Source organism: Struthio camelus, chromosome 1, assembly GCF_040807025.1.
Source record: "Struthio camelus isolate bStrCam1 chromosome 1, bStrCam1.hap1, whole genome shotgun sequence".
Classification (NCBI taxonomy): Eukaryota; Metazoa; Chordata; class Aves; order Struthioniformes; family Struthionidae; genus Struthio; species Struthio camelus.
Window position 1 is genome coordinate 66,600,119 of NC_090942.1, and position 72,089 is coordinate 66,672,207.

General features: G+C 38.1%; 1 protein-coding gene across 1 annotated transcript; it reads left to right on the forward strand.

Moving 5' to 3' along the window:
• Nucleotides 1-3,207: 3,207 nt before the first annotated feature.
• Nucleotides 3,208-48,598, forward strand: MTPN (myotrophin). Its single transcript, XM_068945890.1, has 4 exons — nt 3,208-3,679; nt 29,304-29,417; nt 30,553-30,636; nt 45,299-48,598. The coding sequence occupies exons 1-4, from the start codon at nt 3,608-3,610 to the stop codon at nt 45,383-45,385; spliced, it is 357 nt and encodes a 118-aa protein (XP_068801991.1). The 5' UTR covers nt 3,208-3,607; the 3' UTR covers nt 45,386-48,598.
• Nucleotides 48,599-72,089: the final 23,491 nt, after the last annotated feature.

A 72,089-nucleotide genomic window follows, 5' to 3' on the forward strand; every position in this document is an offset into this window, starting at 1 on the left:
AAACAAAACCTGGCCCTATATACTTATATTTCAAATATTTACACAGATTTTGTAAAGGTTAGGAACAAGTTTATTTGCAACAGTGTCAACAAATATCGTATTATCTCACCAAAGATTCATGCAGCTGAAGAAAGAACTCAGGGAGACAGGAGATACTTGTCTTTTTTATGCTGATAATAAGGTTTCAGATTTATAGTACAGACCCTCAAACTTTTTCCGACTAAAATAAGATAAACTATTACTAGATCCCCAAAGCATGGGGAACATATTAGTGTTTCTTTTCTGATAATCTCCACGGCAGATAAACTGAATCAAATAGTATAAATACAGCAAAATGATAAATAAAAAAATAATCAGTTGTCTGATTTTTACCTGTCATTCCCAGAACTCTTGTGTTAGTTGCATAATTTTATCCAGTGCGTTATTTTCTGGTAGCTTGATTTTTTTTTATTCTCAGTAAAATGATTTATATAGGACAAAATTTTATTTTTCTGCTTGCCTATTGTTGCTGAAATAAGTTGTCTTGTGACAACTAATGTGACAACTAATGAATTGCTTGGCATTAATAAAAGAGAATATAGTAAATATGTGCTAAAACATGAGTTTTTAAGTAAAGCCTGCAGGAGGACCAATATGTATTCAAGTCTCTTGCTTGGGTTTTTATTTTGGTTTGTTCTGTTTTTTATTTGGATAGCTAAATCCACTGGACTGTCTTTCATTCTAGACTATTTTTGTATTGAATTTATGATTTATGCAAGCATAAGCATTATATAATTGTACCATTGTCTAACTGTATACAATTTATAGCAATTTATGCAACAAGTTTTTGTAGGATGTGGACTAGAAATTACCAGTTTTTAACCTGCTGAAACACACATTCATAGGGAAAATATAATAATAGGCTGACAGGGATAATGTTCCTTCTTGCTGGTAATGCATTTGGCATATATCTTTATCAAATTGTCAATGACTTTTTTTTAGGGGTCTTCCCTATATCATAACTCTTTTGGAGCATCACTTGCATGTTGTACGGAAATCTCTGCTGAGGAGACTACAATACTATTTTGCAGTGGGAATGTCACCAGGTGAAGGTTTACATCTAGGCTTAAAGCTAAAATAAGTAAAGATAGTTTAAAGCGGAAACCCTTTGCACAAGTGGAGAGGTTATTCCACTACTGCTTACCAGAAATGCAAGGTAAAAAGAGAAAAGCATAGAACTGGTTCCTCTTTTAAACCTAAGTTTCATAGACTTTGTATGTTTAGCACTGTGTTTCTTCCCAATAAGAGATCTGTAACTGTACAGTGCTTTCAAGAGTAAAATTTTTGTGTTTAAGAAATTCCTTTGCTAAACATGTGTTCACTATGCTGCTTATATGTTTTTTCTGATTAACATGCCTAGGAAACAAAGCTGTTATAAGCACGCAGGCTTTCAGGAGCTGGAACTAGGCTGGGGGAAAAAAAAAGGAAATGAAAAGGACTAAGGCACTGCATGCAGGTGTTAAGGCTGTCATATAGCAGCATCCGACAGCTAGAAAATGGTATCAGGCATGGGTTTTATTTCTGGATGCATACCTGAGAGATCTAGTGTTACTTATTAAACAGATAAAAGCCATTTAGAATTTGGGTCTGATGCTAATTAACTCGCATACCTCTAGAAGAGGCATGTATCAGGTAGAATGGGAAAAACGACTGACTCAGCCACATGCTTTAGGTAGCAGGATTTGTAGAAAGAGCTAAGTGTGAAAGTGTTCCTGCTTCAGTGATCAGATAGAAGTAAGGCAACTTGTTGCAGAACTGAATGATGAGATTCATGGGTTAATTAGTACAAATACGGCAGCAGAAGTGTCCATCAACATTTTAAAAAATATGGCTAGAATTTGGCCCCTTCATATATATTTAAATAGCTAAACAAGTATCCAGAATTCGAAGAATGTTTTCATCAGACTTGATTAACTCAAGATTATTTAATCTTCCTAAGTAACAATGAGAGAAATTGGATTTAGCTTCTTATTTTAAAAAATCCAAACCTGCTTACCATTTCTGTAGATTTAAAAATTAAGCACTGAAAAATTTCACATTTGTGAACATACTGAGAGTATTTACAAAACAGTGCAAGGGCACTAGACAGTTTGTCTTTCAGTTTTTTTGTTTTCTTTTTCTTTAATGACATTGGAAGCAGGAATAAGGACAAAGTTATATTTTTTGTTCCAGAACTCCCTAGTTTATAAGTGAAATCAGTAATTAGTCTGTCCTGAAAGGGTTTTGATCTTTGTTTCCTTGCAAGTAACATTCTAGCTATTTCTATTAAATACCATTTAATCCCCTTCAAAAATCTGCATAGTTCACATTTCTTTGGTTCAGAAGTACAAAGAGAGTTATACAGAAAGAATCACGAGCAGTATGGCGCCGCTCTCCTTCTCACCCCAAAACTACAATTCTTTTTTTTTTGGTTGTATGGTGGAGTGCCCCCTTTTTCCCACTAGTAATAGTATTACTACCTTTATAAAGTAACCGTATTTTTTTCATACTAGGTTACGCCTGTAACCTAGGGGTTACAGTCAAAGCGGTCCTAGCTCCACGAGTGTTCAGGATGATGCCTGCCATGCGGGGCTAGAGAGAGAGGCTGCCTATCAGAAATCACACCTGAGGCACCTAACAGGCTACATATTCCACACGCAAAACATGTGGTTTCAAAAAAACCGAATACAAGCACAAGGTGCCATCACTTAATTATCACGTCCTTCCTTCTGGGTCTCGCTGCTCCTGCTTCAGGAGCACTATGGTCATCATTCGCAGCACGTTTCAGTGCCCCGAGTTAAGCCGAAGAGACCCTTGAGCGCTTCGTTCCTCCGCTGCGAGTTTGAACCACCCTCCAGGGCTCAGCGCGCCCTGCTGCGCTCCCCACGCCACCCCCCGCACACGCGCATCTTCCACGCAGCCACCCCAGGCATCGCGTGCGGCAAACAGGCGGGTTTCTAGGCCTGAAATTCAAACGGCTCCCTTCTCACCTCGCGCCAAGTTTAACGGCCCGCTGGGCGGGGCAGCGGGGCGGTTGGCAAAGCACAGCGCAGGCCCCGGTGCCATGGCAACCGCCGGGCAGCCGGGGGCGGGGCAGCCGGTGGGGCGAGACCGAGGGAGCGAGACGCGCATGCGCCAGACCCCCCCTCCACCTCACCCCCCGCATTTCCTTCCTCGCCACCCCCCACCCCTGTATCTCCGGGAACAGAGGGACGCTGAGGTGGGCGCAGGCGCAACAGCGCTCCGGCGGCCGCCTGCGGGTGGCGCATGCGCACGGCGGCCCGCTCCCCCCGCGTGGATGTCCCGCTAGGCTGGGCAAGGGACCGCGGGGGGGGAAACGCTGAATGAAAACCGGAAGCGGAAACGCCGCGCGCAAGTAAACCGCTTTTCGTTCAGTTAGGCGGATTCCGCTGCGCTCGGCTGCGTTCCCGCGGCGCTGAGCCCTAACTGCCGCCGGCCTGCCCTGCCCTGCCCGGCCGCCGCCGCACGGGGGAGGGGTTGCTGCCCTCGGCGCCGCCGTCTTCGCGCCGCGGAGCTCTTCCCGGGCCCTCGCCGTCTCGCCCGCCCGCCTCTCTGCCCGGCGGCCGCGATGTCTGACAAGGAATTCATGTGGGCCCTCAAAAACGGGGACTTGGATGAGGTGAAGGACTACGTGGCCAAGGTAGGCGGCGGGCGCGGCGAGGGCCTTGGCCGGGCGGCGGCGGCGGGGGAGGGCGAGGCGGCGCTGTGGGCTGTGACGAGGGAGGGATGTTGCTCGAAGGCTTCAAGGGCCTCTTTGCGGGGAAGGGGGGGGGGTGCTCGCGGAGGCAAGTCGCTCTCAGGATCTGCGACGTGCTTGGGGAGAGCTTCTTTGTCGCAACTGTGAACTTTTCGCGGTGGTGAGGGTCTGGGAAGGAGGGCGTAATTCACTTCCCCCTGCGAGGGCCCTCTCAGTTCCTGCGTGCTTCCTCCTTTTCTCCCCCGCCGCCCTGCCCCTCCCCCTGCCTCCCGTCGACCCGCATACATAATACTGCAGTTATTATTATAAGTCCACTGCACGGAGCTCTGTGGCACGAGTAGTCAGTGTCCTAGTCCTGCCTTGCTAATCTTATGTGCATATGCACGTGTGGTCTTGGTTTCGTTATTCTCCCCCTCTGTACCTTAGGGCTTATCCTTAATAGGGTGAGGCTAAGCTACCAGGTGTGTTTAGGCTTAATTCATTAACGTTCTGTGAAGTGTTTTGAGATCCAGTTAGGGCAAATGTTAAAGGAACAGTAGACACCTGTGTAATGACTGAAAATTATGCAGATACTTTGTAGTACTTGCAGGCTGAATTCTGTCCTTGTTTGCCTTCATTTGTCAATAAATGTCTGTAGGGAAAGTACCTGTACACGACAGCCGGGTTCGGCTTCAGCAAATCCTTGCTGTTCAGGAATACTGTCTAGAAACTATTATGTCAGAGTAGAGGCTCTGAAGTTTTTTGGTGTATGTGTAGTTTAGCTATACTTATTTAGACCTCTGAACAAGTTAATGATTGTCTTTGGGAGCTTAAGGTATTGACAAGTGCTGACATATCTTGCTGTGATGATTTAAATTTTTCCTGCTTCATTTGTCAGCTTTGGTTGAAAGTAACCCAAACTTGCAGCACTCTTGGCAGAAAGAAATGTGTGTGAGTACTTCCAGCTGCTTTAGTACAAAGTTCAACAGTTTAGCTTGACTATTCTCTGACAGTTTCAGCTAAGCCACTGGACTTTGCATCAAGTGCTCTGCTCTGTTCATGAAATACTTGAAGTAATAACTGTGAATAATAGTGTTATCCCACTTCAGCCATTTTTCAATGATTGTTTAACTATGTCTTATTTTTTTCCTATGTAAGGAAGTTGGATGCTGCACTTGGTTTGTTTGTTTGGCCTCCAGAAACTTTCAGCAGATGATCTGAATTGTTACTACAGCTTTTGTAGGAATTCCGTATATCTGGAGAGCTCCGCACACGCTAGCAATTAACAGATTCTTGGTATTTCTGTTCCTGAGACAAAAATTCTAACAGTAACTACCTGGAATCACTTTATATCCAAAAAATCATCAGAGAACTGTTTACAAAAGTTTTTCATATTTTCAGCCTTCCTGACTGGCTCTGCAACGCATAGAGCAGATGGGTTTTTGTGAGCACTCTTCAGTGCAAAGTTAAATACTTAGTACAGTTTGCTGTTGGAAGTGGCCTTAGTCAGCCTGCCTGATGCTGTAGTAAAGAGGGTGAAGGCATCTGCTAACTGCAATAATGAGGTAGAAACCTTTAGAGGAGAGATTGGCCATGGTTAGATGACAATAAAATAAGCCTACAGTCCTTGAACAGTCTTAACATTTCAAGACTGCCACTAATGTAGAAAGTGGGAATAAAAAAAACCTATGAAAATCTTCTGCATATATGTGACCTAATCTTGTTCATTTTTTTTCCCCTTCTTTCAAACATACTTTTTCTCTCAGCTGTTAAGTGTCCTTCTAGCTAGATAAGCAAAAAAACTCTAATGTTTTATTTTCAGCCTATTAACACATTGTGGACTAGTAAACTTTTAGCCTGGTGTCCTGCAGAAACAAAGCTTATATGACTACATTTGGCTGACCGTCTCTCTTCTCATTGTTGCTTATTGATCTTTTTTGGCTACTTTTTGATAATCTTTATAGAGTAGAGGGTTTCAAAGACATTGGTGGGTTTTCTGAAACTAAATGTAGAGGAGGGAGATCTTGCAGGGAGGGAAAGATTGCAAGACTGAGCTTTTGCTTTACTAGACAACAGGAAATGTGCATTGAGTAAGGGAAAGAGAACTAACTCTTCAGATCCACTGACTGTAGGAAAAACCTCAGCTGGAACCTGTACCTTTTTGATTCCTAAATTAATCAAATATGTGAGGGCAAATCAAGGCTTTGATCGTTCCAGTTCTCAGTTTTCTTCTCCATTCTGGGTGTTCACTTTTGACAGTCTTGCTTGTCAGGTATATAGCTTCTGCTCCCTGCTTTTTTCCTGTTCCAATCATGATCTAGCATTCAGGGATTTTACCAGAATTATATAAACTTTGCACTAGCAGAAATTTCCCCTTACATAACGTGGTAGGCAGTCTTACATATCTTACAGGCTGCATCTTCATAAAATTCTAGTTTTCTTCTCTGTTTTTTGAAACTTCTGATTTCAGATTCTCATTTATTTCGGTTCCTGTTCTATTTTTAAATCCCCATTCATTCATTGAATGCAATATGGCTTATAATCTTGCAGGTGTGATGCTAATTAGATTATAAAGGGCTTGGCCTCTGATTCTGTTCAATATCTAAATGGCAGGGCTTGAAATACTAACCACGTGACCATGGGTGCATTAAAAATAATCACATAAATGGACCTCATCAATGGGGTTCTAAGAGTTAAACTGTGATAGTCAGTCGTGGCTTCTCCTTGCTTGTGCTGTCATAAATTACAAAAGTTCTGTAACAAAAGTTCTGGAATCATTAGTATCTATTTTGTCACCTCAGGTTTGGTTAGTAGGTATCAAGAAATCTAGCTTAATGGATCAGTTCAAAAACTGATTCAAACATTAGGTGAAACCCACAGTACAGTGTGGAAACATTTCTTTTCAATGGTTGATCTGTTCTCTTTAAGCAGAGGAAGTTTCTGCTACTTCAGTAGTTTTTGAACAAGGGAAGGGTAGAGAGGCAGAAGGAAGAGTCTTGATTTGTTTTACATACTCTTATGTAAAGAGATTTTTGCCTTACTTGAAAGATACTTTCTTCAGGGAAAAAAAAAATCTCTTGTAGAAACATAGTTCTGTATGTTGGCAATGAAACAGACAAATATCAAATGTTATTACTCTGTTGCTTCCCAACAGAGATCTTAGTGCTGCCAGTGTGTGGGTTTGGAAGACGTGGCTGGCTTCTACTTGATTAAAAATGTGAAAGGATATTTGTACAGTTTGAATAGTCTCATAAGGCTACTTTCTTTTCAATAAAAGCATCTTATTGTCTCTACGTTTCTCCACTTGTAATAGTGTCAGCTTTACGGTAAGTGTTAATTTCTTCTGATGTACTGCAGTTGTAGTCTGTGAAGACTAGCTGTTAAATGCGGTGTCGTCTTTTTTCTAATGACTAGATAAAAAGTAGTTTTCACTGTTTACTTTCTTTGATATCTTCCTTTTGAATATAGCCAGCATATGTTGTCATCAGAGGTGTCTTTGCAGAACTGAGCTTGGAGGAATTCTTCACTCTTCCCACATACATCCACTCAAATTCTTAAAATTCTGCAAGAAAACAGAAGCTTTCATAGCAACAGATAATCAACTGTGCAGTCAAATGAGTTAGGAGGACCAATTCAGAAATGAGAAATTTGCTTCCCTCAGGGAGGGAACAGAGGGTTTAAAAACCTACTGATTGAAAGAAGAGCAGAGTATATTAAGCCTGCAGAACCTTATTTTTATTAATATGAATATTTACTCTTTTTTCCTTTTCTTTCTTCTCCTTCCCCAATGGAATGAAATAAGCTGTATAATTGCTTATAAAGGCTTTTCTATCAACAGAAGTACACAAAATGTTTCTAGCTAGCCATAGATTTCTTGGGCTAAGTGTAATTCCTTCCGTCACTAGGCACAAAGATTTTGGCAAGATAAACTTGGATTTGTAAGAAGGAGGTAGCAATTAAATTATTGTCCTAGAGTAATTGCATGTCCCATAGCTCAACTGGGAATACTTCATTTCATGAGCTGTTATAATCCTTGACGTTATTGCCTCCTAAACATGCCACTGGTTACAGCTGTATTTGGCAAATCAGCTGGACCATTAGTACCTGTAGATAGAACACTCGAGCAAATTGGAAGTGCCAGATTTTCCGTGCGGTGAGGACGGGAAGTTTGAGTGATGATGGGCTGTGAGATGAGTGTGATTAGAAAATATGTCCTATGTTATGCTTACTTAGTGGGCATTTCTGGTGATGATTATTGTTTGTGTTTTTAAAGAAAAGCTAGAGGAGCTTCAGTGACTTGGAGGACTGGAAAACAGAGCAACTGCTTAGCGTTCTTCACAAAATTATGATAACTGCAAAAAGGCTTGAAGTTCTTTGGGGTATATTATTATTTGTATGGATGTCTGGAGAAGTGACAAAGACTAGCTGGAGAGACTGAAGCAAAAAACATTTTGAAATACTTCCCCCCCCCCCCCCAAAAAAAAAAAAAAAAGGGATAGCAATCAGATATGGTAGAAATCTTTGGATGTTGTGAAAGAGAAGACAAATATGTCTGGGGCAAAAATGATAAACAAGAAGAAATAAATGGCTCTAACTTCTTGAGGTGACCTCCATTCTTTTGTATCTGTAGAAATGTTTTCTGCTTCTTCAAGAACAAAGTAAATGAAAACAAACACTTAAATGAGCATTATATATGGATGAATCACTTGAGTTACAGATTAACCATACCATGGATACATTGAAATCCTGGTTAGTTCAGTATGTAATCTGCTGAAGTGCAGTTTGTGATTATGGCCTATACTGGTATCTGGATTGCCTCAGACATGGAAACAGTTTTCTTGCTCTAACGTGAGCCTGAAAGCCTTGCTACGTAAATACACCTCAGTGACTGTGCAGGAGCATATCAGGACTAGCACTGACCTGGAGCTACTGGACTGAGTTTATTCTATGTGAGACCCTTCAAGTATCTCATTATTTAGCTCCCAGGTGTTCTGATGATACTTATACTGTTTGAGGTTTTTTCTTTACCTAGAGTATTCCAAGCCTTGCATTATTATTTAGATTTGATTACTATTGAGTGTGATCTCTTGAGATGCAGTTTTATTTTACTACGTAGCTCTACTTAAACTTGGTCTTAAATTTACATTTTGTTAATTTGAACACGTGGTAAGATTTTATCTTATGAACTGATACAGTTGCTTACTACTGAATGGCTATGAAGGGGTGGGGAAGAAGAAGCTTTTAGTCTATTAAATATGGTAGAGGTGTGTGGGGGGGGTGTCCCCCAAGTGCCTTAAATGTACTAGAATGGTATGGCAGTTGCTCTTTAGTAGTGGGTACAGTAAGATGTATGAGATAGATGAAAAACACCTTTTCAGGATGGCTCATAAACTCCCCCAATCAGATTCAAGAGTTTGAGGGCGTGTGGCCAAGAAAAGCTCACAGATGTTGTTAGTTCATGCAGCACTTCCTTGAATAGTTACACAGGGGAAGCATGGGATTGTAAACTCAGTTGCTACCAGGAGCAGCAGCCTGGGCATGTGTGCAGAGGTCTTTGTGCTTTGCTGGAAATTGACTAATGAAAACTGGTGAATTCTATAATATCTAATTCTTAATTCTATAAGACTGTGTCAGCTATTACTGTTTATGTGTAGGAAACATAGAGAGTTCTGGAGAACTTGCAATGAGATACTCAAAACTTGCCTAAAGGCTAAACAGTGATGTCAGTGTTCTCATTTTTTTTAAGGTTGCATATGCTGTTCCCACTGAATTTTAATTGATAAGACAACACTAGCAGGAAAAATAGGACAAACATCAGGAGAGTCTTCCTGACTTGGCATAGAATGCATCAGCCAAGCAAAGTTATGGATTTTAAAAGGTGTTTTCCAAAGAGGAATATGGTCTATTAAGTTGTAAACCTGGCATAGTGCTGGAATGTATAAATCACTGACTGAATGAACACTCCAGAGTTCTCAGGTCTGTCTATTCCAGGAAGATACAGATATAACTGATTCTTTGAAGTATATATAAAGCTGTTTCCATCCTAAATGTAATTGCAATTCATGATAGGACTGATTGTCAATCTGTGACTTCTAAATGCAGTAGTATTTCCTGAGATGTTGATGTTTGACCTAATATCATTTTGTTGTTCAGCTGGCCTCTGCGCTCTGAATCTTTGTGGATTTAAGAGACTGTCTATGCATGTGACTCATGTTTGATATCTTTGAGGGTTGTTTTTTTTTTCTGCCTGAATAAAAAAATTAGATGCTTCTTCATATTTGTTTTTCTGTGGGCTGTGCTAATAGTACTGACTGACTTGTCCTGTGTCCAGGTATTTTTTTGGAAAAAACGAAGAGGATGATCAAAATTAGACTTTATTAAAATGCTAAACTTAATTTCTGTTGTTGAAATTCTAACATATTCCGTTACCCAAATAAAAAGAGAATTTTGTCTCTGCAGTGGTGATATCCTGTTTCATTTGAGTTAATCTTTAGCATATACATCACTAAGTGCTACAGTACAAGCAAGGTTGGGAGTATGTGTTATAAATAACCAGCAGAGAACTCAATGCAATGAGAGAGTGCTTGCTTCTAATACTGTTCCTTTTATCACCTTCCTTCCTTTAATTGCCTCATTCTTCTCTCCTGCATCAATTTCATCTTTACTCCATCTATGTGTTCCAAGCCCAACTCTTGTCTTCAGGTTCAATTAAAGTTACTCTTGACTCCAGTAAGAGGGCATAAGGAAGATGAGTTAAGCCTGCAGAACTGTTCTTTTGGATCTGTACTGTCTCCGCTTGGAAAAATATGTGGAGAACTGTATTTGTGAAGGTTGCGCACTTGAGCGTTGACTCGTATACTGTGAAATTAGTGAGTCATGCAGGCCACAAGTGTAAATACTGAATGAATAGATCTTGTAGTGTCAGAGTACGTAAGTAAGGAAACACCTGGACAGGTCACAATAGTCTGAACAATTTATATATACTAATTTTAAAGGAGCATATTCTTAGCTGTTAAGGAATCAAAACATGGCGGTCAAACGTTCTACCTAAATTGAAGTAGAACATCTCAAGTCCAAAAACTTTATAAGATTAAAAAGTGCTATGAAGATGTAGAAAGGTCAGAAGAGGAAACTGGGGAAAGTATTGAAAGCCAGGGGATGCATCGCTTAAATCACCATATGCATCCCTATGTGATTGTTCTTTTTTTAACTGCTAGTAAAATTGCTTATGCTAGTTTGAGCCTCTGGGTAAGTGTCCAGACAAAGGTGAGAAAAGTTACTTTTTTGTGTGTGTACCTAATTTGCACAACTTCAAAGTTTAAGGTTTGCAATAAGATGTTCTTGGTCGTTTTTTTCTGCTAGCAAGAGCTCCTTCTTGGATGTTGCGTCTGCCTGCCAGTAAAGTTCTGTGAAAGGATAAGTTGTCATTTGGGTGGATAGATCTCATATTGCTGGGACAAAAGCAATAACTGGAGTTAAGTGCCAAGAAGTGACCAGTCTGTTATATAATGATTATTTTTCATACAAGTTACAGTATTGTTTTTTTTTTTACAATTGATTGTTTTAAACAATTGGTTGTTTTTCTGCCTTAACTTTTCTGAGGTTGGCTAGGTGCAGGTTAAAATAGTATGGTTCATATCAAAAGGTTTGAGCTTCTAGTGGGATGCTGGAGGTTGTATTGGCTGTTTCTGTTTTCTTTTTCCTGGAAATTGATGCCAAAGCATATGTTACTTTCAATTATCAGTGATAAAGTCCCTCAATCAAATGCCAGAGAGAGGAGGGAAGCAATAGCTTTGTTTAAAGGACTAGAAGCTGTGTTCCTGTCTCAGAGTGAAGGCTCTTCTTGGAAAGAAGTCAGTATCGGTGTCCTACTGTTTAAACCACAGTTCTTGTCTTGATTTTCAGTTTGACTGGGATGTACTTGTGTGGCAAAGGGGTGGGGGGAAGACGGTAAGTAATTTGATGTTGTTCTGAAAGCCATTGAAATCCTAACAAGATAGAGTAGGGAGGGAAAGAGGAGCATGATCCTGTAAATTCACTATCATAATATGTGTACACATGTTCATGACTTTAAAGCAGCTTGGGGAACTTAGTGTTTGGTGCTTGTTAGTGCTTTGACTGTTTTTGCAGTCTTAGTGTTTTTTATCAGTTTTTTTTTTTAAAGCTGTGTAATTCTGTAGCTTGGTGCAGATAGGTAATACACTAAGGGCTATTGCATTTATCTGGAGGGAGAAGTGTGGGGGGGAACCCCTTTGCAACTTTCTTACTGTATCAAGAATTATACTATAGTCTAGATTTTCATCTTTGTTTATATAAATTGCTGCCTGCTTCACTGGTTACAAGGCAAAAGGGAAATGGTGGAATCACTTTACTTAGTCTTCAGCTACGCTTTGAAAATCAAGTAGGGTAATTGCACACAGTGGCTAATAAGCTGAACGGACCACAACATCACTAAAAAGTGATTATTCTGGAGATTTGCCTGTCATGTTTCCATACAAAATTTAAAGCATATTCTAATATGTATCTAATTATGGAGTCAGCTTATAAAACAGAATTGTATGCTCAAAGATTCTTATGAGCTAAGATAAAGTCTTGATAGTTCTTATTGGAAGACTCAGTATTTTCTTTCCCCAAACGCCAGTATTTTATTTGTTAACAGAGTCGTCATTCATAAATTAGTGATTGGGTTCAAGAGGGAGGAGATGAGCTGTAAGACCATTTGAGACAAAAGCTGGAGAACTGTTCACAGAACAGTAACAAATTATTTTAACGGCAATCTTCAGGTGATCAATGATCTGTTGCTACTATGAATGTGAAAAACATAAGCATTAAATGTTTTAACAGGGATTTATATGGTTGTTCAAGAACTCTTTCAGTATTCAAATCAGAAAATACAGTATTGGGTAATACAATTGGGAGGAAGAAGTTTCAAGTTCTTTATATAAGAGAAAGGCTTCTTCCAGCTCCTTTGGGGTGAGATCTGCGTTTTTATGCTTGGTAATTCTTGAGCGTGCCCTGTGTGTGGATGTGGGTGTTTTTATTTGCTTGTTTTTAAGGAGTATCTTTTCCATTCAAGTGAGATATTTGGGAGCATCTTGGATTTCTTGGATTACTGACTTCCCCATACCTTCAATAATACTGTTAACTCTTCCTTGGCTAAAGGAATAGGATATTTGTCATGGTTTCAAAAAAATTGAATGTGGTCTGTAATGAAGCATTGATTATCTATTACATGCACTTACTCTTGAGTTACTGTCTCCAAAGTAAATAAGTTTAATTTCAAAATTGTTATTTTAAAAGACTTGGTTCATAAGATGAGATGTTTCTTTAATTAGAGTATTATGTGAAATATGTTTTTTAGCTCAGTTCTTGGGACAAGCTAGAAAAATCTGTAGTTGATAAAGCGTTTTGGATGCTGAATCCTGTTGAAATTGAAAAAATTAACTCTTGTAGATGGCTCAGTATCAATATTGATGTATTTTAATGGAAGTATTACTGTGAAATTGAATGCTGAAAGTAGGTAAGTGTTTAAGAAGCCATTCTATGTTAGTACATATGCTGTCAAAGTATATACTGTGTAGGCTTGTTTTTTAGCCTGGTAAGGCATGAGGTATTTACTTTGTGAATTTAAAGAATAGCTTTTCTGCTCACGTTTTATAGTTTTTTGTATGATTCTGTATATACAGATTGCTTCAGCATGACAACAAAAGTCCATATCAAAGCTGAGAAATTCTGAAAACTCATGATCATTAATACTACTGTTGATATTTTATATCATCTTATGAATCAGTATATGATGAAAAACTAAACTCAGTGCGTGGAGAAAAGTAATACCTGTTAATCTGAGTTGAAAACATACTTACGAGAAGCTAAGGTTTGAGAGAGCAATTAATGATATATCCTTTGTTCAGAAAAAGATACAAGAGAAAGAAGTCACTCTAAAATGTTTAGCTCCAATTATAAAATTTTAATTTTCTGTCTTTTTAAGACTATAGCAGTAACTTTTGTAAGGTACTGTACTTATTCATTTCCCCATTTATCTTCCCATAGCTTTATAATGGAGTACAATCTTAGCTTTAAGCACTGTTTATATAATATTTTTTGTTAGACTTAGAGGTCTAAAGCTGGCATCAGTGGAAAATCAAACCCACTTGCTGGGGTCTACTATTTTCCTTCCAGAAAAACAGTCACTTCTTGTGCGTTCTTTGGACAATATGTACTGAGAATTTTAATACAGATGCTGCTTTTTTTTTTTTATGCGCTTAAAATATCTGAAAATGTTGTCATTCAGAGTTAACCACTAAGTGCAGACTGGATCGTCATGTTTCTTATTCCTTGCTGACCTGGATGGGTTTTGGACCAATGATCTAAAGATGGAAACAGTCTGAATCCTATTACCAAAGTCTTTGGTGGTTTTATCCCTGAACTTAATATTTTACCTTAATAGTGGCACCAAAGAAGGTCAAGTGTATAGTATAGTACATTCTTTTTATCTGTCCAAATATACTTTCAGATGTCTGAGATCAGAAGATTTGACATGCTAAACGTGGGACTTGTGTGAAGCTACTGGAACAGGTGTTAACTTTTTGTAGGAGATTGTTCTGGTTTGGTAATGGTATCTGTTTGTGCATAGCGGAATACCAAATTACTGATATTCTTGCTTTAAGGTTGCCTGACTTCTGTTGTTTAGTGATCATTTGGCACCTAGGTGGAATATTTTCTGCCTAATGTGCCCTTGGAAGGGTAAATGATCCACATCAGATAAAAATGCAACTGTTAAAACACTGATACTGGTCAATCACTTCTGGAGAAGAACCCTCTCAAAGCCAGCTCAGTGATGCCGTCAGAAATGGGCGCTGCACTATGTTCAGTGGATACAGTACTTGATGTGTTAGTTTTGTGTCAGGTTAAGGTGAACAGCTGTTAATTCTGATTGTGATTTCTTGAGACTTAACTGTTAGATGGTTTTATTTCTTGTTATGCTCCGAGTACTCAGTCAGGTCTGGCAGGCAAGCCCTCGTGCTATAATTAATGCATTTTAACTTAATTCCAAATTCTAAAAATTTTTGTAAACAGAGACAGTTTAGAAAATGCATCTAATTATCAGCCATTTGGTTCACAATCCAGCCTATTTAGCACACTAATGTTCAACGATTAAACTAGTACTTTCACGGAGAACTAGTGGTGCACATATATTTTTTGCTGTAGGTGGCATCCTGTAAGCATCTGCTTTTGCCCTTTTGTTAGAACTAATAATGCCTCTGTCTGCAGCAGCTTATTCTGTCAGAACTAGTCCCAGAAATTAGTACCATAACTCTGAGCTGTTGCCCAACTTCAGAGATGCCAGTGTTGGGCAAAAATTTGAAATCAATTTTAAATAAAGTAAAATTAAAATTTTAAATAAAAAAATTAGATAAATTCCTGAGGGTTTAGAGGGAAGCTAGAAAGCTGGTCCTTACATTCCTGTTTTATCGCTTATTACTGAAAATGATGAATGGATTGTGCTACTTCTCATTATAGTCTTAAGCCATGGATTTAAGACTTGGGGAGGGGAGAGGCAGAGGGAAAGCAAGTACTCTCAATAATGCACACAATTTAACGCCTTTCTGAAGCTAGGACGGTGGCACAAGTTTCTAGAATCCCTTGCTGGAAAACAGTATGTTCATCTTTGTTCTATAGAACAACTCATGTATCAGGTTTGTCTCTAAAAATGCTGATACAGCAGCTAAAGGACAGATGCTCAGTTATTCAGTTTAGTGGTTTGCCTCTGGATTCATAGTCTCTGGATTGAGACAAAGGACTTCAGATTACATTTGATTACAGTGGAAAAGGTGGATACTTGTTTACCATTAAAACAGAAAAGTAGGCTTGTTAAGTACCTTTTTGTTGGCTTAAACCAGCAGAAGTGTAGGGATGCTTAAAATATTCTGAAAAGCCTTTATAAATAGCAAGATAGTATAGGGTTCATAATTTTTTTTAACTTATGTGGCTGGAGTATTGATGTTATCGTTAGAAGTTAAGGTTTGTATCAAAAACTTACATACAATCGAAATATTACATACTTCATTGAGAAGGTAGATGTGTGTATTAACATGCACAGGAATTTACATCTGTCTGCCCTGGTTGTGGAACTTGCTGTAAAATGTCTCCTGGAGAGACTCTTGCTACCATCAGAACAGATACCTCTTCTGTTAAACAGGTGAGAGTCTGTTTTGGGGAATGTTATGTTGAAATTCCTTGAGTAGCCTTTTTTCAGCTTAAATACTGAAGCTAAGGTCAATATAGCAAGTGAAACTAATAGGAAAGACTAGACATGGATCTAGAGCAAGAATAAAGACTTCACTTGCTACTGGTGCTTGAAGCCTCTTCCAGATATTCATTTCTTAACTTTCTATATTCAAGAAGTTCTCTTCTGAACTTGTTTTCCTTTTCTGATTATCTTTAATAAGATTGCTCAGAGAGGCTTTTGCTGTTTATTTCTGTTTCATTAAGACATAATGAAAGGTGTAAAGATAGCTTATCCCAAATATCCCACAAAGTGTGTGGGGAAGAACGAGGGCAGCTGGGAGAAAATTCCTTATTGCTTCAGGTTACAGAATTTAAAGGAGGAAAAAGTAACAGTGGCAAGAAGGTGTTATTTAATATCTTCTGTCATAAACACAAAGATCAAACAGTAGAAAGGCTTAGCTAATACCATCTGCTTTCAGTCTTTAAAGAACAAATAAATAACAACTTCTAGATCTCCTGAAACTTTGTAAGTGGAAGTTAGTATCCCACACAATAAATCTAGGTCACTTGCTTCTGTTCCATTGTCAGCAGCCAGCTGTGGTCCACTCAGACCACAGCTGCAAAACCACTGAAATGGCCAGTATTTGCTTAACCAGAAGCTACCATAAGTAGTTTGTCAGCTGCAGGCTGAATAAGACAGGCCTGTATTTATTTATTAAGTGGGCTGAGAGTAAGAGGTGGTTGTTTTGGTGTTGGTTTTTTTTTTTTTTTTAAATATAGAGAACTTAAATGAAAACTTGGATCCTGCACAAGATTGTGGCAGTTGCCATGGGAAACTGCCTACTTGTAGTTAGAGTGAGTAGTTTCTTAGCCTTGACAGGAACCTACTGTTGCTTTTTAACCCAAATTTGCTTCAAAAATCTTAAAACAATATGCAAGTTACAATGCTTAATCTTTCTCCTTCCCTTTCTGCTCTTTGGGCTTAGTCCAGCCTTTGAGTTATTAGTTGCTTAATTATTCACCATGTTCTAGTTTCCACTCTGATTCTTGGGTTGAAGATTGCACAGGGACAAAAGGGTCATTTTTCTTCTGACTCGGAAGATAAGAGACAGGAAAATTGGAGAGTTGATAATTCTTGCTGAGGACAATATATAGGAAACTGATGGTCATCTTTAGGGCTTCTGTGGTGTTTGCTGAGTAGTTCTTGCTGCACAGTTGAGTTGAGTGGAAATATGGAATTAATCTTTTTAACCTACTTTGCCTAATTTTTAATTCTGCAACTGCTGAAACATCATATGTCAAAGGTGGTTTTCCCCTCTCTTCTGGGAAAAATTATTTAAAAGCTATTTAACAGTATATTGCAATGGTTTTTATTATAAGCTGGCTGTTTGAATTATTTTAATTCTTGTTTCTAATAATAAAAAGAAACAGGACTGTAAGCAGTGCGTGTAGTCTGCTATGAAATACTCAAAAGTTTAACAACTGGAAAAAAGCTCGCTTGTCTAAACTAGCGTCTCAGTTATTTTCCGATTTGCTTTAAAAGAGCTAATGTGAGGGTATGTCTGCTAGTAGCACTTTAAAGCAGAATTAACTTCAGTAGAGGAGGCAAATGTTTAACTTCTCTAGCAGCAACTGTTTCAAGTCAGTATTCCATTTCAGTTACTGCGAGAAAATTTCTAGAGAGAATTATATAAACAGCTTGGAAAAAGATTAGTTCATTGTCACCACTACTCTAAGATGTTTTGAGGCAGGAAAAGTTGTGTTAATTTAGCACTTGGAAACTAGAAATAAGTTCTGGGGGCAAAGCCGTTAGGCTTGAATTATTGAATTCATTTTATGGGTGTTTCTATCAGTAGTTTGCAAGAACCTGTAAAAGTTCTAGCGTGGATTTTGGCTAAATCGGTTTACGTCATGGCAGTAATGGCAACTACTGCTTTAAAGCCAAAGCTGCTTTTAGGCCCTGGGCCTGTTCCATAGGGGGGGGGAAACAGAATTAGACTACAATGCCATTTAAGACTGGAATGTTGTGGGATCCTGAATTGAAGGCATGAAATGCAGACTGAGCAAATACTTTTATACAATGAATGCTGTACTTAAGATCTAGTGTTCTGCAGTGCAGTCAGATTTCCTCAACGTGTTTTACAGATATACATGTGTTAACTCAAAGTTGAATTTGTGGAAACCTTTTAAGTTTTTCAGTGTTTAGCAGCATGTGAATCAGTTCATTGGAAGTCATTAGGCAAGCAGTAGGGTTATACTATGGGATGTGTGGAACCACTGTAGAAGGAGACTGAGGAGGAAAACAAAAAGAACCGTCTGTCAAGTCATATGAGGATTTTGGGCTTTCTGTACATTATAAGACCAAGGAATGTTTCAGTGGTGGGAAAACAGAGATAGTAGCACATGAATTTTCAGTTGTAAAACTAATGGTATTTTTTGTTTTGGGGGGTTGTTTTTTGTGCTAGTAAAAGTTAAAATGAAGGTTTCTGGTCTTTGAATTTGTAGCATTCAAATTCTGCTCAAGTGTTTAATTGTAAACCAGGGTATCTGAGGCTAGAGTTCTGTGTTTAAGCAACTCATTGGTGGCAGAGGGATCCAGGAGAGGTGAGCTGTTAATCTGATTTTTCATCATAGAAGAAGAATTTTTTTGGTATTGTTTGAATATAGATGATACAATACTGCAGCCTGTCTAAAGTAAAGAAGGTTAAGGTGTTTCAGGGGCCTTTCCTTGTATACTGGGTCACACTCATGATGGTGTGGAAAATTTTGAGAGAGTATTTTCCAAGGCTATTACAGATCTCCCTAGTCACGTACTTTGAGGAATTTGTAACCAATGCACAGAGCTACACTGAAGGTAGAAGCGGAAATGGGCAACTGGAAGGAATGTAGAAACATTGCACAAACATGCAGGGGTGGAGCTGAGCCAAAGTTCAGCTGGAGTTGAAATGAGCAAGGACTCTGACGGGCAGTAAGAAGGGCTTCTATAAGCACACTGATAACAGAAGAAAGGCTGAGGAAGATATAGGCCTGCCGTGAAGTGGGGCAGACGACACAAATATCACAATAGAGTGATAAAGTACACATAAAAAAGCCTTTTTGCCTCTGTTCTTGTTGGTAAGGCTTCCCCTCAGGCATCCCATCTTCTTTAGGCCTACCAGGACAGTCTGTAGCAATGAAGCGCTACCCGTAACAGAGGAAGATCAAGTTAGGGAGCGCCTTAAGCAAGCTGGACACATATAAGTCCTTGGGATCAGATGGGATGAATCTAAGGGTGCTAAAGGACCTGGCTGATGTCTTTGTGAGGCTGTCCTCTTATCATCTTTGAAAGGTCATAGTGACTGGGAGAATGTTCCTAGCCACTGGAAGTAGGCAAACATCACACCCTCCTTCAAGAACAGTGAGAAGGAAGAGCTGGAGAACTGTAAGTTGATCGGCCTAACGTCCATCTCCAGGAAAGTTATGGAGCCAATTCTCCTGGAAGCCATGACCAAGTGCATGAAGGACAAGAAGGTGGCTATAAACAGCCAACATGGATTTTCCAAGGGCAAATCAAACCTAACTATCCTGATGGTATTCTATGATGAGATGGCTGGCTTAACAAATGAGAGGAGAGCAATGAGTGTTGTACACCTTGACTTTAGCAAGGCCTTTGACATGGTGTCTCATCGAATCCTTATAGCTAAGTTGGTGAAATATGGACTGAAGAAGTAAACTGTAAGATTGGTGGAAAATTGGCTCATCTGTTGGTGTTGCAATCAGCAACACCACATCCAGCTGAGGGCTAGATACCAGTGGTGTTTATCATGAGTTGATACTGGCAGTAATGCTTAACATCTTTATTCATAGACTTGAACAATGGGATGTCTTTCCCAGTCTGAACGATGGGTTAGAGTTCACTCTTAAGCAAAGCTTGCAGGTGATACCAAACTGGGGGAGTAGTCAACACTCTGGAGGGCAGGGCTGTAACTGACAGGATGGTTTACAGTTTAGTTCTACCAATTTAATTTTACAAAGTTGAAATTAAAGCAGGATGCCTGATCATGCTATCTTCCATCAGAGGATCTCTGGATTCAGAATATTTTGCACTATAAGAAAAAAATTTTACATATCCGTTGCACAGAAGAGGTCACCTCTGTTGTCATAACGGCTATTGGGGGTATCAATGGTTATTTAGCTAGCCTATAGTAGGAATATACATGTGTGTGTATTTTAATATATCGAAGAAGAATACATCTGAAGTAGATGATGCTAAACAAATTCACCTGTTTGCTCTCAAATGTTTCTCCTGGCATAAATTACGAGGACGATCTCATTTTTACATTGTGCGTGTAAAAGTGGAAAATATCGCTAACATCTTGCATAAAGAGATTGCAGATGTGATCTTTCAGCTATGAAAGTTGTACACCAATGTGTGACAACAAAACTGAAATGTGTAATAGTAAACCTTACCTTTCTCATTCATTCACAAGTATTTGTCTGATTATTCCTACACTGGGGAGCATAAGCATACTAAACCTCAGCTGCTGCTGATTTCCACAAGTTGAATTGTTGGTTTCTTTAAACGTCTTTCTCAGTTTCTGCATATCAGTTCCTAAAATCAGAAAACCAATGTTTATCCAAATATTCCTGCTTCCTTTAGCTGTCTTGCTATACGTTTGTATAATGAGATTAGTTGGAAGTATTTCTGATGAACTGTATCTCATTTAATCTTTTTACTGAACTTTTAAAAGCCAATTTAGCCAGTGTGAACAAAGGCTTATGGGAAAGAGTAAAATATGAAATTCTTCATAGTAGTATTCTCAGTATCCAATGAGGTAGTCCAAATAGCTCAACTTCTCCTTTCTGATTCAAATTGTATCAGTAAAGTTACATTACTTTATTTAAAATGTCAGAGTTATCTAGTAGTCTGTAAGAACAGCTGTCTTTGGTATGCAAAGAGGTTGGACTAATGCAACAGACTGTGCAGTGAGTTCTTCTTTTCCAGGATAATGGAGACTGGAATTACTCAGTAATGTAGTTCCTGGTGGATGTTTTCCTGCACTATAAAGACATCTGACCGTATAAAATCCGTTTCTGAACGTTAAAGTCAGAAGAAAAGAGTGCATGAAATGGGGAGATTGAGTTATTTCTGGAGGATAGGATAAGTGCAGATGGGGATATGGAGTTAAGTCTTGGTTAGTGGTCAGATGTAAAGACAGAGAGGGACATGCACAGCCAGATACGCATGTTGTCCCTGAACTGACCCCTGAGCACAGCGTGTGGGCTCCCACCAGTATGCTTTCTCAAGCTTAGCTTAACTGATGCTGACTCTTGTACACTGATTCCCAGGAGGATTTTCAGGGTGAACTCCATATCAAAGTGGATATACTGCAAATCTGAGTTGTTTTGAAGTCTGTGTAGCCCTAAGTTGAGCAGAAGAGGGCATATTGCTACAGCCAGTTGATTCTTCCACCATATAGTGCCAACCCAACCTTTATTGTTCTGACCTCTTGATTGAGCATTTGTGAATGTCAGTTGAGTATATAAAACTGCCACTTAAAGCAGACCCAGTCATAGTCCTTCAGCTGCCTGTCTTGTCTGCCATACCTATCCAACAACTGATTTCACTGAGTTTTAATGTTAAAGCTTATGAAAGTGTAGGTATATTTCAGTGTCTCTAAATGAGAAATTAAGCAGTCTGACAATGAGCTAATGGCATTTTAGGGCTTGGAAAAAGCATTTCTAATGCTGGAAGAGTATTTTAATGCCACCAGAATTACAGCTACCATTCTGCTAAAACAATTAATCTATGCAATAGGATTTAATGAGGATTTAATTTTCAGTTTCTGTTCCTGTGGTGGAACTACAGTGTAAATCCCATGCCAGCTACTCATTTCTGGTGTGTTTGAGTGATGTGAAGTGGATCAGATGAAGGAACAGATTCAGCTGTAAAGAAGAAAATGGTCAGGTTAATTCTCAGACTAATTAGTACCTCGCTGGATTTATAATTCAACCACTAATTCTGATGCAGGGATGGGAAGGGTAAAATTGTGACTAGTCATAGTGATAGTGCAACTGTTACACAGGAGTGTTGTCAAGAGGAAATCGGTGCTAAACAGACTGTGGAACTATGGCATTAGTTGCATGGCAGTAATGTTCTAGCAAACCACAGTGCCCAAGTGAATAGCCTTGTGCTAGCTCAGAATTGGTTTCAGTTAGGGTGCCTCTGCAAAGTAGCCCGTGATTGAAGCACTTAGAAGTGTACTACAGAGATGCTAGAGTGGCTCCAGGTGAGTTTAGCTTTGCCTGTGTAGCTTTAAGTGTTGATGCTTTTGAAACTGGAAGTAGTTGAGAAAAGAGCGAGTTAGCAGATAGAGCTAGACCAAGTGAGATAAAGAATACTGTCTGTCTTAATATAGCCAAGAGAAAAAATAGGGGCTGTTCTAGATGACATTGTCATCATAAAAAATTACTGGTTTGGTGTGACATAATCTGCCTGGAAGGTAATAAACTTTAAAACTCAGAACTTATTACTAATTTTTTTCATTCTACAGTTTTAAGGACCTGATGTTATAATGCATTTTAGGGACAAAGTCAGTAAAATCTAATTCATTCTTACAACTTTGGCAGCAAAAGAGCAAGGTGTTAATTTTGGCAGAACTCATTCAAAGCAGCTGTCAAGGTGCAGATCCTTCCAGATTACTTTAGGATATCCAGCAGGCATGACGGGAGGTCAGCTTGGCTGAGCAGGGAACTCCTCTCTGAGCTCAAACACAGAGGAGGAGTGTGAAAAGTAGAAGTAGGGGATGGTACCCAGGAAGAATGTAGAAGCTTTCCCCAGGCAGGCAGGACGAAACTAGAAAAGCCAAAGCTTGACTGGAGTTGAATATGAGATGCAACAAGGGCTTCTGTGTAGGTATATTGGCAGGAAAAAGGAAGGCAAAGGAAAACGTTGACTTCCTGCTGAAAGGATCAGATGACCTAGCTGTGAAAGATGGGAGAAAGGCTGAGGTACTCAGTGTTGCATTTGCCTCATTCTTTGTCAGGATTCTTTAGATTCAAAGTGCTTTCTTCTATTGTGGGGAGTGGGTGAGAGGTCATTTCAACTGGATGTATACAAGTCCATGGGACTGGATGCATGCATCCGGGAGTACTGACAGATCTGACTGGCATAATTGCAAGGCTTCTTCTTAACTGAAAGGTCATTGTAGAAAGATGTTATGGCAATTAATAACAGCCCCCAGTGACCGGAAAAAGGCATGTCATGTTCTTGCCCATCTTCCAAAAGGGCAGGAAGGAGGAACTGTTGAGTAGTAATAAGCTGGTCAGGCTCACTTCTGTGCTTGGGAATATTATGGAGCAAATCTTTCTGGAAGGCTTTTTCAGACCCATAAAGAACAGAAAAGATCATAACAGCCAGCACAGTTTAGCAAGGGCAAATCGTGCCAGACTAACCTGAGTGCCTTCTATGATTACTTTATGCTTATAAATGAGAGAAAAGAGAGATTTCATTTGGATATAATAAAAACAATTTCACTGTGGGTAATTAAGCACTGGAACAGAGGTTCCAGCCAACCTTTTAAAGGGTTTTCAAGTCCCAGCTAGACAAAGCCCTGAGCAACCATGTCTAAATTGTGTGTTGACCCTGCTTTGAGCACGGGACTGGACTAGTGACCTCCTGAGGTTCTTTCTAATCTGAATGGTTCTGTCATTCTGTCTCAGCAGGTAAAGAGAGGACAGTTGATGTTATATTTATTTTTTTATGTGGTCTCCCGTGCACCTTTGTAGGCAAACTGGGAAAGTGTGGACGACTAGGTGGGTGAAAAACTGGCCAGACCATTAGGCTCAAAGTGTACGTAGTTCAAAATCCAGCTGGTGACTGTCTACAAGTAGTGCTTTTTGAGTTTGGTCCTGGGATGGTACTACTTAAATATTCCTCAGAGTGGGATGAAATATGCCCTCATTGGGTTTGCAGATGATACCAAATTGGGGGAAGTAGAATAATGTAGAAGGTAGGATTGCTACTCAACAAGTTGGAGGAATGTGTTGACAGGAACCTCAAATTTTGACAAAGTCAAATGCATAGCCCTGCACAGGAGATGGAATAACCCCATGCATCGCTACAAGCTGGGGACTGTTTGGCTAGATAGCAGTTTTGCAGAGAGAACCTGGGTCCTGGTGGACAGCAAGTTGCAAATGAGTTACTTATGCATTCTTGAACGTCAGCTACACATTGGGTTGTAAGCAAGTTGAGGGACGTGATTATTCCCTTTTTCTCGGCACTTGAGCCCACATCTGAAGTAACGTGTCCAGTTTGGCGCTCCTCAGTATAAGAGGCATAAACTGGAGTTAGCTCTGAGAAGGGCAACTAAAATTTTTAGGGAGGAAAGATTGTATGATATACCAGGAGAGGTCCAGGGACCTGAATTTCTTCAACTTGGAGAAGATGGTCAAAAAGGGGGAGCAGGCTTCTGCTATTTGATGCAGAATTGTAGAGAAGATGGAGCTAGACTTTTCTCAGAGATGTTCAGCAAAAAGATGAGATGCAATGTCATCTCATCTCACAAGTTGCAGCAAAGCAAATTCTGGTTGGACTCAAGGCAAAAAGATTCTTTACCATGGCAGTGGTTAAGCACTGAAGAAGGTTGACTGCAGAGGGTGTGTAATCTCTGCTGTTTGAGATTTTCAGAACTGAACTGAACAAAGCCGTGAGCAGTCTGATCTAACTTTGAAGTTAATCCCGCTTTGAGTGGAAGTTGGACTTGAGGCCTCTTCTGACCTTACTTTTTCCTGGGATTCTATTCTGTTTTCTCACTTCTGACAGCCTAACAGTTTGCCATTTAAACTTGGACAAAGCTGAGGTTTCACTGTAAGCGTGTTTCCCTTCAAATCCCCTGTGTGATAAAGGGCAGGGGGAGACATAAGTTCTAGTGTAAATTTTGGGAGTATTCTCAAGAAGTTAGTTGGAAGAGATCTTTGGATGGATTAAGCTGTTCCATCAGTGAAAGCGGCAGAGAGTGCCTTTGGAGGTCTGTAAAGTTCCCCCATTAGGTTTTTCAAAAGGGGAGGAAAACTTCTGAAAGCATTTTGAACTGAGCTTCTGGTGTTTTTGTGTTCCTGTCCTTCAGTGAAAAGTTGATAGCCAACTTTTAGTTGAAGCTGTTACTTCAAGTCCTTGTAAGTGAATATTCTACTATTATCCATGTATCTGAATTTTCTAGCTGGGACATAAAATCAGCGCATTGCAAACACCTTTCATGCTGCCTTGTTTTATAATTGGAGATTCAGAGAGGCTTTTCTTCACCTATAATCAGATTTTAATAGAGAGCATTTAAGTAGATATGTGCTAAGTGCTGGCTTTGTTTTGTGTGTTGAACTGGTTGTTAATGTTACTAAATGGTTGGTGCCCTAGGTCCTTGATCTGCATAGAAAAACAATTACTGATGCGGTTTATGCCAGACTTAACCTTAAATGTTTAACTAAGTAAACTCAATGTATTCTAAAAAGTCATTAAGAGATGATCTTGTCTTTCCTTTTGGAAGGGCATTCTTTTCCCCAGCTTTGCACAAACAGCGCACAATTGCTAGTGAACTTATAGGTTCACCTTCCCTTCAGAAAATGATCTTCTTTCAGGAGGAGTGTGGCCTTTGGCTGAAGGTATATTTTATTCAGAAGTTGATGTGATTCTTTGTCTCCGGCTTAATCCTCCAAAGTATTCTCATAACTGCTAATCTTGTTGCTGTTCTGCTAGACTCAAAGAGGGCAGAAGTCCCGTAAAACTTCCTGGGAGAACTGCTCTGTCACTGTGCTTTTTGTCTAATATTAATAAGACTTTATTCTTGAGGACATAAAGGAAAATCATGTTCTACTTTGGCAGTCTATATGGGCTCTTACAGAGTATGACGAGGAGGGAATGTTTTAAAGAATATCTTTATTAGCCATTTAGTAGTCTCTACTTCGGTCTACCAAGTTACTGGTCACTTTGCTGTCACTAAAGTCAGTATTGAGAATTGTGATTTGACTATAAGACCATTAATACATAGGATTATAACATTCAATGTAACGACATTAGCAGATATTATTCGAAATGTAGTAATTTCTGAAACTGTAGATAGAGCGCTCCATTCTTTCATTGCCCTGGATTTTTGCTTTCTGTGCTGTTTCATGCCTTGATGTGTTAGCAGGAGACCTTAGTGGCAGACCTCTTCATCTTATGCAGTTGACATAATTAGCTGATCTTCACCAAAGTTTGTTTTTGTTTTTTTGTTAATTGGAGAGGACTTGAGAAACTTTACCTTATATTCATACTTACCTTTCTTCTCTCTTACGAAGATGCGAATCGGGATTGGAGCTTGCTGCTATAGCTCGAGTATATATAACCCCTTTGCGGAGGTTGTGAATCCTTGGATTCTACATCATGTATTCATTCACTTTTTGGACACCACCATATGGAGAAGATGCATTTCTTGTACAAAATGTGGTCTGTCATGGCTGACCAGTCTGTCCAGTCTGTCAAAAATGAGAGCTCAACTACTCACGTAAGTCAGCATCTCTCCCTGGCTTAGCAGAATAAAGTACTTCAAGTGGAAGAGCAAGAAATTCCATTTTTGGATTGCTCATCTGCTTAAGACAAAAATAAACATCCACAGGATTAAACATCCTAAGCTTGAAGGAAAGCAGTATCTTGTTTAGATATCTTTGACAACCTTATCTAGGATGCTAGATGTGTGGCACATTGCTGTCTAGATGGGATTTAATCTCTCTAAATGAAATGGATTGATTTGTCTTCCTTCACTGCTTCTTTATGTCTTGGCTTGGGAGTAGGGAGGGCTGGATGACTACTGTTTTTTTTTTTTTTTTTTTTTTTTTTTTTTTTAGAGTATTCAGTAGTCTGTTTTACAGTGGTTTTCCATACATATAGAACAGCTGGATATTTAGCTCTGCTTACTGCAGAACTTAGGAATACTTGCTTTTCTTTTATTTTCGCAGGTAAGGATATTTTGGCTTTGATTCCAACTAAAACATTCTGATGTTAAAATTCAACTTTGCATGCTGTTGACAGTTTCTTAGTTGCTAGTATTCAACTGCGGTCTTTTTGGAGCATCTTTACTTGCAGACCTCATGCTAGGTGCTCCCCTATAAACAAGTTTTCATCATCTTTTAGGGGAGCTTAAACTCAGCAGCGTTTTTTCCTTAAGTTCATAGTCTAGTAGGAATTTACTCCATAGCCAGTTTAGGAAATCGCAGTAAGATCTGTGGGGGTATTTTGTGTATGTGGAAGCCAGTGAGGCAAACAATTACAAACGTGAGACAGGAATTTTGCTGGACTGTCCTAATTTCATAGCACTTCTGTATTTTTGAAGAAATAATGATTCAGTGTAGTTTTTAATATGAACTTGATATCTTTATTATGTGCTATCCTAGGAGTTAGCTTGTTGGTCGTTCTCCCTTATTTACCATTTAACGCGTGTCAAACATCAGTTTGAGTGTGTTTTCAGATGGTGATTACATGACTGTTGTACAGTTGGCTGCTTATATTTGCACGTCCCAGTCCTGATGTATCTGCGAAGACCATGTGTTATTTAAGTGCCGGTTGTTTTATAAGTGGTGGGAAGCAGTGAGACTCAGATAAGAATATGCGTAGAGCTTAACTAGATTAGCTAAGTATGCTGCTTCCCTGACATACTTTCCAGAGTCACGTGATAATGTTTATGCTCTTAGTGTATCGTGATCTGGGTAATTATTTTGGAACATATTCTGTATTGACGTAGTTCCACCAGTGATTTGTCCTGAAATTCAGCAAATAAAGGGAGAAGAGAAGTTGTATCACGAAACTTACGTAACGGAAAACAATATTAAATGGTAAAGTTGTCACAGATAAGAGTGAGGGTTTAACTTGTATTAAAACAGTTAATAATGCAAAATTTCAGTGGTAAGTATCCATAGCTAAGCTATGGTGGACTTTGTTTAGAAGTTCAACTTGCTACCTGTTCTGAAAAACATAAATAAATGTAAAACTAACATACTTGATGTACAACATGCTTCAGAAGCCAGTGACGCTAGTTGTTGGGTTTTTCCATTAGCCTTCCTCTGTTGAAGTTTTTATACTGCTTTGAAGCCAGAACCTTCAGTAATGTGAGGACATAAAGCCCTGATCTCAGAGACCAGGGAACGTACAGAATCAGTTCTAGTTAAACACTTGAAGTTAGAATACTGTTTTTATTGCTTTGACTTTCAGCCGTGTATCTACTGTCGGTGGTGGGGCAGGGGAGAAGAATTCTGAGATGTTCTTGTTGCCTGGCTTGCAATATAAAACCTTGACAATATAGAACATGAAATGCAGAATAAATTCTTCTTCTGACAATCTGCCCTTCTGCCCTTGGAAGGGAGCTGCTCTCTAGAAGATATGTTCCAAGTGTTCTGTTTTGTGCATTTTCAAAGGGCTTTGGTGGGGGTGAGCAAGGAAACTGCAGGGATTCTGTAGAGAAGTAGGAGTTGGTGCTGCAGCTTGAAATTCTCCTGGTTTGTTTTTCTGAGGAGGCACATAACTTGAAGTAAGAGGCTAAACTAATAGCCGTGTCCTAAAGTACTAAAATAACTTGCACAAATAAAACAGTAAGTCACTTACCACATAGCTTGTCAGTATTTGATGTCCAGTGCTTTCTTGTCATGACTTAAAGTACAACAAATCAGGATAAACTCATTTGCACAACACAAGGTGAGGAAACAAAGCTGATTAGGTACTCACTAAATTAAGTTTTGTTTACGCCTTAAGTCATGTCTCAATCTGCTGGTGTAAGTGGTGTTAGAATATAACTTCCTGTGTCCTGATTTGATTGAATATCTTCAGACTTTTCTTTCCATCATATTATAGAATTGGCAGATGCTGTTTATAAAATAGAATGGACAATTTCCTAATTGGGTTTTGGATTATGAATATTCGTACTTTCTAGTAGCTATGACGCTGACTTATTTCTATGTGGTGTTTCTCAGCGTGTAAAACCTGAATGCATATAAAAACAGATAAGGTAACTCAGAGTAGCCAGATGAAAGTTAGGAGAAGGAAAGCAAGTGAACATGGGCTTTTTCACAAGCTCTAACAATTCTTTTATGAGAGTTCACTTGGGCAATCGCTACATTTGAGATGCAATGTGGAAGAAGAAACTTAAATTGTCACTGTGAGTTCTTAAAGTTGTACAGGAAGAGGGAAAGGAAATACAGCAACTTAATTTTCACTTTTCGTAGGTAATGACAATGTTTAATGACTTAAAATGCTTGGATAGAATGTTCTTCATCATAATTAAGATATTGGATTGTTTTAAGCTCTTACTGATATGATAACTAGCTAAAAATAGCTTACTAGATTCTGTTTCTGTTGAAGGGTGAAGATGTCAACCGGACACTCGAAGGTGGGAGGAAGCCTCTACACTATGCAGCAGACTGTGGACAACTTGAAATTCTGGAATTTCTGCTATTAAAAGGAGCTGATATTAATGTATGTACTTCAATTTGCAAACAGATGTTAGCATCTCTTTAATTCTTTCATGCAAGAGATTGGTATAAATGACTAAACGGTTACTGAAAGACTGAGGTCATACTAAACTATTTGATGTAGTTAAGAATATCGAGAAGTGTTCTACTACAGGTTAAACATTGTTATGGCTTTGGACATGTTATGAAAAGTTGTTAATGTCCTAAAAAATTAAGATTTAATTTGACTATATAAAAAAAATCTGCAATCACCTAAATAAAGATGACATGAAACACTTTAAATTTGTTGGAAGGGACATCAGAAGATATGATGTGTCCTTTGCCAGAGCACGATCAACTTTATTTAAACTGGGTGTAATTTTCTTTTTTGCAGGAGAGTCTTACTTGCAGAAACTTACTCAATCTGCTGTAACTTGCCATTCATGATTTCTGTCATGAAAAGATTTGGCTGGGCTATAGTTGATGCTCCTGAACAACGTGGCCCTGAGTGAAGTTTCTCATTCCTTTAATCATAAACACCAAACACTATGCTTTAGAATAGCTGCCTGAAAACTAATGTATAGATCAACTTTAATCCTTGACAAAATAGCTTGGAATTTTTTCCTTGCGTTCTGGAAAGATTAACACTTCCTCAGTAGTCCTCCTAATTCAGTGCAAAATGGGGAGGGGAAGTAAGAACACTTCAGTTACTCTATTTCTTATCCTTCTTCTTTCCCAGGACTGTAGTTTAGAAAGGAACAGAAAGCCCAAAGAACCTTTTCCGCCAAAACATTCTGTATCTGAAACTAAATTGTCTGAGAAATGGGAGAATCAGATATACCATTTTTAATCAGGCAAAATTTGTCAGCAATTTCTGTCACTGACTTTGCCTTTTAAAAAAAAAAAAAAAAACAAAAAACAAGTTTGGGGATACCTGGAAGTCTTACAGAAGGAACAGCTTGTCACTCAAACTAGTTTTGAAATCATTTTTTCCACTTTGCTCTCATATGAGAGAAGTAAAAATTCTAAGGGAATGCAATTCTTGGAGGGGGAAATCCTTACGTTCACTCTGCTGTTGACAAAACAGAATTAAAAAGTTAAGTGCAACCTTTTAATGCTGTGTGAAATTGTCCTTCAAATAACTGTGTCCCAATTTACAGGCTCCAGACAAACATAATATCACACCACTCCTATCAGCAGTCTACGAGGGCCATGTTTCCTGTGTAAAATTGCTTCTGTCGAAGGTGAGATACAGATGTTCAGAACAAATTGCCTGTTAGTGAAATGTATTACTATAATTTGTTTTTTAATAAGATTATGCTGCCCCAAGTGGGTTCAAAACATCAAAAAAAAGGCTATTTATGTTGCTAAACCAGTGAGGGCCCTCTCCCTATAGGGAAAGTAGCTGAAGTTCTAGGACTTGTGCAGTACAGCAAAAGTAACTGTGAACCACGAAGACAATACTCAAGGCTCTTTGGAATTGGTATTCTGAGCTCTGCAGAATCAACAGGAAATCAGCCAAGAAGAGTGCATTCTTACAGCAGACAGGGAGGAGTGGGACTTAGCTTTGGCAGCTACTTAAGTTGTCTCACATCATGGGATCACCCTGTGAAGTTACTCAGAGGTGTGGTTTCCCTGTGCTTGTGCCAGATGACTGAAAACCCATCTGGGTTGGGGAGGGGAGAAATAAAAGCAGGAAGAAGACAAAGTTTCTCTGCTATAGAGTTTATAAATTTTGTGCTGGGCAGAATAAGCTTAATCTGTTTTTGGTCTCTCTTTTGATTCATATTGCCAAGGTGGTGTGTTTTGCAAAGCACTAGTTAATTCAAGCAGTGTTTTGTCCGCATTCTTATGTGTGCTTTCCTGCCAGAGCTCATTGTCCTTGAAAAAAGGAGGTTAACAGCGGTGCATTTGCTGTATATGAGCCTACTTAAATTATTTGGTCAAAAGAGCATAGATTTCTTTCATGTTTTGTGTAATGTTTTCATATGTGGGCTTCCAAGGTAAAATGGCCCTTCCTTAAGACTGACTTGCGCTGTACAACTTGCGCTGTATGTTTCTTCACTTCTGTGACCTTGTATAATATGCTCTCTATGAAGAGATGTTATGACTTCTAATTTCAGGAAGCTTCAAATGATACATCTGACTTGTCCACATTTGTTGTGAGGACTGATCCTTTACTTTAGGACCAAAAAAAAAAAACCCAATGTATGGATACAATCACTAATTTGATAATTAGAATTCTAAATTGATCACTTATCTTCATGGAGTATGTGAAATTTAGTGTGTATTTCCTGGGTAAAGTATATAATTAACTAGATAAGAAAGCAGATGTATTTAGAAGTTTTCTGAGCTGTTTGCAGTTGAGATGTTACACTCAGATGCAGACTTTTGTCCTCGGAGCACCTGTCTTGTTCCTAACAGCGTTTCTGATGCAAGCCTGGTTTTGGGAATTTAGCTTCTTCAGAAGCAGACTCATAAGTTTTCTTACTATTCAGTATTTTGATGATTGACTTTTCCTTGATGTTGGGTTTATTGCTAGCTCAGAAGACTTGATTTAAAAAGGGTGGGGGAAAGGGGAAAAAAAAGAAAAGAGAGACTTAAAACCAAGACGTCTTTTGAGAGTGTTCCTTTTTAGGTATTAAATGATGGATCCTTCTAATGATAGCTCACGTGGGGGAACCTGTTGCAAGGGAAGTGTGTGTTCTGTGTAGATTCTCATTAGAAACAGTGTAACTGCATTTATAAGATATTGAACTGTACAGTCCTGGAGGACCTCAGCTGGTTCTGAATATATTGGTGCAGGCTCTACGACAGTCTTAACGTACTTAAGGTACTTGTGAGTAATAGAATTTTCTGTAGATGGTATTAGTAGCGGAAGCCATTGTGTCAGAATCTAGGACCTGAATGAAAGCTGTTTTTATTTCAAAACTGTCTTCTGCCTAAATAAGCAGAAGTTAGTTAGCAATGACTTCAAATTCCATAAAACTATATACATTTTTAAGGACGTGCAAGTAACATTAACTGCATTTTCCTTTCTTACGGAAAACTCAACTGACTCTTAACTGATGCACTACACTTAGAAACACAATAGGAAGAACAAAACTGAAAATGTTGCTTTTATTAGTCCTAAGCTAGTAGCTGTTTGTATTCTCATATCTTCTGAGGAGTGATAGAAAACCTACTCTAACTTTTAAGTAGCCCTTCCCGCCATTCTTGTTATGGCCCAACCACATCATCAGAATCGAATGATTTCACAGCTTCTGAGGAAACAGGCTTCCTCTTGAGAACTGCTTACACAGGCCTTTTTATGTGCAGGCAGTGGAGGGAGAGAGAGACTTGAGATTCTCAAGAGCTTCCCAAGACATGGGTCTGACAGTACCCTAGCAGAGTAATGCTTCGGACAAGTCCTGTATCTAAGAAGCAGGACTTCCCTACTCTGTTCTGCAGTATTTGTAAAAAAATACGTAGGGGGAAAGTGTAGATAAATCAGTTGATCTACATCTTGCATGCAGATTAAATCTTTTTTTTTTTTTTTCCGAGAGTTTAAAGGGACCTCAAGAAATTATCTTCAAGTCAATTTTAAGAATGCATAGTTGCAATTGACGTTTATCTAACCTGTTGTTGAAGACCTTGAGTCGATTAGTTTCAATGTCTGCAATCTCTCAATTTAGTTAACTTTTTCCTCATGCTGGAGTTCAAGTTCCTGGAATTCAACTACAAGCTCTTTATCAAGTCTGAGCATCACCACTCTTACCAAAACATTACTTGTGGCTAGATTTTGTCAGCTTCTGGAATGTTGCTGGGAGAGGGGGGATAGGTTGCATACCCTGTTTCTCAGTCTTACGATTTTCAGTGGCTTGAATATATTCTAAGCTCCTTTCTAAAAATAAAAAGGTCTTACTATCAACCTAACTCTTAACTTGAGTGAGGTTGTTTTGGGTTGACGTAACTTTAATGTGTTGATTTCTATGTTGAAGCAAAGATAGGAAAAACGTTATGTGATTTATAAATGGTACTTTCCTTGGGCAGTCTTTAGTATTCTATTCTAGTGTTAAAGCAATTTTTGAGGCTGTAGTTTAAGAAAAACACATTCAGTGGTATGAGCAATCTCACCAGTCCTCTAAATGGACCAAAAACATTTTGTGTGATAGTGCTTTGAAATGGATGAGGAATCTGGATGGGCATTACATAAAGCAACTGAGCCTGACTGGCCTTGCCAGGATTGATGTAGGTCTGTGGAGAGAGGGGAGAACAGGACTATTTAAGCAGGCATTGCCACTGAAGGCTTTGTAACATGCAATCAAGGCTTCTTTCACTGCGTCTCTCATGCTTAAATCTGCCCAACCAGATATTGAGTTATCTTCGAAAGTTTAATTTGTGATGTTCTGCTGAAGCCTCAATGGCATAAGAGTGAAGGAGCGTGTCTACTCAGTCTGTCTTGCCATGCTGTCCCTTCAGTGTGCGTGATGGGTACCCACCAGCATTAGCTGCAGAAGCTGAGGCGGCAAGCTAGTGTGAAGACTAGTTGCCAGCAGAATGGATGCTTCTGTTCTGTCTTGTAATACTCTTACCTGCATAGTCTAATGCTTCCTTACGCTGCCCTGACATTCATTGGATCCTACTGCAATTTAAATTTCTGCAGTTAGTTTCCTGCCAATTGAAGTCTCTGAACTAAAGTTTTCTTGCTGGTTTAGTTCCTTGCAGTTGTTTATTGTGTAACTAGAGAAACACTGGTGCCAATTCAAGAGGTGAAACAAGAGCAGGGGAGCAGCTTCGTGAGCGGCTGGCTGTTAAGTAAATTTAGCTATAATGGGTCCACAGAACAACTCTCAGTATGAGTGCCTTTAGTTTTACTTCAGCTGCTGCTTTGGGAAAATTTTCAGTATTCTTGAAGTGTGACATGCTTATTTCAGAGGGTGGTTTCCTGGGTTTGAGTATAGCTTTTGCAGGTGTGCGTTAGAACCCACTTTGTTGTACTACTTGCTCAGTCTACATTGCTTGTTTGTAAATTGTAGGTGAGTCGTTCATTGCCATGTACTAAATGCTTGCTCAGCTGACTGTTGTGGCCCTGTTTTTGTAGGGGAAGGATGAATTTTAGCTGAGGCTAGAGAGTAAGAGACAAAGGATGTGAAGGATGAAGCTGAAGCCCTTTTAGGTACCCCCGTAGTAAGTCTCTTATACCTACACTTGTCTTATACTATCAGTTATAAAAGCACATACGGTCTCTTTCTCCCCTTCCCCATGCTTTGTCATTTTTATTCTTGAAAAACGAGGAAAAATTTTTGCAAGCCTCTTAGTCACCATCAGTTTGAAAGTCCACTTCAATTTTATTAGTTTTAATAATCTCTGTGATCACTGCTTACTGTAGTATGCCCTTGTCTGGGGGAGTAAATACATCCTTACAACTTCTATTTTAACCTGCAGCATTTATTAACTTTCTCTTATCTAGCCTGCGCATAGGTTTTGCCTTGCCTGTACTCCTTCCTTGTTTTTCCACGAGTCTACATACTTTGGTGCAACATAAAATTTCTGGAAGTCTAAGTTTTAGTAGCAGTTTATGTTGGAACAGTTCTCTTTGGAAGCACCTGTTCTCAGTAAATCACGTTGCTGCTTGACTGCAGGTTTCATTGTATGGGAAATTTACTTGTAACTCAATATTTGCATTTTCTAATAGCAAGAAATCTTCTCATGCCTTTCAGCAATGAAGATGATAATGCTAAGAATTTCTACAAAGAAACATGCTAGGTAGAATAATCCCAAAAACCACTGATTTGGGATGATGCAACCATTTTGACTTTTATATGGAAAGTAACTCTCAGCTGTAGTTGTAGGGCAGATGATAACATGGAAATTGTCAGCAGTAGAGAACTGAAATGAAATTGAGGCTTAAAAAAGGAGCTGCAACTGTGCATGCTCAATGAGAAGGGGTTTCACTGGAAGAAAGTTGGGAGTGTTACACCTACTAAAAAGAAAATATCTTACTGCTACGTCTCTTCTAGTGCAATTTCAGGTAATTGGGGCTGATCGTTTCTGGAGAGGTTTAGACTTCATAGATCTTATTTTCTACTTCTCCCCTTTTTCCTCACTGAACAAGCTATTAAATTCTGTCTTGCATCAACCACAGCTCCAAATTATGACATGTTTGCCTTTTCTAACCTAGCTGGAGGTCCTGTAGCATTGGCTACATATTAAAACTGGGGCAATATTAAAGCTATAAGGGAGCTCTTCTTAATCTGGTGTGTGTTCTAACACTTCTGGTACTTAAGTTTTTCCAAATTTCTGTCTCTGGAGGGGTGTGAAGAGCCGCATCAGCCAAGCATTTCAGCTCCAAATGTCTTACAATCTACGCAAGCATTTAAAGTTTGTTCTATTGTGAAATACAATCAACACTGTAATGTTTGATTTGATCTTGGGAAACACATCCATCAAAAACGGCAAATTAAGTACTGTAAAACTTTCTAAATGTTCCTGAATCATTTGATTGAGTTCCTGGTGGGTTTTACAGGGAGTACTTGAAATGTGATTTCAACCTTCATTAGTGGTTGCAAATGAGTACTGCAGTCAGCATAAGTGGTAATATTGCAGTTCCAGAAAATACACAGCTTTTTCAGGCTGCTTTTACTATTGGAAAAATCCTTTGTTCAGTATTGAAGTTGTTTAAAAGGGTTTAGTTCTTTCAGGTTTTGACCCGTTGTAATTGTTGCGTGGATTTAACCTCCAATGCTTTTTATATAGGTTTTTCTTTTTACTCTTTCCGTGAAGGACAGAACAAAACATTTTGTTGAATTATGGTTGTATGACTAAGGTACTTTGAGCTGTAGCCTCACACATTGTTGTAATTTATGGCTGTGTTCAAGTTCAGATACTTCTTAGAATATGAAAAATCAAATGTGACCAACATAGGATTATTTTGCATAAAGAACACTTTATTTAAAACAAAATGAAATAGTTATCTGACTTTGCTCACATAATTATAATGCGTACATAAGGTTACCACTAAACACCTAATGTGACTTAAGGGCAGACGTACTTACTTAGCTTAATTGTTTTTGGGTGTGCTTTGGCTTGTATTTGTCAGCAGCTTGGCTAATGAAAAGATTGGTCTAATTCACAGAGCTCGCAGAGACCTTCAAGAACACTTCAGTTTACCATAGTAAGAAGGAAAAGCTGATGGTATCACTGTATAACTAAGCAGCTGATAGTAACAACTCTTCTATAAAATTTTCAGTGAATCTAAAACTCTGACCTGAGGTATAGAATACACTTCTTCAGGATAAGATAAATTTTTGCCCCAAGAATAAAGGAGCACACTATCCTTCTAGCTGAACTTCTACTTGATTTTTTTTTTTTGAGCACTGCAAGACTACTTTTTCTTTGGTTTTGATAGGAGGTATTTAATCATTTTTCCAGGTTTGCAAGTAAAGAATTACCGCACTAGTTATGAAGTACATGCTTAGGCTCTCTATCACACAAGTTCTTCCCAACAACTGTCTTGCCTCTAATAAAGTTCGAGTTTTATCGTGCTCCTCTTCTACAGAAGCTCACACTGTCTCTAACACAGAACTTATAATTGGGATCTGAGTCCATTAGACTAGAAAGAAATGAGACAAAGGCCAAAATAACATTCAAGTTCTTATCTCACTTTTCAGAGATGAAACTCTATACGCAGAAGTTTTTTAAAATCCTGAACGGTATCTTGATTTTTAATGGGGCTATTGTGAGCTAGTGCATTTTATGAGAGTTCTTAAGTTTAGATCTCCAAGCCTTTTTTGAGATACTGAGTAGAGTTATAAGATGCCTAAAATGGTGTTGCTATAAATGCTTCCTGCAGCGGTTATTGTTCTCTGCACCAGTGATGAAAGAGTACTACTGAGTGTCAAAACTTAGGTTTATGAGCAGCACCTCTAGTAGCAGTACAAAGTGATATCAGTACTCAAAAACTGAAAGACCATGTAGTAAAAAACACAGTGGCTGAAACAGTTTTACTTCTCCCAAAAAGGGGTGATTGAATTAACTTTTACTTCATATTTGAGATATCAACAAAATACGCTACAGAACTTTCTTGCGTAGGGAGCAGCTATGAAGTAATTTTGCTGTGTATTAAAGAAGACTTTTTTCAATAACTTTGCAGTCAAGCAAAAATATAGTAATAACTTCACATATGAAAGTGAATGATTTGGGGGGCATGAGAGAATGCTTTTTGCTTAAGTGTAATCTTGTTAATTAAAATTTACATTTCCATTTGAAAGCTCAGAATGATCTCTCCTCACGGGGAGAGGACTGAAAAGGAGAAACTCACCTAGATTATTTTATTTGTCTAGAATAACAGAAGACTGAAAGTTAGATAGCAATTTTCATAATCTTGCATAATCACCGTTGTTTTCATGTTCCAGCTGTTCAAAGCAAAAACAGGAGTAGAAAAGGTCCAAGTCTTAGTTAGAAAGATCTTCCTCCACAGACCTTATCTACTAACATCTCTGAATATATAGAGATATAAGAATTTAATTGAAGGGATACAAAGGAGGGTACCCTAATACCCTAATATCATAGTATCTCAGTTAAGCAAGTAGCTGTATTAGTTGAGTTCAAATTTGAAACGTTACACTCTGCAGCTGGTTTGATGTTAGGTTTCATTTTCATGTCTCTTATTTCTTGACTTGCAGGGATCAGTTTAAGTTTCTTTACAGAATGGGTATATTTTGCCTCCTTCCCCCCCCCCCCCCCCAAAAAAAAAAAAAATAAAAATTTCTACATACAATTACTTTTTTTATATGGTATGAGTATTAAGTATGTGTAAAAAATAATAATAATAATAAAGAAAACCATTTTTGCAAGCATGGCTAACTGTTGTTAAGTATTGACCAGCTTGATGGTAATATTGAATGTTAGTTCTCACAAGTTCAGTAACTAAGAAATTGTCCCATTCTAACTTTTTTTCCCTGTTACATGTAGTTTGATTCTCACAATGACTTACTGCTGAGCTCCCAGTAGGAGGTCTGCTGTATTGGATGATCTGTTCCACTTGTTCAGATAATTTAGACATCTTAGATGTCTCCTTTAGATAGAATTGATATAAAGCTAGAATTTAAGGACTCGAGTTGCCCTTTATCAAAAAGGGACAAGGCATGGGCTTTAAGCAGGGAGTGTCCCACACTTGCTTCTCTGTGTTTCCACAGCAGATTTACTTTACTTCCTGCGTTACAGGTTGGGGTTATGTTTTCTATTTTTTTTAGGTGGAAATCTCCTTGAAAGGTGGGTCGTCCCGTCCCCCCCCCCCCCCCCCCCCCCCAGAATATTTCAAAAGCATGTTCCTTATATATGTAGGTATGATGTGTTGAAATGATTTTTCGGAGCTGGTGAATTTCCGCTTAAGCCAGGCAGTGGCTTAGGTGTAGGTCTTGCTGGCAGCTGGAGACAAGCTTGCTTTATTGCGCAGAGCTACCTGAATAACAGGGCTACCTATCAGTTTGTGCCAGCAAATAAATACAAAGACACAGCCTATTCTCAAGGTCAGGAAACAATTTAGGAAATTTAGTCTCTTACAGAAGAGAGCCATGCTGGAGAACTGTATATATATGTAATATATGTAGTGCTGCTGGACTTTAAGGAACTGCATATGTTCTCTTAGTTTAAATTGTAGCTGTTTGATTACTGTCCCAGAAGCACAAATCTTTTAGGAATCATTGCTATCTTGAGCGTATGTGAGCTATATCATGAGAACTTGCCTTAGAGACTGCAGTGACTCTCCTGGTGCCTGGAGAAAGAATGCAAATACTGTGAGGAGTTTTATACAAATCAAGGCATTAAAAATAAATCTGGCTTGTTCCCTGAATTGTTTATAGATTAATAGTGAACCACAAACCCTTTTCTTCTAAGGCCTGTGCCAAAGTAGGGAAGACTGATAAAGAACTGAACTGGATGCTGTGTTTCAGACTTTATTAGAAATGAACGGGTGATAAAATTCTTCTGCGTATTTTAGTTCATCTGCTTTCAAAATATTTAGGCTGAGACTTAACAAGTCAGTTTGACAAATGTCCAGCTGACAACAGTATCCAGCTCAACAACATATTCAACTGATAGCTGTTCTTTGATTCCTACTTGGTCTTGAAAATTTCCGATAATCCTTTTCTGGTAATACTACTGGTTTCTGAAGATTTTCTCAGTGATTGCATTTTAATCATTTTTAAATGCTTTGCGTTGTTTATATTAAATAAGAAAAGCAGATGAGTGGATGTGGGCTTGGTAAGCAGCACTTTATTTCCCTTGCTGCCTTTCACATATCAGGGCAGTATAGCTGTATAATCTGGGGGGGCACAGGCTATCAGTAAAAGTAAAGCTATGTGGATGTAATATTTTTCTGTCAAACTTAAAGTAGAATGAATTAAATCTTAAGGTCTTATTGTTACCTCAGTCGTGTAATCCCTCTAGCCTAGAGTTGAGATGTGCTTTTCTAATGAATATTTTTTTGGTCAGGCTAACGATCAAAATACTGTATCCTTAAAACAACTTTTGAAGAACCTGGTTTGCAGACTCTCCCCAAACTTCTCTTTTGGATAATCCACCATTTAAAAATGATCACCCCTCACTTATACAGTATGCAGCCCAGAAGTAGTTTGGGGGTATTCTTAGTGTTTCTTTCAAGTAATGATGACGAGATTATGAAAACTTGAAGCATAGGTCTCCCAAAGGATAAACCTAGAGAGTTTTGCAGAGTAATACCTAAAACTGTTCCACTGGGATGTGACTTTCAGTTGGTAATATTGTTTTGCTCTAGTTTACTGTAATATGTGAAAGTAAATAGATTTACTCTAAAAGAACATTTTGTTTAAAGTTCAAAAGAAGGACTTGTTGTCTAATGCCTACTTTAACTGTACTTAATTCTTTTTTGTTTATACTACTAATGTCCTATTTCTAAGAACTACTCTATTAATAGAGTTAGATCATTTAGCCCAATTTTTTTTTTTCTCTGACATTGGCAAAAGGGATGCCATTTGGAAAGAGCTGTGAGTTTGACCACTTCTGATGATCTGTTCTCCTCATACTTCACAGTATCCCCAATTGTTCTGTTGGGGATTTTAAGGGTGCATATAGTATAACTTTATTAAGTGTTTGTAGATCTGTTGTGTATGCTTTTTTCATTCTTTTTTTGAACCAGCTGATACAGTCTGCCTCTAACTTCCTGTAACTAGTTCCAGAAGTTAGCTGCTTGTAGTGTAAACCAATCTTCTAATTTTGAGTGGCCCCCGTCCCAGGTTTTGGTAATAGTTCGTTGATCTTATCTGTTGCCTTCATAATTCTTTTTTCTGAACTGCAGCTGTATCCCAGTAGCTGTTGTGCGGCCTCCTTTTGCCCAGTGGCACAAGAGTCCAAGCATTCATGGTGGTTGTTACTACCCTGTCAAAGAGAATCTGTGTATGTAAAAAGTTGTTAGCATTTTATCTTTGTTTTTTCCATATATACCTATATATGTGTATACGTATGTATATATGGAAAAGAATATGGCTTGTTCCCTGAATTGTCCATAGGTTAATAGTGAACCACAAACACTGTTCTTTTCCATATGTGTGTGTATATATATGTATATATGGAAAAGAACATAAAGATAAAACATTAACACCTTTTTACTTTGGACAATTAGAGAATACTGTGGAATCATTTTACTTTAAGGAACTTTTCATTAAACTTGCTTCCAGGCAGCGTTGTGCTTCTGAAAATTAAAGTTATTCTTGACCTGAACTTGCTTATGTCATTCTCCTTCTGTAGAATGCTGGAAGGAATCTTTCTGCCTGGTTCAGGGGCTGTTCTTCTAACTTTTTAATATGATTTTGTTGAACTGTCTCTTCCTTAGATAGTTATGACCCTCTTATCCTACATTCAATTAAGCTGTTCTAGAAACTTGGATCTTATATGCCTGTAACTGTATTCTGAAGAACAAATGTGCACAACAAATGCAATACAAAATTGTGTAAATTAACATAATGCTTGCAGTACTAAGACGTTTGAAGTATCTTGTAACTTTGAATATCCTAAGGTACTCCTTAAGAATATGTATAGTATGTTAAAATATGTGAATAAACTTAATATAAATGTATGTGTGTGTATATATAAAGAGAGGGGAAAAAGTTATACTGTGATTAGTCAGAGCTTTTTTATGTAGTGCTTGTTCTCGCTTTCAATCTGGTGTTAACAGCCTGCTATTTTGCAGCATTCTGGTTGTGTAGTAGAGATCAGTTCCAGAATAGTACAAATGCAATCATGTTTGCCTTGTCTGGTGGTATCAGGAGCCATACACAAGATTATAGATCTGTGCACTGTGACAAACAGTGAAGAACTGTTAAATCATTTGCCAGCTGTCTTGTAAATGGCATAGCCCCTTGGTCCAGTGATTTCTCTGCAGAAAACAATGGTGGTGACTTGGTTGGCTGCCTTTATTCAGAGACTGCTCTTTAGCATGGATCGTTGTAGGATTTCATATTGTCCTTATTTTCACCAATATCTAATTGTGATGTTTGCATCAGGATGAACGCACTTAAAACTGTATTTTCTTTGCACTGAAATAGCTCTCTAGACAGAAGGTGTCAGTGCCTTTTAGGCTTTCCATCCTTGGGAGGGAATTAAAAAAAAAATTGGTTCAGACAACATTGATGCTTGCCTTGATGTTTGCTGGAGATGGAAGGAGAGAGAAATTTGTACTAGCAGCAGGCCTACCCCTTTGATTCTAGGTTTACTCAACTCTGTTAATTAATATAGTGCAAAATATTGGGGCTCTTTTGGGGAGGACAGAAATCTTAAATAATCCACAACCTCCACCATTATCCACCTTTCTTTAAAACGTGTAGCGTCAGAAGGCTCTGTCTTCTCAAATGTGTTCTGGCACATAGATGTGAAGCGTGTGGAAAAAAATCAAACTTAGAGGTAAGTAACATTTGAGCATCATTTTGTATCTCTTAGAGGTAAGCGTGTGCTGGCTAAAGCACAGAATCTTATTTGTGTGTGTGTGTTTTTTTCTTCTCTGATATAAGTTGCTGAAAGCTATGTTAAAGGTATTGTCAAAGGCGAAGATTCTTGATACCACCTACAAGCTCACTCCTACATGTCGTCTTGTATTTCAGATCTTCTACTTAATGAAGATATATTGCCACGTGGCTCTAGTGTTCTTAATACTCTAGGAGTGTTTACATGTGTACAATGTTTTGTATAGCTTGTCACAGCGTTGTCAACTTGGAATTGCTTGGGGAATTTACCTATTTTGGGAGTAACTTAAAAAGCTTGAGCAATTTATGCTGAAGGTTGTGGTATATAGAATATTATTCATTTTTCTAGTTAGGGTAGCATATCTAGCAGGTCTATCAGTACAAGTCATTTTAGAGTTTTAGTTAAATACCTACTTTGGTTGTGAAATTGTATAATGTTTGTAAAGCAATTTGTGATATTCTAATATTAGAAGAGTTTAGTCTGCCTATAGAATTGCAATAGCACATGCTTTAATCTGAACTGTAGCAGTTTACTGAATGATAAATTCTGGCTTTTAAAACCATATTTTGTCACTATCTGTAGAATCTTTGATTTTTCACAAGTCTTTAAAGACCAACTCCTTAAATGCATGAGGGAGAAAAGTAGACCTAAAGTAAGCTAAAAGTTCACTTCATACTTTAAAAATTATTTCAGGTAACAGTTATGAATATCTTTTATAAATAAATGCTGAAACATTGCAGAGTCTTATAACTCAGTTCAGTTCGTTAAAATTCAAGATGAATACTGACAGGTCAGTTACTGTGTAGTCCTTTTTTCAAGTTCAAGTTTCTTCAGATTTTCAGAACTAAATATAAGACAAAAAACAACTTTGAAACACTTTAATTTCTACATGGGTTCTAATCTGAGAGTGCTAGCTAGATAATGGAAGTATTTAACACCTGCAAGAGAAGCCATTACTAATATTATGACTGCCTGCCTTTTCCCAGGCCACCTGGGATAATGATTGCTAAATATGTGTTAAATTTCTTTTTTTTTTTTTGGTGGAGAAAAATGCTTTATAAACAGTGGGTTTCGTTGGTAAGTCTATGTTAAAATCCCTCTTCAGCCTTAGTAGTTATATGACCAAGTAAGTCATTTTTTGGGATGGACCAGTTCAGCTCACATTCATGTACCCATCAAGACAGGATGCTGCAGTGTTCTGGTCAGCAGTGTTACCTAGTGACAGGAGAGGAGTGAATACTGTGGTCACTCCTTTTACTTGACTGAATTTATTGCATGTGTGCAAAAGGTATGTCTGTATTCTGCTATGTGAAAAGTAGGATGGAAAACAAGCAATTGCAATTCCCTCTCCTAATTCTTTCCTGCAGTTTTCAAGACAGTTTTATTTGAGCAGCCTTATGGTAGCAGAAGCCTATCTCCCTGCCTCACAGCTGCCTGCCTCCAAACAATCCATTCAACTTGTGTCTTACTCCTGAGGTTCTCTGCAGGCTGCAAGCAAGACAAATGGTTGTGACAGGGTCCATTTGGCCAGTAGGCCACAGGATTAGCATTGCTGCTTTAGAAACCACTGTAAAGCATTCTCTTTAGAGTGGAGGAAGGAATATTTTGATGTTGAAATACCTCATCTCTTCAAACTTGTGAATGTTCAATAAGAGAGAGAGTACTGGCAGCAAGTTACAGTAATGTGGGATACAACTTATTAGATTATTAGAAACTTTTTATCCCTTTAGTATTTTAACGACTCTATGATTTTTAGCCTGGGTTTTCACTTTCATGTATATGACTACACAGTGCTCAAATGTGGCTAGCTGATCTCTTTGCTTCAAATTTTTACTTTCCTTCTCTGTTTCTGACACTGAAGCTGCTTCTGCTTACTCTTCTGCAGTTTGTCTAATTGGTACACTTCTATTACCCTGTGCAAAGTAATGCTAGATCTATAAATAAAAGTAGTGTCAACTCTATATTATGTTCTGTTGCTTTTAGGTAGAGCTAGTTTATTCAAAGAAAATCTTTTTGGTTTTGGACTTTTAAGAATTTTATGTAGCAAGCATACCTTTTTACTTTTTCAAAATGGAGTGAAGCACAACACTGGATAGATATAATCTTTATGATGTAGAAGGAAAGCAAGGTATGATTCTCTCAGTTTAGTCAGACTGGTTATGAAACAACCTTACTCATATTCCTTGAGTCTAGAACTCATTGGTCATACTTCTGTCATAGGTTTGGCTTTTATTCAGTTGCTGTCTGCAGTATGGGTGATTCTTGGTTCTTCTGGTATGTATGTTCTGTAAAGCCTTGAATCAATCATATGCAGTACCTATTTATGAGCAGAAAATGAAGCAAATTTGAGTTAGGTCTTGTCTAATCCCTTTGGCAACTATTGAGTTTTAATCCAAAATACGATTAAGTATCACACAGAGGCTTACTCTTGAATTTTATTGTGATGGATGATGGAGTTCCTCACTCACCTCTTTTTTTTTTTGTTTTTTTTTTTGTTTTTGTTTTTTTATTCTGTTAATGGCTAAGCTCTTCCAGAGGCTACATGATTATTTTGGCATTTGGAAAAGCTTATTGCACCATAGGTTTCGTAAGTGTGAGAGATTCAATTTTTGCATCCATATAAGTAGTTGCTAGAAGCAAATTTTGACTCTATCCTATATTAATAATTTATTGATCTTTCAGCTTGCTATGACTGATTTCTCAAACTTTATGCCCTCTGACAAGGAAAAAAAAATTAAGTTAGCTGTATGCTGAATAGTTTCACAGATAAATGTGGCCTGTTTGGTTTTGAAGTGAAAAAATTGCATTGGACTAAAAAGCTATATGTAATCAATATAATTATCCAAGGTAAGTAACTATTGTGACACATGTAATACTATAATGCAGCCTTCCTTTATGAATTGACAATCCTTTTCGATATCTTTACAGGGTGCTGACAAGACTGTGAAAGGCCCAGATGGATTAACTGCCTTTGAAGCCACTGACAACCAGGCAATCAAAACTCTTCTTCAGTGACGGATGGACTGATATCTTAAATGTCTCTCCTGTGGCCTCACACTGCTGCCTGTCTGTCACTCTTTACATCTTCCAGCTTCTTCAGCTAAATACTTTGGGGGGAGGGAAATTATCTATGAATTAGACTAGTTAGGGGCTTGTATCCAAGATAATCTATTTGGAAAGGGTTGAAAACTATTACAAAAAAATGTCCCTCCAGGACTTCTTTTCAGTGCACAATCTCTTCCCATTCCTAGTGAAAATGGAGGGAGGAATAGAGACCATGATCTCAAATTCTTGGCTTGTAAACCTCCAAAGTTAGTATAAGGTTTTTGTTCAAAGATCCCTTTAGATGGAAGTACTGTGCTATGTACCTACAACTGTAATTGTGAAGGAGACAATAGTCCCATGGTATTAGTGTCTGCCGTAATCTGAAGTGTAGTAATGTAGGTGGCTGGATTGCTTTTCTCTCTTCTCTCAATGGGTAGCTTTATCCTTCTGTCTGAAGCTTACATTGCAGTTTTGAGGACTATTGATATTAGGTAATGGAGCTGTTCTTCATATTGACTAATTGGATGTCTCACTAATGTTCTCCTGATTCTTGAGTAAACCAGGAAAGATCAGCTAAGGCAAGGCCTTGTTACACTCCAGAATATCTGCCAAGGTACTTTTGGATGCTTGAACTTGAGGTTTTCTTTCCCATGTGTGTTCTAGTCCAGAACAGAAGTTTTAACCAGCTGTTTTTGAGGAAAATTAAAAATGTCACTAGAGTTATTTCCAGAAGGATTGTAAGAAAGAATGTCTTTAATCACCGTGTCAGCATAAAATCAATAGATTGAAAATGCACAGGCTGTGAAAGCTTCAGGCTGTTTGGTATGCAGGGATAATCAAGTGAAATGTGCAAAATGAACAGTTATTATTTAGACATTCATATCAGAGGTGAATATAGTTGCTAAACTTTTTTTGGTAAACTTTTAAAATACATGTAATGCTTTTAAGTTTAGCTGTTAGGAAAAGGAAGACTTACTAGTAGAAATCTTAACAACTTGCTGTAGCTACCAGAGAGGGGAAAAACATTAATTGTGCATATTCTTGAATTTATGTTTCATTGTGGCTGAATGAACCTCTTAAAATTTATTAAGGCATGGGGTTTGTTCCCACTACAGCCCTACCACGTTAACTATCAACTTTAGATAAGACTTACTGTACCACTAAATATGATAGTACTGTGACAGCCTTGACAACTCACGGGAAGGCATTTAAAATAGTGATAGGGATTTCTGTCACATCCTTCAGTTCTCAGGAATGTCTGAGCTTCTGGCTTCCATCCTGAAAATTTTCTTCAGACTGCCAATTCACCCAAGAGAAAATAACAGTTTTTATAACAAAAAAGCATATACCACAAAATTGTACATCTTCCTTTTTTTAAATACAGATTTCAAACTTTCTGATACCGTACAAAAACCAGTGTATATAAAACTTTATGCTGAATTCTTGAAAGTAGCTGATATTATTTTGATATCATAGCTGAAGTTGGAAGGGTATGTAGAAGTAGGCTGATGACTACCACTCAAATATTTAATGGAGATTAGTTTTATTGAATCGTGTTGCATTTTAGTGTTGAATGTCTCTGTTATAAAACACCTTGAGTTTAAAGGGTAAAGAGAGACCCAAATCTGATTTGCATTTACACATCCCATAAGAAAAGCAATGGAGGTAGGGGGGGAAAAAAGGCAATCAACTCTGACCATAAACTATACAGAGCAGTTATTCTTTGCTTCTCGGAAATGGGTGGCAAGAAAGAGCAGAAATATTGGAAATCACTGGTAAATCAATTGATGAACTGTTCATGAAATGACAAGCATGCTTGGTGAACGGTACTTATAATGAGCATTTAAAGAGAACTCTTTAATCTTAACTCTGATCAGTGCTGAATTGTCATGTCACTGCAATATTGTGAACGTAGAATATAGGTTTAACTTTTTATTCAGCTATGAAAGTAACCATCCTTGGCAAAAATTTGTCTTCATATTACGCTATTAAATACTTAGCTATTGAAATACTAGTCTAGAAAACTGCAATCTGTTTTTATGTGGAAAACTTGAATAATCAAGTTTTTTGTGTTGATTAGTGTCAAGTTGTCTGGCCATAGGTTTTTTGTTTTGTTTTATCCCCTCTCCTGTCCTCTTCCCTGCCTTCAGCTCTCATTTAAGTGAGCATTATCATAGTAAAGAAACATAATTTTTGTACTAACTCTTCTGGTGATTCGCTGAGGCAATTTGCCTTCCTTTTTCTACAATTGTGTGAACACCTTATTCTTTCTTACTTGAGGAAAAAAAAATGCAAACAAACTTCAAGACAAGTGTGAATCTGGCTGTAGTATACACCCAAGCTGCCTTTCCAGATAGTTAAAAGATGGCATTTAATGTTTGAATCATTTAAAAAAAAAAAAAAAAAAAAAAAAACTCTTTTGCTTGTTTGCACTACATGAGAGGTGATTGATCATCTTGCCCAGGACTTAAAAATAATAACAATAAAGATGATAACAGCTAAACTCTTTCATAATTGTCTAGAAACTGGGCTTGTTCATTCATTCCCGTCCTTTTACCTATATTGTGAAGAAAAAAACTGGGTGCCTACTTGTATCTTTGAGTAGGTCCTAACTAGATGAAAATACCAAACTGTAATTTAGTTTACATTCTGTAAACAGTTAAATACTTTGTCGGACTGGAAGTGCATGCACTTGGAAATCTACTCTTTTCTTGCACCTTTTCCTTTCAAATTTGTGCTGAATAAGTTATAACCTAAAATGTATTTTGGATTTTATACCCACTGCTCCTTTTTCTTAAGGAGGAGTAAGTGGGGAAAAGAAATACAATAATTAAATGGAACTTTCCTCCTTTTTCTTGAAGATAGCATTGAATTATTTGTAGAAGAGGCTGGTAAGAGTGGAGTGTCCTAGGTCAAGCAATTGCAGTGTTGCATGCAAAATTTCAAAATGAACTGTCTTAATTATATTTTGTAAATGGATAAACAATCATCTTTCTACGCAGTGATGGAAGAAAATTAGTGCTTTGTGCATTTTGATATTTGACTTCCTCTTTTCACCATTGTAACTGTTTTGACACAGTTGGGTTCATCATTATCATGGTTCATAGACATCAGAATGCTAAATGATACTGTATTTTTAAGTTTGTGTTGCAAGAACGAATGGAATAAACTTGAATTGTGCGATATGAGAATTTTTAGTTTTATTTCCCCCTCTTCTGCTCCTGTGTCTTATTAATTTATTTGCTGGCTACAAATACATATTTGCCTGGAAGGTATATCAACTCCAGCTTATGTTTACAGTGATTAAAATATTCAAATGCTTAAAAGACTTAGATGTGGAATGGAAGGGGCTGTGAAAACTAAGTCTAGAAAGTTGATTTTTCTAAATCATGTAAATCTATTTTAAGAAGTTTTGGTAAATTCTGTGGTTCTGTCTGTATTTCCCTCTTAAATGGTAACGTATGGTGTTGACGGTCTTATCCGTGTTAAAGTCTACAAGACAGTCTGTGGGCAGATGATATTTCTCCCCATTGTCTGTGAGGGTTAAATCAGTTGATTCTCTTCATAATTATATAGAAATATGTAGTCGTCATTTGCTGCATCTTTACTATCACATCATCAGGTTTCCATTAGTAGCTTTGGTTGTCAGTAGACATTCAGATCTAATTGCTTGAATTGTTTGAGAGGCTTTATTTTTAACTGTATGGTTTTAAAGAAAAAGTGCAGAAAGGTGGTGTGTTGAAGTAGGGAAAATTGCATAAATGGAGGAAAAAATAGTACTTCAACAGAAATTTAATCTTTAGTGCTAAAATTTGAAAATAGGAACTTCTAATGCATTGCAATTAACATTTAAATGTTGGAAAATACAGGAGGGACATGTGCATCATACACAACCCTCCACGGCAGTTCAAATAGTGTGTTAGCCAGTGGCAATTCATAAGTATGGCATGCTTCAGTTCCTGTCTTGGGTTTAGGTTTTTTATTTTGTTTTTGTTTAGTGGATAGCTTTTCTGTAGGAGCAAATACTAGCTAAGATTCAGAATGCAGTTTTCACTTATGCTGTTCAGTGACTGGATAAACAAATTCATCTGCACATGTAAGCACTTCTCCTCATGTGCTTTGTGGCTGATCTTTTAGAGCAGATTCTTTTCTCAGCTGTCTTCCAGGAGAAAGTTGGCCTGAAAAAGCAATTTTTCCGATTGGATCACTTAGTTGTCCCTCTAAATTTTGAGGAAAGTGTGCTCTCTTCAAAGCTCTCCTCAAAGCAGTTTTTAATTTTTCTCAGTCTGACATCCTCATCCTGAAACAGCTTTCTGATAAGTTATGCTGTAAACTTTAGTAGGTGTAAAGGATATGTATTGTATGGGAAGCACTTTGTTTTTTGTAGTGCTTTGAATGGCTTCAAAAGCATATAGTATTTGGTGCCTGCTCAGGAAATGGATGGTGCTTTTTCCTGGTGGCAGCAGTGCTCTCTCCCTGCCTCTGCAGTCAAAACAGCGTTTCTAATAAATGCAACTTTTTCTAGTCTTAGATTAGATATTATTGCTTGCTATTGTGATCTGGTGTTAATTTTAAGAGTCTTCCTTCAAATAGGAGAAGTCTTGGAATCTCTTGATTACTTCTTTACTCTTCAAGTAGTATTTGGAAAGCACCTACATGCCTCTATTCTCCTGTGTCCTTTTTCCTAAATGTTTTGGCCTCAGTTTTCAGGAGTACTGCAGGCTGCTACAGAATACAAGATTCTTTTACACTGTGCAGTAGGTTCCTCTTCACAAACGTGGCTTCATTTCACAACATTTTGAAATAATGAATAAAGGACTTAGGCAGTAACGCACTGAGGTTCATCTAGTGGTCATTTTGGCCTTTAATACAGAAGGATAATTGTAGTTTTTCCACTTTGTAACTAGATGCTTTTAATGTGTAAAGATGGAACCCAATTCCTCAGGGGGGTATAATGTGATTCTTATGCCAATAGGTCAAGTCTTTGAGCCAGTGGCTCACATTCTGGCTTCATGTTTTGATAAAGCTATCAAAAATGTGGATGTTAGCTGGAAGGGTGGGAGAGAGCTCCTGTGGCTGATCCTGCTGAAGTTACATTTTCCAGGCTTAATGTGCCCTGAATTGCTACTGGGAGTATTTTCAGTTTGTTTGGAGTCAAGAAAGCCTAACCTATCTGTCTTCATATGTAGTTTCAGAGCTGAATTTCTGTTCATGCTCTGGATGTGATGGGTACTCAATTTTAGATGCAGAAAATAGACCCTTTCTAGGAGATGACTACTTGCCTTTTTGTCTTTGGAGGGGGAAAAAAAAGATTCCTGAGCATTGCTATTTTAGTCTACAGATGCTCACATTCTGACAATTTATAGTGCAGTGAAATGAAGATGTCAGGTTAGAACCCTGAACGTGGTATAGCATGTTCTAAGCAACTTGCTACTGAAATTACTTGAGCTCTAACACTGGCAGATTTGTCATTTGGAGTCCTCATTCTCACTGCATGTGATGTCACTGTAGAGACTACCAGGCATGATGCAGTAGTGGGCAGAGTGGTCTGTCCGTTCCTTTCCTAAGAGCTTTGAGACGTCTTTCATCAAGTAACTAGAGGGGTTTAAAAAGGAATCATGCTGTGAATTTGCATGTGCACAGTTGCAAAGAAGGGAAGAATGCTCATCAGTAACTGGAAGACTTGAGTGGTGTTGTCTTCAGACGTGCTTGCCAAGAGGTGTTTGCACTTCTGTGCAAGCCAGCCAGTATTGACTATGATTACGGATGAAACATTTTGAACTTTCAGGTACTGATAATCTTTCTTTGTGTATCTTGAAGTTTCTACCTCCTGAACTATAGGAAACATTCCTGCATCCTATTTTGTCATGAAGGAAATAGCATTTTGTTGTCTTTGTTAGGTACCTGTATCTTTTTCTGCTTCTCACCACCTCCATCTAACTACTTCAATTTCATCTGTCCCTTCTTCTGTCCTTTAACGCTTTACCAGTCATTGCACCTAGAATCACAAATTCATGAATGTCTTTCATACACCACAAAAACTGGGACTAAGGAATAAAACTGATCTTGTCTCACTATTGAAGGTAAGGTCTACAGGCAAAAGAGAAAGCAATTTTCTGTAGAACTAATCTCTGGAGGGGGGGGGGGAGAAATTAAACCCACCAAAACTTGCACTTAGTTCACAGTTACAGTAAAAGCATTTTCTCTGAAATAGTGACTCAATATGAAAAGGAAAAATGATTATAGTCCTATCAAACTAATGAATATTCAGGGTGCAACAGATACAATACTGTAGGGAGAACTGTCATTCAGTTTACTTCTCTTCCATTATTACTAGATTTAAAGAAATAGATAGAGGTGAAGTTGGAAAAGGAAGTATCTTTGCATAGTTGAAATCTCTCACATAGCAGTAATGACTGAGCAGATCGAATTCCTTCACTTCTCTAACTGGGCTGTCTGTACCTCGGTTTCCATCAAGACTTTAGATATTAGAAGCACTGACTGTTCTGTCCCTGTTTAATCTGTTTATAAATCTTTTGTTATCTGGCATGTGATGTAAGGGAGATCAGCATGAGGGGAAATTAAAGGTAATTAGACTGCTTTGTGTGCCCCAAAATTCATATCTGGTTGTATGATTGCTAAAATAAATTTTAAACGCCTTTTGCAAACATCTGCCTAACCAAACCTGTTTCAAAATGAGTGTTTTGTCCTTTAATGATTTAATCCCTTAAGCTATAGAAAATGATCCCATGTTGGACAATTTGAATTTGAAACAGAAAGGTTCCCTGTTCTTCAGACCTTATATATAAAATTTGAATCTCTCTGCTTTGAGTGTCCTTTCCCTTGCGGTGGAAAGGCGTGCATTCAGCCGTGCATCTGGAGCTATGATGCCAAATCAATGCGTGGTAGTTATTTACTAGCCTTTCAGTAGAGAAACACTCCTGTTCATGTTTTTGATTGGGATTTGTTAATTTTTAAGGAGAATCACCTGTGACATGGATCCAGAGGTGTTTGATATTAATATTTCAGCTAAAGAAACTTACATCTTTAAGTTTTGTTGCAACTTTGTGGAAACATCTGTCCTTGAATGCAAGCCTCTACTATAGTGAGGGCTGATACTGTGAGGGTGTTTCCTTAAGACTGCTTTCAGCCTGCCATTTAAAATAGCCTACTGAATGTTAATATCTATATTTAAAATACAGTATTTATTGATGCCTTTACACTATTATTAAAAAAAATCTCTAACACAAAGCTTTAAAGGAAGGGCCTGCACTCATTAAAAGAAAATGATTTGTTTACTGAATCTTCATGATAAGAGGTGTTTCTTTACTAGGTCTAACTGCATGAAACTGTCATCCTTGTTACCAGTGCCTTCTAGGGCCCTTTTTGTATTGATAGGAATTACCTTTTTTTCACAAGAACTTTACACATTAAAAGTCGTAATATTCTGCTGCTAAATCCTGTTTTGTAAAGTGATATTAGGCCAAATACTGTCCTAACAAGCAACTTCAGTTTAAAAAAAAGAAAAATCTAGTCCACCAACAGCTGTGTTGTGCTAGTTTAGCAAAATGAAATAAAATGTGAAAATAGTATGTAAATTTTTAACTGCATAAGACGGGCTTCAGGAAGCGGTCAGGAAGGAATTAGTGATCACTAAGTGAAGAGTTTACCTTTTTCCCAGACTAAAAGTAGAGGCCAGTCTCACGTAAATAAGTATGTAAGAGGAATGTGCCTCTGTAAAGAGAATTAGGTCTATTTAATAGATACTGATGTTTTAAGTGTATGCAGATTGTCTTCACCAGACAATATTAGCATGTGTAAACATTGTAGAGAATTCTTTCATGTATGGAGTAGATGAAGGAAAACTGCAGACATAGTTTAATCAGGATAGTGAACTCACTGACCACAATTTCCATAGTCTCTGATGACCAGTCTGTCAAGTGCTTAGGGCTGCATTACCTCATTTAGCTTTCATGGCCCCAGTATTACAATACTAGCCATAATTTGAAAAGTAATCTTAAGTATAAATGCTCCAAGATCATAAGAAAAAAAGCAGTTTTCTATACCTTCTATTATTAAATAATAGTTCTCACTAAAGCTGTATAAGGCTACTCATTGGGGGAATTATGGTGTTTTTTTTTAAATTGTTGAAGCTATAATTTCAAGTTAAATAGGACTTCCAACACAGTTTAGCCTGAATTAAAAAAAAATACAGGCTAAGAACTTGACTTTGAAGTATTGTATAGTTTTTTTTCTTCCTTTAAATGATTAGATAAATTTGAGATGGGTGATAAGAGCATGGCAATGCATGTGTTTGTGTATATACTTTTTGACTATAATTTTTAAGTGATATAGTCAAAAGTATGGGGAGTTTATTTAAAAAAAAATGGTTTCCCCTTTTGTGCTTTGTGTTATCTATTATGCTGATGTAAATAAGGGATGGGAAAGCCTTTTAGTTCTACCTTGAGATGTTTTCCTCAGTCTTTGGCTATCTTTATTTTTGGTTTCTCAAGTGTTGGTCATGAGTAACACTGAAATATATAAGTAGACTCCTGTAGAAATTTGTAAGACTACTTTGGCTTTTTGCAAGAAAAAGATTCTCTGTCCCACTTAAGAAGTTAATTTTATTTTCAGTAGGAAGAGAGAGTCAGGAGTCAGATTTAATGAGTGGAAAAAATCAAGGAATGCCACAACAATGAAATCCACTGATCAACAAGGCACTTCCACAAAGTATAGAAGACAGATTTGTACAACCATCGTGATAAATATAGAAAGTCAAGCAGTTGTGTCAATCTTGTATCAGCTGACTTCCTGCTGCAATAACAGATGAAATCCTTGTTATTGTGGTAGATTAATGAGTAGTGATATTGATTTGATCATGCTATTTTAAAGAACCTGAAACTTGGTTAATTCAGCTTGATATTAAAAGGCTGTCTCATTCAAGCATAAACTTTGATTCGCATTAGTGCAGTTACATGCATCTTGAAGCACCTTGTTGAGAAATAATGGCATGGACACTAGGGTCTGCTTTGGACATACCAGGATGAGAGGATGACTCTTTTTATGTCAGAGATTTAAGGCTTTCATTTAAAGGGCGTTCCTGCCTCTCTGCTTTATAATATCAAGCAGAGTGTGCCAAAACCACAACATATTACATATCTCAGTTTGTCTACCAAACTTAACATTCACTAAAGGAAAATTGTTTTAATAGTCTCTAGCAGAGCATAAATTTGAAGGATCCCAAACCCTTACTCAATCTTGAAGACTTTTTTGACCAACAATGAAGTTACTTGTCCATTTATAAAATTACTTGCCTCTGGAACATTCCTCCATGCATGCTTCTAATAAACTTGCTCTAACTGAAGGTGATTCCTTAGTACGTTCAGAAGAAATTTTAGTTCGTTCATCAAAGCTTTTCTTTCAAAATAAAGAAAACTTTTAGTTTAGATCTGTGTTTAACTATTTTGCCTTGAAAATTGTTTTATGTGGGAAGCCTTGAAAAATAAGGTGCTTCCATGTATGGAGATGTTAAAATGAAATACTTTCTTTTTGGAATAGCCTTTTATTTAGAAATGTAGCCTTTATTTAAACAACAGCATATTGTGAGAAAGCAAATCGACTACCTTTTTTTGTTTTCAATGAGAAACCGAAAGCATCTTTTTTTCTTTTCTATTTTGGTGCACTTCTCTGTGCAGCCATCAAACAAAAAAAGTCAAAATTTGCATGTCCCTATTTAATGATTCAGCTTAGTTTCTGTTTTTAGAGCAGTGACATTCCTAGGATACCTGCAAGATACCCCAGAGTTATGTAGTGTCTCCTAATGGAGCTTCATGCTACAGCCCTTTATAGTGCAAGGCAGAGGCAGAGAAGTTTAACTATGACTAAGATAAAGACGGAGATTGGAGTAGGGTGGCTCTTAATTCAGCTTCTGCACTGCAGAAGACTTTCCAGTATTGATCTCTTATATGCAAAGAGTGCAGTTAATTACCAGTGTTAAAGATTACTAAACAGCAGTGTTTGGTCTTAGTTCATCCAATATAAGGATATTCTTACTGTGGCCGTCTTTTAGTAAGAGCAAGTAAATTCTAATGGAAAGTTCTAAAAAGCTTTCCCAGCAGGAGATGTTGTTATTTGTATATCCTTTGCTTTTGTTTTTCATCTTGCATATACTGGAGGGGAAGGGGGAAGCTTCCTAAAACAACAATGCTTTTTAGTTTGTTCATTACTGCTTTGTATAAAGCAAAGCTGTATCAAAAACCAGCTGTGTGGTTCTTTTATTAACCTTTTGCAGAGGAAGTGAGGGTTTTGACAAGTATTCTTTTTCTAAGGGTATTTTAAGAAGCACCTTGGAGTATAGCTAATGTCTGTGTGTTCTGATCTATTGTATAAGAACAGTTGTACTATAAAATATTTCTCAATTACATTTTCAACATTGCTGTGAAAAGTTAGTCCTACACCTGATGGCAAAATCTACATGTAGGCAGATGCTGAACTGTAGGGCTAAATAGGAAAAAGGGGAAGGTGTTTCAAATTTCGTGCATCTGAGACACTGGGCGAGATCTCATGAGTACTGGGATCAGTTCATCACCAACGGATTTTTTTGTGTGACCATACCCAAAGCTCTGTGTATTTTGCTTCTCAGTGCAAAAAGTTCATTTCTTTCCTTTTGTGCCCGTAGCCTGTAAGCTGATTGAAGGATTCTCATAGAGCTTAACACCCCTTAAACATTTTTTCCATTTTTTGCATTTACTGTCAATAAGCTTTGAAAAGCACAAAAGAGCTTATTTGAAGAGAGAGATGAAACAGATGGGAAGCACACAAGCTTCTAATGTTGGACATTTAAAATGAAAGAACAAAACCGAGCCTACAAATTAATGAAACTTCTGAGTATAACTATAAATATTTACAAAGCCTTGTTAAACAATAACTTGAAAGACGCAGCCTTCAGTAGTAAAGCTGTGTAACCTGTATACTTAATAAGGAGGTGCCTCTAAGGCTATATTCTCTCTGTAAACAGCTGGATATAAATTAGCTATTCTCTCTTGTCTGTTAAGATAATTTAGCACTTATATAGTAGACCATTGCATTGGGGAAAGGGAATTCCCAAGTTCCCAGTATGCAAAGCTCAGAGGTTGATGGATTTTTTTTACCTGCTAAAGGTGAGATTTACAGAGATGTGCAGAGAGTGAAGTGTACTATAAATTAATGTCCAAGTCTCCCTGAGTGGTTTCTAAAGATCACATCCTGTCAACTGTATTGGTTCTCCACATTCCAGGGCTGACCTGTAACACGTGCTTTTGTTCTCATCCTTATCTGCCCTTTCTAAATTTACAGCTTTTGAAAGCTGTACTTTACCTGTATCCAAGCTTCTTTTTTAATAGATGCTTAGAAAGTAGGTGGAAAACCTGTTTGGAAAAGTTACTAGGAAAATATTCCCTTTAAGGCTATTTGTCATCTACAACTAGAAAGGAAGAAATTAAATCATTAAATGAAAGACTGAGGGGAAATGAAGTGCATTAAAGACTTTTTTCCATCTCATCTCCTTGCCACTACAGGCTTATTCTTCACAGTAAATTTATAGTATTTTGTCCAATTTCATTTTTTATTAGATGTTTTATTTCCTTACTGCTTTTCCTGTCAGGTGCAGATGGACTAATCATTATAGAGTTGGAATAATCTGATCTACTTTCCATTTGATTTTCCCTGAAAGCTATAGAAAGAGCAAATGGTTGCAAAGTGCAGCAGTATTGATGGTGCCACAGAGATCCATTTTACTATTCCTAATTTAGTCTTGGTATAATTCAAGAATTTTTAACGTGTACATTGTTTGAGTTCTGCAAGCCCTTGTGACTGACAGCGAGTCCTTTGAAGAAAAAGGAAATAGTTGAGCAGGACCTTAATACTAGATTACATTCAGTCAGTGTTTGACACTTGTCCTTTTTGCATACATCGGAAACCTTACTGGAATTTCCAGACTCTTCTTCCTGTTGTTAATAGAGGCATTTTTTCTGCTTTTTTATAATATCCTGAAAGTTTAAAACACTTTAATAATGAAAGATTATTTTTTTCCTCCAGGAAAGGAGTAATATCTTATGGGAAAGGCTGAAGGACAGGAAATAAAATATCATGTGATATTTATATATATATATTAATATATGTACCGAGTTGCAAAAAGAGAAAGTGCTGGGCTAGTAGAGGAATCATCTGTATTTTTGAGGTGCTTAGAATTTTCTATATTTGCAAGTAGTATGCAGAAAGAAAAGAAGAAACAGAGCATGTTCTTTGGAGAACATAAAAATGAGAGCATCTGCTGAAGCTCATATGCAAAAGGTGCTCATTTAAAGGGAAGTACCGTGCCACATCCAAACCTCCAATACCAGAATTGTTTTCACCTATCTGTGTAGGTAAAGGCTTCTTATTGGTGTAAGTTATATGTGGCCTTAACTCTTACTCCATTGAAGAAGCGTTCCAGACAGATATCCAGCCTTGCAGATGGCTGTAAGGAAACACTCGAAGTCTGACCTTTCTTTTCCTGTTTTGTTCTTCTAATTAGAAAGGCGTTTTGATAAATGTGTGCTCCCTGCAACAAGCAAGCTCTAGGTCTGTGTTATAAAAAACACCCATCAGTGAAAAGGAATACAGTTTTCTGTAGTCATATTAAAGGTAATACACAAAGCACACTGTTTAAGTATACTGTGACTGCGTATGGTTAGGCTAATGGACCTAAAAAGCCTGTCTGTATCTGAATGCTCAAAGATATGTCAGTGTTTAACATGCATTCAGTTCTCTGCAGCTGTGAACCTTAAGCCTTATATTCTGTTCTCTGAACGTACAAAACTTCTCTCCCTGTAGGAGGGTTTTATGGGGTGGAGAAGTATAAAACCTGTGTTACTAGTCACTTCATTGTTACTTCCTATTTAAATGCTAATTCAGGATTTAACTTTGTCATGAGCAGGCACTGTTTTCCAGGGTTTTGGAAAATTATGTTTGCAGTCCCAATACTGAAGTGTTCAGTATATGTAAACTGCATTTCATCTGGACTTTGGCTGTGCTACTGCATCTCTTTTTTTGAAACAGAGAGAGAAATCATGACTTCAGCTCTTTGAGTAAGGTACTTGTTCATAATGACAAAAACTCTAGTTTTCTCTCATCTTAGCTCAATGCGCTTTGAGCAAAATTTGTTAATTAGGTACAACAGACCGTTAATGGTGAGATTTACTATCTGCAGTCGCTCTGAAAGTATTGCATTTATAAAGCTGGTTTCCTACATGGCCTGAAGGACTGTGATGATCCAGAAGGCTAACTCACAGAAGCACAGTTAACATGGTGATTGCCCCCATATTGTAGGCAACTCTAGCTCTGAAGCAGTTGCTCAGCTATCACAGTTTAGTCTTTTGTTCTCAAGCCAACTTCAAATGAGGACATTCTACCTTTTAAAATTCTGGACTTTATATTGCAGCTATATAGAAGCTGCCTTCAAAGGAAATCAGCTATCCATAGAGCAAGGGCTGGAAAAAAAGAAAAAAAAGAAAAAGAAAAAGAAAAAAGCTGTGGGCAGTAATTTTATGAACACCTGTCCCAGCTATCCCAGTACAAATTGTCCATGCCTGAGAACTGGGCTCCTCAGATGACTTCTTGATGAAGAATCATGATAGGATAAAGTATGTAAATGACTCTTCCCTCCCTCCTGCCCCTCCCCAGCCTTCATAACAGGATAATTTCTTCAACTTCAAGGTTGAACTGGTGGCAGTTAATACATCATACTAATCGCAGAAGTAGACTACTTCTGTGTTGTGTTCCTAGTGTTTTTTTGCAGTATGGTTGCCCTTGTGGCTCCAATTTTGTTGTTATGATACAGCATTACTCAACATGTACCTGGACAGATGCGCACCTCCAAGATCAGACATTTTAATAGCAAGATGACTCAGCAACAGACATCTTATTTTTAATTAACTAGACAAAATGGTATGGCAAAACCAATATTTAAAAGATCAATTGTAAAGCAAAATGGTAAAAAGACAGACCTACAAGCCAGAAAGGTGTTTGAGTATGCTTTGCATGTATTCAAGCACCTTGCACCTAACAGCAAGTGGACAGGCAACTCAAACATGGGGGAAAAAAATTAAAAAAAAAAAAAAATCCCATAGTGGTTGAGATGTTGTTCACAGATCATGCTCTGCTTATTTCGCTTTTTCACAACTGCCATTGCAGGCAAAACACTTCTCAGTAACTATTACAAGCCAAGTCCATTTAAAAAATAAAAATAAAAAAGCTAGGGAAAAAAAAAAACTGTGGGAAGGGAAAAAAGAGTAGCTGTTGAGAGGAAAAGGTAGAGAAGTATTACATTCAGCTTTTGTGTTTATCAGTCCAGCTTATTTTCCCAAATGTTCAGTATGTTAGTGAGTAATCTCTGCATGTATATGAGATAAACCATGATCCCCATGAGTGAGGACTGTTGTTTTTTCTTATTAATATTTTGATATGCACTGCTCTGTAGTATTTTGTAATACATTTTTTGTCTTCATGCTGAAGATGATGGTGCCTTCCTGCTACAAAATGATAGGTGCAAGCTGTTCCATGTACTTAATCTTTTTTTTCCAAAAAAGCTCAAGTGTTCATTGTTTCTCAACCTTCTGGCTGAGAAATGCTGCACTGTTGAGCTGGAATTTAGGTACGAACCAAGGCCCACATCAGTGCAGAGCTGCCTGCTGGATGCACAAGCGTTCTCACTGTAGAGCACCGCTGTGATAGGTTGTGAACTTCCAAATCACACTTTCCCCATTAGTGGCTGTGAAAACTGGCTACTAGTTTTATGGCTTTTTTGGCAGACTACTATCACCTTTTAAAAAAAAAAAAGTTTTCAACTAGATTGTTCTTTGTTTCAGGTAGTGATGACTTGCCTGAATGAAGAAAGAGTGATACTTTGAAAGAAGTAATATAAGTTTGACCTGTGTACTGTAAAATTTCCACAGAAAACAATGCACTCTACTCCCCTCCAAAGCACTGCCAAGGAGGTGGTACCTGTGCTAGCGTACTCCTACCTGTCTGTTATGTTATTTGTTCTAATGTATGCACCATGGTTAAAAAGTTGATGAGAGAAGGTCTGCACTCAAAAGCTTCCTTTGCTACTCTTGGCAGTGGCTGTATGAAGAAAAGCGATGGTATTTTCTGTGGATGCATGACTGAGGGTAGCAGGTTTCATTTTACCCTTTATGTAGCGTTAGGAACAGCAGTGATGGGAGCTAACAGCAAGCGAGGAAGTTTACCTGTTAAGGTGTTTGGCTAAATAAGATTGAAAAGCTTGTCTTACAGAGGTTTTGCAATTTCATTCAACTTTATTTTCAGGACAGGTTAGTAGGAAACACGGCCACTTCTTCATGTGTCATCAGCACTTCATTTTTTTCAACTTTTCTTTTGTCATAATGAGGAAAAAGTTGACTGAATTTCTCATGTTCTCAATGCACCCTGTATTGGTAGATGAATTAGTTATTCTGTCTCTGTCCTCTGCTTTAAATTTGGGAGGGCTGTAGTATGTAATTTATGTACTGTTTAGGTAATAAAAGTTCTCTGTAGCCTGTTGCAGTGCATTCACTAATAAACTTCAGGTTTGCATAGTTCAGTGGATTCTGCTCCAGAGGACTTTTGCTCAGTCTAGTGAGACAAGAGTTGAAAAAGTTTTTGAATGCTGTGATTTGGGAGAGATGGAAAGAAATCTAAACTTGAGGTTATTAATTAGAACTTAGTTTCAACTGGGTGATCATACCTTTTCGTTTGGTTTTCTTTTTCGTTTCTTCTAGTTGGGATTTTATATTCATGAGTGCTGAGCAAGTGATATTTGCAGCTTTGAAGTCCTTTGGCTCAATATTACTTCTTAAACAGTGCTGCTATTTAATTTCGAACTGTAAAACCACTGTATGCTACAGGATTGAAATAGCATTGTGAAATACAGTATTCTAAAAAAGCATGGGACAGCAATTATGATTTTTATTTCTGATATAGACAAAAAGGGTAACCTTTCTAAAATGCAAAAGTGTACTTAAAACAATATAAAAGTGAACAACTGTTTCCAAGTACTACTTTCCACAGGCTTTCAAGTCTTTCAGACCCTGTCTGCTTCCTGGTTAGGAATAATCAAGCTCCATTTATTTATTTATAGCTGGTTGGAAGCTGTGAAACTTTCTCTTGTTTTGACTTGGACACCTTACATAGACAAGTTTGAGAACCACTTACCCAATCCAATGATTCTTAATACCAACATAACAAATTTATATATTTCAACAAAATAAACAAGCACTAAAACTTTCTTGGATAATAAGCAATTCCAATAGACGCTGGGAAGAATAAGTCTATTGGACTGAAGGTTAGCTGATCTGGCATGGCAGTTCTTTGGGTTGTCCTGCTATTGTCCTGTCATTGGTGCAGTTCCCTCCCCTTTTTAGAGGGAGGAGCACTTATGTAGGTTGGCTGCAGACAGCTTCACTTTATTTTTCACAGCCATCAGCTGTAGGCTTGCTGTAAGCAGTGTTAAATACCTTTTTTGGTATATAATCTTGCACGTTTTGGTTAATGAGATTCTGTGAACTGAGCTGAGGGAAGAAGCCTCTGTTCTTAGGGTAATGTATTGGGGTCTGATGTAAAGAATTCTTATGCAACCGATGTGAGATACAGCGGTGTAAGACAACATGGCTTCACAAGTGTGTTCCCACCATTAGAGCAGTAGTTGAATTACACATATCCTGAGTACAGAAAGATAAAGTGGACAGCCATATGCTGCCCGTTGCTTTCCTCTGCTGTGAAGAGAGATATTCTAAATGATTAAGCTGCTATTTGCAGATTCAGAGGAGCTGATTTCCTTATGTGACAGATCTTATTTGATCTTCAGACACATCATTTACAGTGCAGCTTTATGGAACAACTAAGGCAGAAAATGCTGCATAAAAGACAGATTTCTCCCCCTGCCCTGGGCCAAACCCCAATCTCTTTCTTTGTATTAGCACTAATACTCATCTGATCTTGAAGAGAGCTGAAACAGCAGAAAATTTTAACCTACCAGCAATAACAGAAATATGAACAGCCAAAGATAATATTTTAGCTGTTGTTAGAGAGCAAAAGCAATTTTTTCTTTCTTAAATTGCAGCAGCAACAAAAATTGTACATAGCTATCTGTGGATTCATTGCATATCGCTCATTCCACAGGCTAGGCCTTTCCAAAGTTTTTTTTGTAATTCTCGCTGGTCACAAGAATCCAGAATAATCAGGGCATATAGTCACCTTGTTTTTCACCTTTTCTTCCACTTCATTAATATGCAAGTTGAATGTCCTCAAGTTCAGTCCTCAGGCTGATCCCTAGGCCACCCTAGTATTAACCTCTGTCAACAGTGAGAAATAGGCATGCGTGTCCAATTCTGTCACAGTTAGGTTTTAAGCCATGCCATGACTTTGTCTCATGCTGGTTGCCAAGTTTCTTTAGCAGTTTCTTGTGAAGGATATTGTAAAAAGTCTTTGGGAAGTTTGAATGTTTTCTCAGGTTGTACTATTTAAAATCTGTCTGATATTGTGTAGGGGGAAGGGAAATAGAGAAGAAACAAGATAGACACAAATTTTTAAAGTCTCTGAACAATCAGTAATTATCTTGCTAATTTACAGTCCTTCAGGGCCCTGAATTCTAACTTCAAAGGGATGCTTGAACCCTTAGTTTCCTAACAGGTAGGAACAATCAATTAAAACACAGCCAGGAGTTTTGTTTTTCCCCAAAGTTCTTGGGAAGCATCCTACTTTGCAGTGGTAAATATGTGCTTAGGGCAGTTATCAATTCCTTTTCTGAATGAATGAATCAATTCTCCACCCCACAACTCCATTAGTAACAACTAATACAGTTACCAGCTACTGTTACAGCAACTTCGATACACAACTTTGTTTCCATATAAACTAGGTTTGGACAGATCATTAATATTACAGACCCAGAAATGGAGAGAACTTGCATCTCCACAATCATTTAAAGTCCCTTGCAACCCAAAATTCAGGCTTTGTGAGCAGCCTGACAGTTCAAAGAGCAAGTGGAAAGCCATCAGTCTGCCTTATATTTAAATAATTTATTGTTATTCTGTGTGTATACTGCATACAGTCCTTCAGAAGTCTCACTCACTCTTTGAATGAAGTATAAACTCTTCCTAGAGTCCACCACTGCAATCATGGACAACCATCTGAAAAATATAATTAGTAATGAATGATTTTTATACATCATTTTTCACGAGGCAGGTTTTACAGAGGAGGTAGACACTGAAAGATAAAAATTTCATGACTGGGGGCAGAAATAGAAGAGCTCACATCTCCCAGTTCGCAGTCGGATACAATATCCACTGGAGCTTGCTGCCTGACAAGTCAGTTGAAGTGTGGTGGAGCCCAGAAGCCCCAGCCAAAGACTGGAATCCATTTTCTTTTCTAGTACAATGTAAAAAGGCTATAGCAGGCTATTGTTTTACATCTGCTGCTATCTCAAATAATTCTGACAGACCAGAATCATGAATTTCAGTAAGACGAACTCTCTCCACATCCACTCATGAACAGAGGAGAACAGCAACAATGACCAAAGGTCCAGAAAACATGACTGAAGGCAGACATCATGATATACCTTCAAATATGTAAAATACTTGTAAAAAGGAAGGGAAGCCATCTTTCTTCATAACTATGGTCGAAAAGATAAAATGTGTGCAAGTGAGGAATCTATGCTGAGAACAGGATAGTAAACTTCTGAACTTGATTTTGTGTAGAAAGGCTGTGGAGCTTCCATCACTGAAAGTCTTAGAAACAGATATAAGGAAAAATGGTTGTTGGAACTTGCATGAAACGCTAGGCAAGGTAAGTCTGGGTTGCTTTCTCCAAACTCCTTTTAGGCCTGCAATTCTAGGGAGATTCATCTACCTATGGAGTGTATTCTAACAATTACATAAAAACTGGCCAAATGTATTTAAATAGGTATACAATTAATACAGATAGGTATACCTAAAAACATTAAAATACATATCTAGCAAAAATTGCATACAAGGAGTGCATAGTTGAACAATTGATGGGTGTAAACTTATTGGGCCATATTGGGAATGATGAGTTAAGTTGGCTTCCTTAGCAATTCTAAGAAAGAAGTAGCCCCTTCTGTAAACACCAGACAAAAAACTAGCAGTAGCCAAAAATAGCTGTAGCCAAACAAAATGGGGACAAGGCAAATGAACAAAGGAAAGGAGAACAGGCGTACAGTCTGTTTGGTTCTCTTTTGAAAATTAATACTTGTATCTCCTAGTGTAAGTCGTGATGTGAATGTATAATGACATGTATAAATGACGTGTATAAATGGCCTAGACCAGTTCTAAAGATGATGTCTCTAATTTCAATCAATCAGCTAGAAAAGAGGGTTTGGTGTTCTGGAGTATGCTGAATTCCTCAGTTTCCAAGGTGTTTTCATGAGAATTGTGCTTATTGAATGCATCCTAGCTGTATACTTTATTGATATTAGGCCTAAAGTCAGAAAAAATAATGAATTTTGGTAAGAAAATGACAAAGCTTTGGTATCCTAAAACAAAAAACTGATTTTTTTATAAGGCTGCACTATTTTTATTTATTTACATTCATTTCCAATGTTGAATACTCTGCAAAATCCTGTTGAATCACTGTGACCATTCAGTAATGAAAAATATCAAATAATGGCTGCAAGAGCCATACTGGATTTTGAGAAGTGTCAAAACCACAAAGCCCTTCAGTCTATTGAAACTCACTTCTCATACCTTATGTAGGCTTCATGCTGGTGTAATTAATTCACTTGAGTGTATAATATTTTTTACTCTGTATTTACACAAACTGTACTGCTATCACTATTTTCATGCTAATATACTAGTACAGCTAATTTCTATTACCACTTAGAAATGATCTCTACACTCATTAACCCTTTCACTATTTTCATGTGTAAGTGCATCTGCAGTAATGAGGTTGTGCTTCTGTAATTACAGAAGCACAGGTAAGGTAATACACTTTTTTTTTGGAGACTAATTTGCTTCATGGTGTTGCATTCTTAATGGATTTTTACTCCCAGGGAGCTGAGATTTATACAAAACAAACTGCTTGTCAACTGACTTTACAGTTCTCCCTCCACCCCCTCCATTTTAGTTAACTGAAATTACGAAAACTCTGAAGCCTTTTAATCACAGGTTTGTCTTCAGAATAACACTTCTGGCAATGCTTCCCAGCTGTGTATGAATTCAGCAGGCACACATAAGGTATACTAAAAGAACTGTGTTTGCAGGCCCCATTATTTGAAATAGCATGGCCTGATGTATTGCAGTATCTTTTGATAAACACATTTGGGTTATAACAGACTTTTTCCGCTGTACTTGGATACTATTGTGTTGCTTGGCTTCCAAAAGGTAGTTTTGTGATAATTACTCTATTGTTTGTGTGTGTTTAAGATACAAAGCCAAACAATATCATTGTCCTTTTGTTTATAACAAATGAGCAAGTAAACAAAAAAAAAAAAACCATGGTCTGCATGTAAATTTTACATTTTTGAAATGTAAAACCAGATAATGATTTACCTGCAGGTTATGGCTACATTAATAGGACTGTTAGCAGGCTATAGTGGAGGGGGAAAAAAGCTATACTAGAAAAGCTACCCTTTATATCAGTCAAGCAACCCCCCCGGAGAACCACAAAAACAGTAAAAGGAGGTGGTACAACAGAACTTACTTCATCAGCTTTGCTGATAAAGCATGTACGTGAGAGATCACATCACTCCTGCCTGAAAAGCCACATCATTGTTAGATTGTACTTTAACCTTTCTCCTGTTTCTTAAGGAGGTTGGACTCGATGACTTCCTAAGGTCACTTCCCACCTGAAATATACCATGAGCCCATGTTGCATTGTAGGGCAGTACTAGTATTTCATCCATTTATACTTTGGATTCATACATATAGAAAAGGAATTGTTTCTAAGAGTTTTCCCAGTTATCCTAGCCTTTCCTCACATGTTATAGGAAAGTACAGTTGCTTTTCAGATCTGGAGTAAAATGCAGGCTATAATCAGATGATTACAGAACAAGCCTCTGTTACAGCTGAGCAAGCTCTCTTTTGCAAATGGCCTACACCACTGTGAGTCACTTGCACTCAGTCAATTGAACATGTACTTCTAGTTTTAATCTCAGTTATTGTTGTAAAATGGATGACTTCAAATAACACATTCTATTTTACAGTTGCAAATTGCAAGGACCTCACCTGTGGTCTGCTATTGTAGTTCTGCCATTGAATAGAACCTGGTCAAACCACAGTGATTTGATGAGTTGCAACCATCTGCCAAACTCTGTAGAGTGACCAGAGGTTTGGGTGAGGGGTTATACAATTTCTTTTCAAACACTGTATTCCAAGACTTGCCTACAAATATAGGAGGAGGAGAAAAACCAGAGGCAGGAGAGGCTTGCAGAAGCATTTGGGCCTCTTTGTGAAAAGCAATGCAGTTGGAACAGATGTGCAATAAATGGCCAATAATGAGCAACAGATACATTTCTGTAACAGTATGACCATTGCGCTGGTGCACAAGAAGATGCATGCAGCTACTCTAGTATTAAATTATCCAAGTGGTCTCGGAAGAAGAGTGAACATACAGTGTGCACAGTTCAGAGACCAGGACTGTTAATTATTTGTAGAAAAGTTAGCACTGGAAAGTCAACCCAGCAACTCCAGGCAGACTGGGAGGCTCTAGCTGCTATGGGGAACAAACCAGAGGAATTGGAAGTCTGTATGCATTTGCGGGGCTATGATATCATTGGGACCACAGAGATGTGATAGGTTAACTCACATAACTAGAGTGCTGCCATTGATGATGGCTCTTTAGCAAGGACAGGCTGGGAAGACAAGGAGAGGGAGTTTCCTTTTATGTGAGAGTGCGATGGGAATGTATGGATCTCTGCTGAGGGACAGAGGATAAGCCAGTTGAAAGCTTATGGATCATGATTAGAGAGCAGACCAAAATGGGTGATGTTTTTGTGGGTGTCTGCTAGAAATCACCTGATCAGGAAGAAGAAGAAGAGGCCTTCTTCAGACATTTGGAAGAAGCCTCATGGTTGAAGCCTTTGTCCTCAGGGGAGATTTAAACCACCCCCCTATCTGATGGAAGGGCAAGACAGCAGGGCACAAGCAGAGCAGGAGGTTTTTGGAGTGCGTTGGTGATAGCTTCCTGGCAAAGGTGATCAAAAGGCCAAACCGGGGTAGTGCTTTGTTGCACCTCATACTTGCAAACAAGGAAAGACTGATGGAGAACATGAAGGTTGGAGCAAGGAAGACTTACCCTTGGATCAGCTTAGGGAACATTTAAACACCCTGGGCATACTCCAGTCCTTTCAACCTGATGGTATGCACCTTCAAGTGCTGAGGGAGCTGGCCAATGTCACTGTGAGACTGCTCTTGATTGTCTTGTGAAAGGTGCTGGTGATCAGGAGAGGTTCCTGAGACTGAAAGAGAACAAACATCACTCCAGTCTTCAAGAAGGGCAAGAAGGAGGACCCAGGAAACCTGGGAAGGGAATGGTGCAAATCATTCCAGAAACCATGTCCACCTGTATTAAGGACAAGAATGTGATTGAGGGTAGTCAGCATGGATTTATGAAGGCAAAATCATGCCTGACCAACCTGATAGCCTTCTATGATGAGATGACTGTCTCAGTGGATGAAGGGAGAGCAACAGATGTTATATATGTTGACTTCAGTAAGGCTTTTAACACAGTCTTATAACTCTTAGAACAATATTATTGATAAACTGATGAAATATGGACTGCGTAAGTCGGCAGTGAGGTGGATTGAAAACTGGCTGCCCTGACAGGTTCAAAGGGTCGTGATCAGCTGCACGAACTACAGCTGGAGGCCAGCCACTGGAGGAGTACCCAAGGGCTTGATACTGTATCTAATACTGCTTAACATTTTCATTAATACCTGGATAATGAAGCAGAGTGCACCCTCAGCAATTCTGCAGATGACCCAAAACTGGGATGAGTTGTTGCTGCACCAGATGGTTGTGCTGCTATTCAGAGGGACCTTGACAGCTTGAAGAAATGCGACAACAGAAATTTCATGAAGTTCAACAAAGGGAAGTGCCAAGTCCTGCACGTGGGAGGAGTAACCCAATGCTCCAGTACAGATTAGGGGCTGACCAGTTGGAAAACATCTTTGCAGAGAAGGCCCTGGGGTCTTGGTGGACAACAGATGGTATATGAGCTAGCAATGCACCCCTGTGGCAAGGAAGGCCAATGGTATCCTGGGCTACATGAAGCAGAGCATTGCCAGCAGGTCGGAAGGTGATCCTTTCCCTCTGCTCAGCCCTGGTGAAACCACATGAGCAGTGCTGTGTCCAGGACCGGGGATCCCAGCGCAAGAAAGACATGGTTTTACTGGAGCAAGTCCAGTAAAGGGCTATGACGATGGTTAAGGGACTGGAGGATCTCTCATTTGAGGAGAGGTGGAGAGAGCTGGGCCTGTTCAGCCTGGAGAAGGAATGGCTCAGGGGGGATCTTATCGAAGTGTGTAAATGCCTAATGGGGGGAAGTAAAGAAGACAGAACCAGATGCTTCTTGGTGGTATCCAGGGAAAGGATCAGAGGCAACTGGCACAAACTGAAATACAGCAAATTCCATTTAAACATAAGAAGAAACCCTTTTACTGTGACGGTGGTTGAACACTGTTACAGGTTGCGCAGAGATTTTATGGCATCTCCATTCCTGGAGATATTTAAAACCTAACTGACACAGTCCTGACTAACCTGCTGTAGCTGACCCCTAGCTAGGGGAGTTTGGACTAGATGATCTCTAGAGGTCCCTTCTAATCTCAGCGATTCTGTGTTTCTATGACTTGAGGACTGCCTTTTTTCTGCTCTGCAAGCTGCTTAAGTTACCTTATGTGACAGAGAACTGCTCTCTCAAAAAAAGAGGGAGGAGTCCTAGTTGTTAATAGTAAAACTGAGATTATTATTAATCTCTAGATGATATTTCATTCCAATATTTTAAGTTTGATTAGTATAACATCCAATAACACATAATAAGACAATATAACAACCTGAAGAGTAAACCTGATTACAAATAAATATCCTCAATGGGCTCCAAGACGAATATACACACTAACCATAGAAATGGCTTCCTTGAGCTATTTCTATGTTTTTAAGGGCAAGAAGATATTCTGTGAACTATCTGAAAGGTAATTTCTCTTGTATTTGCAGGAAAACATCTATTAACTTATGACTTTATTGTGTTCATTGTTGCCGTATAGATGACCCATTAGCAAGGAAAAACACGTCTTTTCTTCTGCATATATCAGGGGTTTTTTAAAGCAACAAAGATACATAGAAATAATTACAGATCTAAGAATGCCTGAAAACACAACAAGGCTCTAACTGTGCAAGATTTTTAAGGGCATTTAATTTTAAGCATCTTCTCACCTTGCTTGACAACTGATAGCACATAAAGTACTTGTTTGAACACCACCTAGCTAAATCATTACTATAACATATTCCTTCCTAAATTAAGATCCTCTGTGCTGTATTTACCTGTGACAACTATCACCTCTTGATGTGATCAAATGCACCTTTTCAATGTGCATGTTCTGTGCCACACATGATATTCAATGAATGATTTGAATCATCTAGCTCTCAGGGTCATTTTTGTTACAGATTTATTCATGCTGAGGGTGATAAAGCAGATGAGGATCAACCGAGGGACTGAGGGGAAAAAAGGGATGGGAAAAGAGCTGTGGTAATAACAGATATCAGGCCCTAGATATATACATACAATCTTCAGAGAACTGAGAGCATTCTGGCCTTTGACAGCACTGTCAAAGGCAGTAGCTGATCTGTATAAGAAAATGTTTTTTCTAGCATTCTTGTTTCAGGATCTTGAGAAGTTGTTTAATCATTTATTGAGCTGTTCCATATATCCTCATAATGAATAGTTAATGCTGTGATATTAAACGTCTGATGGCAGTAAAGTAAAAGTTCCCAGAGTTTCAATTATTATGAGATATGCCCTTTACTCTTCATTTTTAGAGTGCCCTCTTAAAGGTGTACATAGAAATCCTCATAGGTGCTATAGGTACCTATTTTATCATAAAGTCCCCATTAGCTTAGATACATTAAGTTTGTTTTGGCAGACGGACAGTGTGTGTGATGAGGAAGCTAAATGACATCATATAAGACTGAAACTGAATAGTGTAGTGCTTAAGGGGTAAAACTCAGATGGCAACTCTCAGACTTTAGGGGGAAGATAAACTGTCTTTGTTGAAAATCCAACCTGTTGAAATGGATGTTTTTAATCTCATTAAGTTAAAAAAAGAAGAAAAAAACAAGCGGAAACCTTTGAATACCTCAAAGTTTTAGGATTTCTTCCCTTTGAAAAAGATTTGTGGTCAAAAAATACAATCTTTTTTTTTTTTTTCTCATGAGTTCCTTCAATTATTTTTGTTCATATAGGTGAACAAAGTCTGGATTACTTCCTGAAATGTCTGACAGATCTCATGTCCATGGCTACCAAAATAAGGAAAATATATACTGACTGTAAGATTTGACTTTATTTTACAGCTCTGTTATGCAAGTGAATAACCATATGGGGTCTATTACTATTTCACACTTAAAGCAACCCATATTTTGAGCTGCAGGGGAATATCTATATTTCCAGTGCCAGGTGTTTCATTATGTAGGGTAGATCTTGGGTTTTTTTTCATAACGTTCTACTGCTTGCATGGTTTTGAGTTGCATGTCTGACAATGAGGAAACTTTGTTAAGTTTGGAGATTTCATTTGAATAAGATTCCCGAAAACTGAATCTTTTTCTGAACTCACTGGGAACAGTGTTGCTTGGTTACTTTCAGTTTCCAGGTATTCATGGCTTGGCTAGAAATAAGTGCATCTTATTTTGTGTATATTTCAGCACTTCTTATTTCAGTCAGAACTGGAAACAAGTAGCACAGGAGCAAACAACTGTGGCAAAAATAAGTTATTTAAAAATTAAATAGCTTTATATTTCTGTCTCCATGCTTTGCTTTTCTATAGTGAATAAAGCTCATTTTAAGAGCAGCCGTTGGTATTAGGCACAATATTAAATATTTGTGGAAAACTTAAAAATCAAAGTCATGGTTTCAAAAGCATTTTAAGTAACCTGATTGTCTCCTTCCATGAGTCAGTTGCACCTAGGATTTTCAGGGTACATCAGAAGGTAGAACCTTAAAACAGTCCAGTTTAGGGTTCCCATAATTCTGCTCCTTTCCCTGCTCCAAGGCATCTAGTCCTGCTCCCTTCTCTGGGCTGATCTTGGTGTTTGTGTGATTGGCTGAGGAGAGACTGTAAAACAGCTGAGCCAGGGAAAACTTGATGATTGTTTTTGGGAGGATGCTTGGTGATGCTGCTAGTTTTTCCTTGCTGAACCCGTGATGGCACTGGCATCAGTGCAAAGGAATGGGTTGGACTATGTGACTCCAGGTGACAGCTCCAAAATGGATCATGTGCGGCCTCCATGCAGCTGCACACCAAATTATTTCAGTGTTGTTATTAAAATGTGTTTGCAAGCTAAGTAAGGGTGAGAGACAATACCTGGATTCAGCAAACAGGCTTGACATTGAGACACTCAAGCTCCCTAAACATAGTATTAAAGAACATGGTTAAAAC

Bases quoted from the DNA above. Each gene is read 5' to 3' on its own strand.
- MTPN (XM_068945890.1), top strand. From the start codon at position 3,608: ATGTCTGACAAGGAATTCATGTGGGCCCTCAAAAACGGGGACTTGGAT. The intron at 3,680-29,303 runs GTAGGCGGCGGG...TTTCTGTTGAAG, and splicing joins TGAAGGACTACGTGGCCAAG to GGTGAAGATGTCAACCGGAC. The intron at 30,637-45,298 runs GTGAGATACAGA...ATATCTTTACAG, and splicing joins TAAAATTGCTTCTGTCGAAG to GGTGCTGACAAGACTGTGAA.